Genomic DNA, 72,089 nt, shown 5'->3' on the forward strand with positions numbered 1-72,089 from the left:
TATCTTGTTGACATAGTCTAGAAGTGCCACTTTTTCATCACTTGAGCATCCACATTCTGTATTATTTCTGACTTATACAAACTTGGAATCATAGGCTATAGCTCTAAAGCCTGGTTACCTTTGGATATGATTTAAAACTATTGTTCAGCCATGGAATTTGTTCCACGTTGGTCATTGTTTCAGCCCAGGATTGGGATCTCATGTTACAATTAGTGGCCCTGCTGTATGTGATGCCCCTGTGTCGCCTGTACCAAGGGTTGCTTCCAACAAAGTGCCTGCCGAAATCCCTTAAAGTCCACGTTGAGGTCATAATGTACCCTTCCGAAAGTGCTTAGGCCTTTAACAACGGCTCCCGTTGTGTATCAACATGTACATCCCCCAATAAAGCTCTGGATCCAAAAGTGGAGGTGCATTTGCACCTACTACACTAAACCCTTTGTCTTGCTTGTAATCTGGCAAATGTCAGATTCCGCCCTGATGATTGGAGGTGGCTCTAATGAAGAGGATCCTCAGTACCCTGTCACAGGCAGTACCAGGAAGGCTGTAATTACCCCTGCTGGCTGGGGCCTAAATGTTTTAATTGATTGATCTGCTTGGCGTCTCTAGCCCTAGAGTGGCCGGATTAGGTGGCCGCTCCTGTGTGGATTTATATAGACCGAGGCATCATGCCCATAGGGGGCAGGGGTACGTACCTCAGATTTGTCCTGTTTTAAAAAATAATACCGTTGTTGCTCTGTAATACTACTAACCACCTAGCAATGTTATTAAGTTGGCTTTAGGCAGCCCAGATAGGTTCCCAATCTCCTAACCTCATAACTAGCTACCAATAATCAATGTCAGGCTATCAAGTTAGAGTAGCTGGATTGTCTAACTATCTTAGCTGGCATGCCTACTGGAAGGGTTAGTAGACTTTAGAAGAGCAAGACACTGCTAAATGTACTGAAAAGACTCACATTCCTTTCAATCGTTTACACAGATTTTAGCAGAGATGCAGAGAAGCATGTTTAGTTTCTTTAAAAAAAGATCCACCAGTCAAGAGTATACAGACAGATCAAGAGGTATGCTTAGATATGCAGAAAAATAAACACATTTTTACATAAAATAATACATAATGATTATGGCTCTAGATTTCAGGAAAAAGCTGTTTAATTTGTTTGAAAATTATCAAATTTATAGATGGGGCTGGACATACTAAACAAAAATATAGATGCAACATGCAAAAGCGTCACCGATTTGTACTGAGTTACAGTTCATATAAGGAAATCAGTGAATTTAAATAAATAAATTAGACCCTAATCTATAGAGTTCACATGACTGGGCAGGGGTGCAGACATGGGTGGGCCTGGGAGGGCATAGCCCCACCCACTTGGGAGTCAAGCACAGCCAATTAGAATAAGTGTCTGCTTTATTGCAGACATAAATACTCTTCAGTTTCATCAGCTGTCCGGGTGGCTGGTCTCAGACGATCCCACAGGTGATCTGGATGTGGATGTCCTGGGCTGGCATGGTTACACGTGGTCTGTGGTTGTGAGGCCGGTTGGACATACTGCCAAATTCTCTAAAACGAAGCTGGAGGTAGAGAAATTTACATTCAATTCTCTGGCAATAGCTCTGGTGGACATTCCTGTAGTCAGTACGCCAATTGCACACTCCCTCAAAACTTGAGACATCTGTGGTATTGTGTTGTGTGACAAAACTGCACATTTTAGAGTGGACTTTTATTGCCCCCAGGACAAGGTGCACCTATGTAATGATCATGAGGTTTAATCATCTCGTTGATATGCCACACCTGTCAAGTGGATTAATTATCTTGGCAAAGGAGAAATGCTCACTAACAGAGATGTAAACACATTTCTGCACAACATTTGAGAGAAATACGTGTTTTTGTGCATATGGAACATTTCTTGGATCTTTTATTTCAGCTCATTAAGCATGTGACCAACACTTTACATCTTGCATTTATATTTTTGTGCCCCCTTAGATTTTTGGGGTGCATGACGCCCAAGTATATAGAAGCACTTTCATGAAATTATCGACCAATCCCCCCCTTCCCCATTCCCTTCCTTCCCTCCCTGAAGCCCGGGAGCATGCGTCCATCACCCTGGTTCCATGCACTCAGGTTGCAGGGTTCATTGGTGCCAAAGTATCCAAACCCCCTTTGCCCCCCCCTCCAGCCTCTCACATTTGTTCTCATCTTCTCCCTTTGATCAATCTATCAAACCCAAAAGAGCCCAAGCTTTCACATGCAGAGCTCCATGTTTCCTCACCATAATCCTTCACACTTTGAACATGGCGGCTGTAATCTAGATAGGCTCTGCAGTAAGTTATATTTACCTCTATGGCTTTGGAAAAATGTAATTATTTCTGTTCAGGCCACGATTTCAAAGTGTAAACTTGACACTATCCTCTTTGAGGTTACTGCTGCTGTGGTCTATCCTCTCATTAAACAGACAGAATAAAATGAGCCATCTGAAATGAACATCATGCCCTTTGAACTGCACATTGAGTACAGTAAGTTGTTATCTGAGCCGTTTCAGGGAAGCAATCGGGTGATCTACTAGCCTACATTTTCATTATAGCCTATCTGTAACTTCGAATTAAATATGCTGTATTAAAATCTCAGTTTTATGATACTTCTACGGGACTTTTTCAGAATTCCTTTTAAAGGTTCCACTGAGAGCAAACGTGGAGCGCCATTGAAGTTTCCTTGTCCAACCTAAACGAAGTCCCTGAAAGCATATTGGAAAACATAAGGAAAATATGCAGCCTGCCAACTAAGGAATCACACTTGTCAACTGGTGTGTGAGTGATTACTCATTTCCCTTGTATCTGTAGCTAGTCATTAAAAATAGGTTATAATGGACTTTTGGGCGTGGATATTAATTAAGATAATAGGTTGTATTAATTTACATTTTGGCATCGGTTGGAGTATTGTTCCCAGTCACAGGTATAACTATTTCTGACAAAAGCCTAAACGGTTGCAGGGTCATATAAGACACACCATTAAAATGCAATGTTTTTCTCTAGGCCTACTGATTTATCAGTGCTTTTGCCTATTTTGTATAATTACTTTGGATGGCCCTGCAGTTGATGAACATATAGACTACAACAGTTTATTTTCTGGTGAAAACAATTAAATAATCGTGTATTATTTAACTTTAATTTTCAAGAGCCAAAAGTTTAAATGTGAAAGACAGTGGGCCTATTGTCTTGACAGTTACCCACAGACACAAACGAAACAGTAATTGCCTGGTCCTTTCCGCACGTCATTGCAGAATAGAGAAGGTATTCGCTTTTAGGCAGTTATTATCTTATAGCCAGTAGGTATTTGACAACCCTTGGTAGAAATAAAGCCAGAAGTTAAATTGAGGGTTAATAATACATATTTGAATGTCGTCATTTTTATTGGCAAGTAAAAAGGAACATAAGGTTACTTAAAACTCATCGTTATGTTTGAATCTTTATGTTTGAAATGTCGGTTGTTTACTCACCTTGTAAATATATCCATGCCATAAACTTTTGGTTTGAAAGTCAAATTCGTTGACGAAAAGACCTACAAATCGTTATAACGACATAATAAACAAATAACGGCACAATAGCAACAATAATATAATTCTAATTCTATTCAAATAGCATTTAAAAAAAATACCATTAGTGTGTTATTGTGTTAGAATACGAAAGTAAATGTGTAATAGAAAAACACGATCGAAAAACATGTGCATAAGACAATTACAAACGCTACAAAAGTTCCTCTTTCAACTCACAGGAAGGAATAATATCAACCTGCTGCAATACGTTTTTCTCCGTAGTCCGAAAGCAGGGTAGCACTGCAAAATACGTTTAGTGTTACTGTTAGTTTGTAGTCGTTTAGAGTTGTTTTTCTTAACCCTTAATTGCTTTTAAATAATAGCTATTACAATAATAATATATTTAAAATGTATGTGTAATCCCAAATACATTAAATACATTCATTCATAGCCTACCTATACATTTATTTTAATCCGATGATTTAGTATAGTCGTTTATAAAGTCGTTTTGTTATCCTTTAATTGCTTTTAAATAATAGCTTTACAATAATAATAATATATTTTTGATTTACGTGTGAGCCCAATGCATTAAATAGCCCATATTCATTCATGCGTAGCCTAGTTATACATTCATTTTAATCCCACCAGTTAGGCATAACATAATTGACCTGAAGCGTTTGACAAAATATCATGCTTTTCTATTACAATAAATTTAAATGCAGTCTAGTAATAGGCTACGCACTTCTCTATTACAATCAACTATGCACATCCATAGTCCTATTGATGTTCGAGAAATAATATGAACAAAATAATTAGCTGCTAAAAGGTTAGGCATAACACTAAAGCAGATACTAATAATGGCAATAATAATAATAATATCTCCAATAACCATCTGAAATATTGTATCATATTGGCAATGTTACTACTGTAAAGTTTTTGAACGCATTGTGCAATTAGAGTGGATATAGGGAAGAACAAAGAAGCGAGACCGGTTTGGGCTGCTCTGAGAGAGCGAGAGGGGTTGAGGGAGAGAGCGACTGTGTCTGTCAGTCTGAGAGAGATAGTGCGAGAGAGAGAGAGACATTGCGGGACAGTGAGAGAGAGAGAGAGATACGTTGATTGACACCTGGAGTGTCTTGCAGTAAAGATGTGTGTGGGGAGATCGTTTATATATAGCGGCGCGTCCGGGCACATTGTTCATAATTGCCACTCTGAAGCCCACTGCGCGGCTCAAGTTGAAGGCTACTGCAGTTAGTACCGCCAGGGATAGAACAAAGCAAGCCTTTTCGGAAAAAGGACGACTAAATGCATCAATAACACGAATTTGCTTGAAGACACCCAACTCTCAAGTTTGAACTGGTTTCATTTTGACATTTTGAACTAATATTTGGGCACAGTGCGAACGCAAAGCACATCGGGAAATCATGCACTGTCAAACCGAGTTGAGACTCTCCTCCTCCGGGCAGCTGAAAGCAGCCAGGCGTCGCTACAAGACTTTTATGATTGACGAAATTCTTTCCAAGGAAACTTGTGATTACTTTGAGAAACTTTCTCTTTACTCAGTATGCCCTTCACTCATCGTTAGGCCTAAACCTCTGCACTCATGTTCGGGTAAGTGGATATGCTTGAACTCTCAGTCAAATCAAGGGATGCTGATGAATGCATAATGGTGTTAATGGTTTATATCTAATATTGCTATGCATTCAGTGAATGCTAATCATTATTGTACGAAAACTACATCTGATTTTGTTTATCATGAACAAAGTTAGTTATTAGGCATATGCTTCTTATATGTTCAGGCGGTCGTCCATCATGGGTCTACTCATATCACGAAATACATAAGGCTAATGGTTTTATTAGGAGTATTGACAAAATAAATTGTATTAAATTGTCAATAGAGGCGATAGCATGGCGCAACACACCTGTGCAGAATCCGTTACATGTAAATTAACAGCTTTAAAGAAATTGAGCTGCATTTTCACGACTTTCTGTTCGATACATCTCTAATATAAGCAAATAAGAAACAGGGACAGGTTCAGAATCACATTAGACGTCATGATTGTCAATTCATGTTGAAGTTTACCTGTGCAAGACGAGTACTAAAGCGATGGATGATGTGTAAACTTAAATCAGGCAACTGTCCTCACTTGCACTTTTTACTCAAGGTGCACCTTTCTATTTGTGTTAGGCCTGCTATCTATATTTATCAAAGGTCTATATTATGGTGCTTAATCTTGTGATAGCCTGTTATTTACAGGGATTTATCATGTAACTTTAACCCGTGAAATAAAGCACACCAAATAAATGCAACAGGTACAGTAGATGTACAGTAGATGTAATGTAGTCCCCTAAAGTGTTGTAACCTATTTGATAGACTTGACCGTTTTAAATTCCTTTTACAACAGCAGAACGGATGTGACCCTTTTCCAATCCAAAACACAGATTTCACAGTTTAACTGTCATTTCCATATACTTTCATTCACAAATAAAACATTATGTACTAGGGCCTATGAAAGTTAAGCAACATTTACTCAGTATACTGTCTCACAATCAATCAGCAAATTCCTCCAATAAGTCTATGTTATTAGTATTACTCTGACATTTAGATCATTAGCAACCTCAGTCTTTTATGTTCATGTTAAAACTACAGGATGAACCAAGCCCCAGTGTGGTGATCAAGGCGGTTTGTAAGGTGAAACCTGATTCCCCATGAATTATGTTGACACTGTCAACTCAACATATTCACTTCTGACAAAAGACACATGAACTCAGAACACACAATAACTAACCCTGCACTTAGATGAAACAGCAGGCGTTTGGTTTCTAGAGCAGTAACTACTACTACTGCCACTTGTCCTCATTCAGAAGGATTAATGTGGGCGCAGTGCTAAACCCAGAGCCTTGCCTAATGACTTTTACTGCTGCTACTTTGCATTTACTGAAGCATGGGCAATGCACTTTACCCAACTTACTTTCTGGGGGGTATATGGGGGTGCAGTATGTGCTCAGAGTTCCACAGTTTGATATTGGTGAGGGCAGGTACATGGTGGTTAAGGGCAAGGTTAGTATGTCATCATTGATGGAGATGTATCTACCTGACACTACAGTTGCTTGTGCAAACAACATGAAAGGTTACAGTATGCTGATGACGTGTGCAAGTCAGCCCCAATGACCTTCATTCATAGAAGTATGTTGTTTTATGAAGAGACATTCATTGCGATTGTCATCTCAGCAATTTATAAATTCATGGGCTACGTGCGCTTGATCCGACTGTTTCAGTGAGGAAGACTAACTTCATGCTTCATTCAGTATCCCAAAAGGCCAATCAAAACACGTAATTAGTGCATAAAATAATGATTGCATGTTCTTCCTTAATCAATACAAGCAAATTTGAAAAAGCAACAAAACAAAACATTGCCACAAAGTGTGAAGACAAACTATTTGAATGCTGTCTCACTTGCTTAGCCGGTCAGATAATGCTTTGTTCACAAAACATCTAGCTTAGCACTTGATTTCCCTAAATCATCAACATCAACTTATTTTTCTTCGCAGTTATCATGGCTTACTGCAGTCAGTCATAAATGCTTCCAACACTGTGTTATAATTATACAGGAAAGTGACAAACTTTCCCTAAAAAGCATTTGGCCTGAAAGACTAACACATTTCGTTCCCTCAAATGCAGCAGCATTTCTAAATCCATTCTTAATGGGTTATCCTGCTGTTATGAGTCACAGCATTGACTACTGCTCTCTCAAATAATCATTATGATAATTACCTAAACTATGAAATAATAACTGCTGCAATTTGATGATGACAGCGACAAAGATATAAATAGCAGGCGATGTGGGGTTTGGGTATGTGCTAGAGGGCACTGTAAAGGGTTTTGGCAACCCCGTGACGGAAGGATAGAGTAACCAGCCCACATATTACTACCCAGTGCCCACCACTTAGCTGAGGGGGTGTGAGACACAGTATAGTCCCACACTTCAATGGCTTGTAACGCTCAATATAGAAGCTGGCAGGCTTATAGGCCCAGAGCCAGTGAACGTCCATTGGCCCAATGTGGTCCCCATCAGTGAAAGTGGAGTCTACATTCTCACAGTGTGGAGCTTTTGCTCCAGCAGTTACCAGTAGAGGCTGCTATAGGACAGTGGTCCCAGGCAGGTAATTTTACCCAAATTACAAGATGTTTGTTTGTTCTTGATATAATATGGCATCAACTAGTAAGAGACCACTCAACATGTCAACAAAGTGATTACTCCTCTCTTTGATCCAACAACCCCCTCTGCTCTGTGATGTTTTTTTTCCTGTCACGGATCACACCTCTCTGCTCCTTGCTTTACATTTCACGATGGTCCATTTACCTGTGCCAAGCCAAATGCCCTCACGACAGTGTACACAGTAAAACCGGTTGATGACCTCTGAGCCTATTCTCTGTTCTCGTTTTGTGCCTTGTAAAACTACAGGAGTGATATACCTGCTAGACAGACCTGACCTACAGCAGATCATTACCTTGCAAGGGAGCAGTGAACAGTATAATGGTGGGTTACAATATTTAATTTAGAGTCTCATCTCTCAGCAGAACCCAGGGCAAGGCTTTTAGTGGGATTTCTGGAAGGAGGTGCGAGAGATAAAGATCAACTCTGGCGTAATCTCACATGACAGCGCGATGAAAAACGGCCAAATAGGAGGGTGTGGACCTCGAGGGGCCCAGGTACTGCAGCATAGTCCTACGCCACCACTGAGGGTTTATGGAAGAAAGCAGGGAGAGCCAAGGCTTTTCATCCCATTTTAACAGCTAATCCACCACAGACAATAAGGCCTGCCATTAACCATGAGGCTAGCTTGAGGGGTACGATCTTGTCTCTGTTAACACATAAAGCATTGACATACACAAGCACTCACACAAGCAGTCACACACACACACACACACACACACACACACACACACACACACACACACACACACACACACACACACACACACACACACACACACACACACACACACACACACACACACACAATTCCTGAGCCATCAGATCATCATCAGAGCTCTGCATCAAGGCAGATCAGAGATCGGTTTTTACAGTAGATTGCACTGCAGGCTGTTTTCAAATGTCAAGGTAAAATTCACAGGATTGTGTTTCATGTAAAATACGTAGTTAACACTTACGGGAAACACAATGCCCTCGGATTGGCACACGTCTGAAAAAACTGCCTGTGAGCATGAGAAAATAGCACCACAACACTACACATAACACTCTAGAAACCTCAAAACATCTCATGAAACCCAAACTTGAGTTGAAATTGGCACTTAACTGGTCTGATCTGTCAAAAGCAGGTGAATGACTCCAATTAAATGAGTGATAGTTAAAGCAGCATACCCTGTTGCCCATCCCATTCCTGCAGTGTTTGACTTGGGCTGGCTTGACAAGATGGCTGTTGAGTGAAGAAATAAACATGTCTAATGTAACACTTCTCAGCCTGTCACCACATGATACACCCAAAACAATACATATTACTGTAAGTTAATGTGGCCTCTGAGTACCAAGTCTTGAATCATCATCTTGTAATCCATTTAAACAAAGAGAAAAGGTGCAGAAAATAAGGAGTAAACATCAAACAACCAATGTGTTTGTTGCTGGAGATTTCACTGCAAAATGGTGACTTATTCTACTAAGTCCTGCCATTATCAAAGCCTTCAAATTATATATAAAATGTAATTTAAACACCAAAAATAATTTTTAAAAAATACAATAATTATTATGTTATTAATACCGTATGATAAAACAAGCACGTGTGTATCTAATGCTACCAGCCTATTCTTTACTTATTATTAGGAGGTATTTATTCTGTAATGACTACCACAAGCACATGTGCCTTTCCGAGCATTCCGATTGTGCTTGTCAAGAGTATCAGTGTGCTTTAGCATGGACAGAGTGCACTCTCCTTGCTACACAAATGGTTTATTTGTAGACTATTGACAGGACACTGGAACTTGTCAACAATGTGTCAGATCTGGGTTAAGGAAGCCGGCTTAGTTGTCAGTAGAAAGTGACCATGAGGTCTGATTTTTCCCTTCTGACAAGCATCCAAAAGACACGGCTGTCACAACTCTCAAGACAACCTCAAGCTCTACATTGACAGGAGATTTCCTGAAGACCATGAAAGAAACCAAGATGTTTCCTTCCTTGCTTTTCAAACAATCTTCCCATTTAAAGTGACAGCAAGTAATTATTCACTTGGACTCCTTATATATTAATATTTCTGTATATTTTGTATTATTCCATAATGATACCAATATATTTCCGAAAGATAAATACATACAGTGCCTTCGGAAAGTATTCAGATCCCTTGACTTTTTCCACATTTTGTTATGTTACAGTCTTATTCTAAAATGGATGAACTAAAAAAAACTCAGCAATCCACACACAATACCCCATAATGACAAAGCGAAAACAGGTTTTTAGATTTTTTTGCTAATTTATAATAATAATAATAAATACATATTTACATAAGCATTCAGACCCTTTGATATAAGACTCGAAATTGAGCTCAGCCTGTTTCCATTGATCATCCTTGAGATGTTTCTACAACTTGATTGGAGTCCACCTGTGGTAAATGTAATTAATTTGACATGATTTGTAAAGGCACAAACCTGTCTATAGAATGTCCCACAGCTGACAGTGCATGTCAGAGCAAAAACCAAGCTATGAAGTCGAAAGAATTGTCCGTAGAGCTCCGAGACCGGATTGAGTCGAACCACAGATCTGGGAAGGGTGCCCAAAAAATTCTGCAGCATTGAAGGTCCCTAAGAACACAGTTGTCTCCATCTTAAATGGAAGAAGTTTGGAACCAACAAGACTTTTCCAAACTGAGCAATCGTGGGAGAAGGGCCTGGGTCAGAGAGGTGACCAAGAACCCAGTGGTCACTCTGACAGGGCTCTAGAGTTCCTCTGTGGAGATGAGAGAACCTTCCAGAAGGACAACCATCTTTGCAGCACTCCAATTAGGTCATTATGGTAGAGTGGCCAGACGGAAGCTACTCCTCAGTAAAAGGCACATGACAGCCCACAAAAGGCACCTAAAGACTCTCAGACCATAAGAAAAAAGGTTTTCTGTTCTGATGAAACCAATATTGAACTCTTAGGCCTGAATGCCAAGCGTCACTTCTGGAGGAAACTTGGCACTGTCCCAACGGGGAAGTATGGTGTTGGCAGCATCATGCTGTGGGGATGTTTTTCAGCGGCAGTGACTGGGAGACTAGTCAGGATCGAGGCAAAGATGAATGGAGCAAAGTACAGAGAGAACCTTGATGAAAACATGCTCCAGAGTGCTCAGGACCTCAGACTGGGGCGAAGGTTCACCTTCCATCATGACAACGACCCTAAGCACACAGCCAAGACAATGCAGGAGTGGCTTTGGGACAAGTCTCTGAATGTCCTTAAGTGGCCCAGCCAGAGCCCGGACTTGAAACCGATCGAAAGTCTCTGGAGAGACCTGAAAATAGCTGTGCAGCAACGCTCCCCATCCAACCTGACAGAGCTTGAGAGGATCTGCAGAGAAGAATGGGAGAAACTCCCCAAATACAGGTGTGCCAAGCTTGTAGCGTCATACCCAAGAAGACTCAAGGTGGTAATTGCTGCCAAAGGTGCTTCAAGAAAGTACTGAGTAAAAAGTCTGAATACATATGTAAATGTAATATTTCATATATTTAAAAAATAAGTAAGTTAGCAAAAATGTCAAAAATCTTGTTTTTACTTTGTCATTATGGGGTATTGTGTGTAGATTGATGAGGGGAAAAAAAACATTTAATATAATTTTAGAATGAGGCTGTAACGTTACAGAATGTTTAAAAAGTGAAGGGGTCTAAATACTTTCCGAAGGCACTTTATGTTAAAATGCAACAAAGAGATAATAAACAAGTTATTTCTGACATTTATCTGCACAGGTCCCCTCAGTTTGTCACAACTCAACATCAAAGACAGAGCTAATATGGGAGAGACAGAAAAAGAGACCAAGAGAGAGAGAGAGAGACAGACAGAGAAAGAGAGAGAACGAGAGAGAAAGAGAAAAAGAGACCAAGAGAGAGAGAGAGAGACAGACAGAGAAAGAGAGAGAACGAGAGAGAAAGAGAAAAAGAGACCGAGAGAGAGAGAGAGACAGACAGAGAAAGAGAGAGAACGAGAGAGAAAGAGAAAAAGAGACCAAGAGAGAGAGAGAGAGACAGACAGAGAAAGAGAGAGAACGAGAGAGAAAGAGAAAAAGAGACCAAGAGAGAGAGAGAGAGACAGACAGAGAAAGAGAGAGAACGAGAGAGAAAGAGAAAAAGAGACCAAGAGAGAGAGAGAGAGACAGACAGAGAAAGAGAGAGAACGAGAGAGAAAGAGAAAAAGAGACCAAGAGAGAGAGAGAGAGACAGACAGAGAAAGAGAGAGAACGAGAGAGAAAGAGAAAAAGAGACCAAGAGAGAGAGAGAGAGACAGACAGAGAAAGAGAGAGAACGAGAGAGAAAGAGAAAAAGAGACCAAGAGAGAGAGAGAGACAGACAGAGAAAGAGAGAGAACGAGAGAGAAAGAGAAAAAGAGAAAGAGAGTGTTGTGGAGGGAATGAGGCATCATGTCCAGACAGCAGCAGCAGCAGCAATTCTCCGAGGTGGAAGATTAGTGATGAGCTCAGCGCCCTGCGATGATGTCATGTATATAGGGACGAGCCCGAGGCTCTGTCTGAGAGAGAGGAGGGTTCAGGGTGGGGGTGTAGATATGGTAGGGGCTGGCTGCAGCGCGTAACCTCCCTCCTCTTTCCCCCCCATGTGCCCGAACACATGCTCAATTACCTCCCAGATCAACCAACCCCCTGTCACACCAGCTCCCATAACTGCTGAACATTACTGAAAATGTCAGAGAAAGGGGATACAAATTTACGACCAAGGTCTGCCTGGATGCATCCTCTCAGTTGTACGTGTAGGGTTTGAATAATATAAACTTATCTATGGGTTGATGGAGAGATAAGAGAGGCAGATCCACCACAGGCAGTGAGGAAGACACAAGGGGAAAGAGTATGCTGTGTATGTAATGTGACAGCATAATGTCCTCTCTTTTCTGTCATTGGATTTTATATATCTTCTTCCTCAACACATCACTCTCTCCTGCCACATAGCAAACAGAGCATTAGTTTCTGTCTGTCTGTCTTAGTTCAGTCGTAAATTATGCCATTGGGATCTGATGTTTATTAGAAGCCGTAAGGTTTTCACCACCAGATATTATGTTCATTGCGGAGCGCAGTCTTTGGTCTTGGCTCCAGTGGGTGGCCCCCCAGACATTTGTTACTTTTTATTGATTCTGGCGTCTCGATGCTTCTGTCTGCATAGATAAAGAGATAGAGTGAGGGGGGGAGTTAAATGGCGAGGGGCATAGTCACTTCGGATTTACTGTGTGTGTGCGTGTGTGTTCGAGGTGGCAGAGAGACATCCTTTATCTGGCCCCAAAATAATTATTCAATTGGTGGGTTCAGAGTGGCAGAGTAAAACACACAGTGCGTCATTAAGATCAGAACCTTTTCATTGTAAAAAAAATAGCAATTAAAAAGAACCCTGTCTTAGTGATTATTACAGGTCTATTAAAACTACCATCCAAGGTGATGCATACAGTAGCAAATACACATTTAAAAGTACAATTGTATTTATTGCTCTGCATTTCACCTGCCTCTGACCTTTCTCTCTTTTTGCTCTTTTAGGATCCTCCTCACTGCGGGCCTACCCCCTTCTCTCAGTCATCACGCGGCAGCCCCCCAACATGCCTCCTCACCTCTCCCAGCCCTCATCTCCCGGCCAGGTTCCCCACTTGCCCCTGCTCTCCCCCCAGCACCACTCCCGTGTCTCCGAGGCCTCCCACAGCGAGACACCTGTCAGCATCAGCAGCGAGTCAGACACGGAGCACAGCACCACCCGACTGAAGAAACCCAGACGCAGCCGCACCATCTTCACTGAGCTGCAGCTCATGGGCCTGGAGAAGAAGTTCCAGAAACAGAAGTACCTCTCCACCCCTGATAGGTCAGTATCATATTGCATCTCGCCTCTAATAGGCCAAAATGATAGCACCCCAGAGGCTGATTGGTTACTTGAAAGAAGCTTCCTTCCTGATAGATCAGTATTATAGTACCTCAAATTTCATACATTATAACTTGACACTCAAGTTTGTGAAAATTTGAAATTCTGTGATAGCAACCAAACTTCATTAAACATAAAGCAAATGCAATATCTGACTAGAGGTTCAGCATCAACATCATAACATTTTAATGTATGTCCTGGGTAATGTGTCATGTAATGTTAAGTTCTCTAATCCAGGCATTACCTCAGCATTCTAGTTGAGACAAGAGTAACGTTTTAACCCTAAACTCTTGAATAGCAAAAAGCCTCAACAAAGAATCACTGCTCTATTCAAGAAACTAGGGACGTCTGCCAACACAAGCAAACAGGAATGTACTGCATTGATTTACTGCCAATCATGTAATATATGTGAAGCTGTATATAAAATACATTTAGCTTTGTACACTGCATTTAGATGAGGTAATATTGTGTTAATATTGATGTCGTAGGTTCCAGTCCCTGGGTCATTTTCGATACCTGACATAAGGCAATAACACATTTTCCATTTGATTTTAAACTCCACTTTTAGATTTGGCCTGCCGGACATATTTCCATTATACCCCAAATTAATATTGAGCCATAAACCTCATATTTTCCTTCGGTCGAGCAATAAGAACATCAGACAGCTAGTAAACCTCAGCAACACATGGTTACAACAGCTTGATCTGAGCGAGAAGATAAATCATTATTTTACTAAAACACAACAGCCACAAAATCCTTTAAAAATGGTCAGTTATTTTTTATATTGTTGTAGATTTATACTAAAAAGGCACCCCTATATTTACCGGAACTTTACCATTTTAAACCTGCGTGTTCCTTCTCCTTGGCCCTGAAGAATCTCAAAAAGACTTGGGAGAGGATGTTTGTTATCAGCCCTGTCTATAGTGATTTACCAACAAAACCACCGTGTGCAAATATAAGGCAAAACAGACAGCATCTAAACTATATTCAACTCCAATGTTTATTGGAAACATAAATACATTTGTACAATGAGCACTTGTTGTCTCTCCAATACATTGTTACAGTTGTTGATTAGCTAGCTAGCAAATGTTTTGCCATATTAGCATAGATGTGACTTAAGTAAAAACACCTCAAAACAAGACATGGTATCAAGAACAAGATGAAACTAGCTGAAATGAGCCACTTACGATTCCCCACATGGCAGCTTCTTGTTATTGTTGCTAGCTATCTGGCCATCCAGAATCATAACAACACACAGAATTCTAGCCCATTGAAGTGCACACATTGTTTTCATGACGTTGTCATCTAACCCGTCTATACACATCCCATCCCTGGGGAAAACTCCCACAATGCATCTCAACTTCAATGTAAATCACACTTCTCTGTTCTAGCCAATGAGCCACACCACACCACAGCTCCTCTGTAAACTCCCAGGCAGGCTGAGGTAGACTACAACAGCCCAGCGGTGATCCAAACCTCCCATCCTGGCCTCACTGCCAAATCTGTATCATGCCAATAATCAAATTCCCACTGGCTGTGATGAACTAATTAAACCCACAGCTGGATGGAAAACAAACAGAGAAAATCCAGTTTCAAAACATCACAAGTGTGTCGTGCTCCCCAGTTCACTTTGTTATGATCCAAAGATAACTCCGTCTCTACTTTTTTATTTAGCTATTTCTTGGCTTGGAGACACTGTGGTCTTTGACTGAGACAGTGTTCTGAGGAAAACAGCATATAAAAAGCCCCTAACACCACACCACAGACTGTAATGATTTAAATCATTAAGCAATAATGATTTTATTTAATTGAGATTAGTATAATAAGCATCATCATCATTATCATTATGCATTAAGCTGCAACTAAAATCCCCGCTGATACAGGTTTGAGACGAACAGCAAACAGAGGACTTCTAAGTGCCTCCAGCAGAGTCATTCGTACAGTACTGTATGGCAGCCTGTCACTGTAAGTGTGTGGTTTCCCCCCAAAGAAAACTAATGACCATAAATAACAGGGGGGCTTTCCTCTCCTGCAATTACTTTCCTTGCCTCCAGTCCCTCCACTGGGCGGTTTGAGAGTAAAGCATGATGGACAGCTTGATTGCCTGTATTTTTGGTGAAGAGTGGTTTTTCAAAGTATGCACAGACACTTTTCTTTTGCACTCAATCACTGAGGCAGTGCAGCTGTCAATACTGTATGCTGTTGTATGAACTGAAGTTCACTCTATGTAATACTTTCAAATCAGGTCAGATAGAGATGGTGAGAGGATGGGAAAGAAGGGAGGATGAGAAAGAAGGGAGGATGAGAAAGAAGGGAGGATGAGAAGATAGGAAGCTGATGGCTCTGTAGTAATCTAGTCTCTCCCTTTCTCTCTCTCTCTCTGTCTCTTTACATCAATTTAAAAAACCTGATAAAGCTCCCTCCCTCTGTAGGCTGATCCCTCTTTCACTGACCCCCCTTCCTGGGATATCATGTTACACACCATCCAATACCCTTATTAGTCATGGATCAGAGCACATGTGGTGGAAGTGTTCAGGAAGTGTCCCCTTGAACATCCAGATACAGATGCTTTGATTCGAATGCTGACATCCCTTACAGATGTTCAATAAGGTATCTCCTGTATGCTGCAGGTGTGAAGTCTTTCTCTGGACCATAACAGGGTTGTATCAAAGAGACTACAGTACTCTGATGCACCATACCAGAATGTGGTTATAAAGTAGGATAGTCAACAGGTGATTGGAAAGCAAAAGTAACTAATTAATTTGTTTTTATTACTCCAGCTACACCCTCTCTGTGTAAATCAATCAGAGGCAGTCGGTTTCGTTTAAGATGAGGGAGGACAATTTTTTTTCATGAACATGGCCTTATTTCTATTACAGCATATTGGATGTCTGTCATTCATATTTAATTCGCCCAGTTCAATGTAACAGCGATAGGTTGAGGCTACTACATGATACTTTAATTTTCCCTATACCCATCATGAGGTTGCTACAACCTAGTCTATGAATGACAGTTTACAACGTAGGTGCACACAAGTCGAGAGACAAATTTGAGACAGTGACACATGGACTGACATTCAATACCGCCTTGCACACTCTTGCCTGCATCTAACTGATATGGGGTGGAATCATTAGTCCAACAGTTGCAAACTAGAGCTTCTATTGGACAAATTCAGGTATGTTTATCCCCGTTTTGTTCTGTTTGCTTCCGTTTAGGAAATGTTTTTCAACAGAATCGGCAGAATGAATACACCACTGATCACACATAGACACAGTTCCCTTTCATTGCAGCCACATTGTATTCCTTCTCGCATCTATGCGCTCTCCTCCTCTCACCTCTTCCCTTCGCTTGTGGACTTCAGTGCACAACACATCAGCTGTATGTGACCGGGCGAAAAAACCTTTCCAAGCCAACCTGCTACACACAGCCTACATTGTTGTCACCAAATTAGCTAAAGTAACTTCATAGTTGGCATAGCTAATATAATTAACGCGTTTTTAAACCCGCTACAATTATGCAGTAACGTTACAGTGTACATTCAGTAAACAATTACACCAGCAGGCCCTGGTGGCAATACATTAGTTAAACCAAAAGCTTACCTTGATTTGGAAGAGTTCCATTGCTGTGTTGGAAAGTCATAGCCAGCTAGCTAACATAGAATCCCTCTGTTTCAGTAGGCTAAACTAGGTAGCTAAATTTGATAGCTAAGTAAGTGAAACTGAAAGTGAAAAACATGATAATCTCTCTCTCTATTTCTCTCTTGCTTCTCTTTCATTTTTGGAAGAAATTAATTTGTTAAAAACTGTTCAACTACTGTCTTTCTCTCTCTTTGAGTTAACTACTCACCACATTTTATGCACTGCAGTGCTAGCTAACTATAACTTATGCTTTCATTACCAGATTAATTCTCTGATCCTTTGATTGTGTGGACAACATGTGAGTTCATGCTGCAAGAGCTCTGATAGGTTGGAGGACGTCCTCCAGAAGTTGTCATAATTACTGTCCTCCTCCCAGAGGAGGACGGAAGCTAGTTGTCCTCCAGCTACACTATGGTGCTACTCCACAGAGTGCTGTTGAGGCTACTGTAGACCTTCTTTGCAAAATAGTGTTTTAATCAATTATTTGGTGACGTGATAATATTTTGTATATTTTTATCTAAAAAGGATAGCTTTTTGAATGTTTTACAATATTTATTTTCTGAAATTCACTGAGGAGGGTCCTCCCCTTCCTCTTCTGAGGGGCCTCCACTGAAATCAATTGTCTATCTACTGCTGCTTTTAATCTTATAAAGAAATAACTCATGTTTCAGAAACATGTACTGTATATTGAGTTCCCGTTTGTACTGTACGTGTTTGTTTCCCTACAGACTAGACCTGGCCCAATCCCTAGGTCTCACACAGCTTCAGGTGAAGACCTGGTACCAGAACAGAAGGATGAAGTGGAAGAAAATGGTGAGCGCCCCACACACCCATAACAACAATGACCCCGGGTCAGTGTAGAGAGAAGGAGTGATAGGGGTGTAATTGTCTGGGTTTGAGGGATGAGGGCCTAGGACACCAAAGTCTAGTCTAGTCTAGTCAGGTCAGCAGCTCAGAGAACAAAAGGCTCAAACTGTTAACTCTCCAGATTAATGACTGTACATGGAGCAGCTCAGAGCCATACATCTTCCCTTAATTGCTATAATAACCACGGTTGCCTTTGACCGTGGCCAGCATTCATCACAACCCCACTGAGCCGTGTGCCTGTGTTTGTGTGGGATGTGTTGCTCCAGGTGCTGAAGGGAGGACAGGAGGCCCCCACCAAGCCCAAGGGCAGGCCCAAGAAGAACTCCATCCCCACCACCGAGGAGATAGAGGCAGAGGAAAGGCTGGCCAGGCTGGCTGAGGAGGAGAGAATGAGGATGGCACCTGAAGAGGCCTTGGCCGACAGAGAAGCTCCCCAGTCGGAACCCCATGACCTCAGCACGGTCGCTGGGTCTACAGAGACCTACAATCCCACGGCGGTGAGCGAGGGTCGAGAGCAGCAAGTGCAGTCACTCCCGATGCAGTCAGAGACACATGCTGCCAGCTAAAGAAGACAGTTATTCATGTCTGAATGAAACAGCCAAAGACTGGCGCTGACTGGAAAACAGAAGCACTTACTGTTGTGCCTCAGGATCACTGAAAAAAGCCTGTTTGGTGTAGATTAGTCAGTCGTGTTTGAGGTTTGACTAGAGTGGGTGACATTCATAGGTACGGTAGATCAGTTTGGTTTTGCCATATCACTTTTGCCATATACTGGAATAAAATGGTGTTTTAAAAAGAGTTTACATGTAGAGTTAGGTGTATATACAAATGAAACATCCAGAATTGTACAGTGCATTTTGTCCCTGTGTTTTTGTTTTCCTTTTAGAACAACATTATCACCTCCCCAGCCTCAGACCTGCTTGTTTACCGAGAGAGGACTCCTTTAGTCACATGCTATCCAGTTTGCCTGAGTGTTGTAGCTATATGTAAATCAATACTGTGCCACAGATATAACACAAAATGACCACACTGGTCATAGTGCCTTTTTCTCTCAGAGGATATAACAAGCTTTACCAGTCTAGAAACACCAAGGTTTATAAATACCAAATTCATATCAAGTGTTCTTTAACAGTGTTTTCCTTTTGCTTATTAAAAAGAGCAACACTTTGGTAATTAATTACTATATGCTCTGAATTACAGTTAACACTGCCATTGTACTTATTTTGTCAAGCTTTGAAGGGAATTGTATTTCTGTCCATGAGCTACAGTATTGTCTTGTTTATTTGGTCAATTAACTTGTGTTGTGTTGCTTTACATTGGATAGGTTTCCAAAAAAAACCCATGTCAGATAACGATATACAGTACCAGTCAAAAGTTTGGACACACCTACTCATTCAAGGGTTTTTCTTTATTTTTTACTATTTTTACATTGTAGAATAATAGTGAAAACATCAAAACTATGAAATAAAACATATGGAATCTTGTAGTAACCAAAAAAGTGTTAAACAAATCTAAATATATCTTAATTGCTTTGAGCCAATCAGTTGTGTTGTGACAAGGTAGGGAGGGTATACAGAAGATAGCCCTATTTGGTAAAAGACCAAGTCTATATTATTGCAAGAACAGCTCAAAGAAGCAAAGGGAAATGACAGTCCATCATTACTTTAAGTAATGAAGGTCAGTCAATAATTAAGTTTATTCAAGTGCAGTCGCAAAAACCATCAACCGCTATAATGAAACTGGCTCTCACGAGGACCGCCACACGGAAGGAAGACCCAGAGGTACCTCTGCTGCAGAGAATAAGATCATTAGAGTTACCAGCCTTAGAAAAAATGCTTCACAGAGTTCAAGTAACAGACACATCTCAACATCAACTGTTCGGAGCAGACTGTGTGAATCAGGCCTTCATGGTCGAATTTAGTTGCTTGGGCCAAGAAACACAAGCAATGGATATTAGACCGGTGGAAATCTGTCCTTTTGTCTGATGAGTCCAAATGTGATATTTTTGGTTCCAACTGCCATGTCTTTGTGAGATGCAGAGTAGGTGAATGGATGATCTCCACATGTGTGGTTCCCATCGTGAAGCATGGAGGAGGACGTGTGATTTTGTGGGAGTGCTTTGCCGGTGACACTGTCGGTGATTTATTTAGAATTCAATGCACACTTAACCAGCATGGCTCCCACAGCATTCTGCAGCCATACGCCATCCCATCTGGTTTGCACTTAGTGGGACTATCATTTGTTTTTCAACAGGACAATGACCCAAAACACACCTCCAGACTGTGAAAGCATTATTTGACTATGGAGAGTGATGGAGTGATGCATCAGATGACCTGGCCTCCACGATCACCCAATCTCAACCCAACTGAGATGGTTTTTGATGAGTTGGACCGCAGAGTGAAGGAAAAGCAGCCAACAACTGCTCAGCATATGTGGAAATTCCTTCAAGAATGTTGGAAAAGCATTCCTCATGAAGCTGGTTGAGAGAGTGTGCAAAGCTGTCCTCAAGGCAAAGGTTAGCTACTTTGAAGAATCTAAAATATACTTTGATTTGTTTAACATTTCTTTGGTTACTACATGATTTCATATGTGTTATTTCATAGTTTTGATGTCTTCACTATTATTCTACAATGTAGGATATAGTACAAATAAAGAAAAAACCCTTGAATATGTAGGTGTGTCCAAACTTTTGACTGGTACTGTATATATACAGTATAGGTAAAGGGTTCTATTTTAATTTTGAAAAAAATAGAGTGTATCTGACCCTTTAACTTTCTATTTTGAAACTGGGGGTGGAGGGGTTTTACTGCCACGAGGGAAGTCTCTTAAACTGTCAGAGACTGTAGAAATGAATAAATCACACCCTTTGCCAAAGAAACAAGGAAACTGAGAAACATTTAAAATCTTTTAGAGGTTTTCAGCCCGCAGGCCATTGCATCAACGGAGCAGTCCTCTAACTCTGTCTTACAGACTCCCCACATAAAACTGTCTTCAGCTGCTTGTCAACCCTTTTATTATCCGCTTTGGCCTCCTGTTGTTTGCTTCTAAAGATGTCTTTTTGTAAAGAGTTCCTTTTTTAAAACAAATAATCTATATTTAGTTTGATATAAACTAGTACAGTATTTTTCTGATGTAAATAATGCTTGTTGGTAAGCTACTGAATAGTTTTCTTTTGGCATGGACAACACAATGCTGATTGTTTTATTTTTACCATATACAAGGTGTGTTTTGTGTATTTAAATACACTGAATAAAATGATAATGATTTCCATATGAATGATGAAAGTCCCACATTATTATAATCATCTTGACTACTACTTTCTGGAATATTTTTGATCTTCATCTAAAAGAAATGGAATAGCAGACCACAAGCATGGTCTCCAAGTTTAGTTGACTTTCAGGAAAACGCAGTTGTATTTTTAAGCGTTATTTGAACCAGAATGAAGTGTACTCCTGGGTTCATTTAATCTTCATCCATAAAAATATCTTGATGCTCGCACTATGCTAGGAGGAATCTTCCATTTGATCTGATATGCAATGTAACTACATTGACGTGAAACCCTCTGCCGACATGCAGCAAGAGGTTCGAGCTGAGTTGACACAAAAGGCTTGTCATAGATATGACAGATCCCCTCCATACAGCAGAAGGCGAGGCCGCGAGGCAATGCATAATAGACAACTGCACTGCATGTCACATAGAAAAATACATACCGTATTTAATCTATCCATTGACATCACTGTAGTTAATGACAGTTGTGTAAATCAGTCATTTGTGCAAATCAAGTAAATTGTTAAACATACACAACATCATATCATGGGTTTGAAATGTACATTTGTATTCATGATTTTTTTTAAAAACTACTGCAATACTGCAGTAAAATTAAATAATTCACAAAGTTGCACTGTGCTCATAATACTTTATGGAAGAGTTGACCATAAATCAGGCTTAGAGAACAAAGGCTTTTATGCACTCTGTGTTGTGACATTTATCATCTTGATCTTTTCGGCAAACACGTAGGCCTTTAGTACACTGAGACACTCCTCTTTGACCCAGGCCAGGCAAGCTAGTTATGCTGTAAAGTGTATTTTTAGTGCATGATACCGGACCAGGATGATTTGTAAAGCAAACAGTGCAGGTTGGCACTGAGTTAGATGCAATGTGCTCTAACTCCTTGTGTAAACACAGTGAGGATGCTTTCTATGAGTGTGTATTTAGAGGCGTACAGCAACCCCTGGGCCCTTCTTTGGACCATCAGTACAACCCTACGGGCAGGAAGTGGTTGTGCCGTGGGGGGTGAGAGGCAGGTCTGTGTGTGTGTTACTGGTCTGAGGAAGGTCAAGGTGGAGGACGAAGGGAACGGGAAACTCTTTCGAAGTAGCTATTTCTTCAGTCCTAGCACTATAGTTCAAGCTAGTGTACGATTTGAACAGGCAAGGCAAGATCAATCCATTGTATTAAAGCTACACAAATATTAATCTTATTTTCAGGGACACACGGTGGAAGGGGCATCAGCATAATCCCAATTGCCTACTTTAAAAAGCACTGTCAGAGCATCAGCTCAGTTTATATTTACTTTGGCCAGAACACTGACTATAACATGAATAGGAGGCTGGATATCTGCAACTGGAGCCAAACTATGTCATGTTTTCACTGTCATTGCTTTTGTCAAGACCCCATCATTCTAAGCCATTGAATAAAAATAATACCTCATCATTGAGAATGATGACTGTGAATCAAATGTCCATGCCAGTCGACTGCACGAAAACGTAGATGTGAAGATGCCAAGGATCACAATCATGATCTATCAAGGAATTACTGATTTGTTATTGACTGTTGCATTATACTGTTCTCAATCAATTTCATTATTTTACATTTATTACACCACTTGCCAGCCAGAGCCAGGCTGATGTTGAATGAGAAGTGATTCACTCAACCAAGTCACCTGGTTAAATTAGGACTAGAAAACCAGATAGATTGGAGCAGGTACAGTGGATCTGTTTTAATTGCAGAGACCGAGGGCAACATGTCCATATTAAAGCCTCGTGAAAACAAAGGCTGTGGTTGGCAGACAGCTAGGCAGGCAGGCCTGTTGTATGAGCTGTGAGCTGAGCCGTGCGGAGTGGCAGGTCTCCACAGGCAGGGAGCAGAGCACCGCTGCTGGGTAATTGTTGTGTGGCGAGGTAAGGAAGGGTTACAGAAACAGCCCTGGGTAAAACACCAGAGGTCTTATTGGAGAGCCTGTAATTTTGTCACAGGTTCAGACTCAGGTCATAAAGATTGGAGCTGGTGTCAATCCCTAAACCCCCACCCACCCACTGGTAAGACATCCATCGCGCACCTTCACCTGTCAGCTTAACTCACGCTCTGCAGGCAATTAGCCCTGACGATTTGAGGGGTGCTCTCAGTGTTTTAGTCTCTTCTCTGTTATGACAGGGGAAGCAATTTCTAAATACCAGGGGTAGGAGCCACAGCAGGCATACTAAAGTCAATAGAGGGAGATCCTTCCGACAACATTAACAATCACCCTATTGTTTTCAACAGCAGCAGAGGAGAACATTACCGTGCACATGTTCAGTACCAGTCAAAACTTTGGACACACCTACTCATTCAAGGGTTTTTCTTTATTTTTACTATTTTCTATATTGTAGAGTAATATTGAAGATATCAAAACTATGAAATAACACATATGGAATCATGTAGTAACCAACATTTGATTTAACAAATCAAAATATACTTTCTATTTTAGATTCTTCAAAGTAGCCAACCTTTGCCTTGATGACAGCTTTGCACACTCCTGGCATTCTCTACACCAGCTTCATAAGGAATGCTTTTCCAACAGTCTTGTAAGAGTTCCCACATATTCTGAGCACTTGTTGGCTGCTTTTCCTGCACTCTGCGGTCCAACTCATCCCAAACCATCTTAATTGGGTTGAGGTCGGTTGATCTGATGCAGCACTCCATCACTCTCTTTGGTCAAATAGCCCTTACACAGTCTGGAGATGTGTTTTGGGTCATTGTTCTGTTGAAAAACTAATTGTAGTTCCACTAAACGCAAACCAGAATGCTGTGGTAGCCATGCTGGTTAAGTGTGCCTTCGATTCTAAATAAAACACTGACACAGTCACTAGCAAAGCACACTCACACTATCACACCTCCTCATCCATGCTTCACGGTGGGAACCACACATGCGGAGATCATCCGTTCACCTACTCTGCATCTCACAAAAACACGGCGGTTGGAACCAAAAATCTACAATTTGGATTCATCAGGCCAAAGGACAGATTTCAACCGATCTAATGTCCATTACTTGTGTTTCTTGGCCCAAGCAAGTCTCTTCTTCATATTGATGGTTTCTTTGCAGCAATTCAACCATGAAGGCCTGATTCACACAGTCTTTAAACAGTTCATGTTGATATGTGTCTGTTACTAGAACTCTGTGAATTTTTTGGGGGGGATGCAATTTCTGAGGCTGGTAATTCTAACTAACTCGTCCTCTGCAGCAGAGGTAACTCTGGGTCTTCCTTTCCTGAGGCGGTCCTCATGTGAGTCAGTTTCATCATTGCACCTGATGGTTTTTGCCACTGCCCTTGAAGAAACTTTCAAAGTTCTTGACATTTTCCGGATTGACTGACCTTCATGTCTTAAAGTAATGACGGACTGTCATTTTTCTTTGCTTATTTGAGCTGTTCTTGCCTTAATATGGACTTGGTCTTTTACCAAAAAGGCCTTTCTTCTGTATACCAGCCCTAACTTGTCACGACACAACTGATTGGCTCAAACACATTAAGAAGGAAATAAATTCCACATATGAACTTTTAACAATTTACACCTGTTAATTGAAATGCATTCCAGGTGACTACCTCATAAAGGTGGTTGAGAGAATGCCAATACTGTGCAAAGCTGTCATCAAGGCAAATGTGTCTACCTTGAAGAATCTTAAATATAAAATAGATTTAGATTTGTTTAACACTTTTTTGGTTACTCCATGATTCCATGTGTGTTATTTCATAGTTTTGATGTCTTCACTATTATTCTACAATGTAGAAAATATTATTCTATTATTCTATTATTTTTATTCTACAATATAGAAAATATAGAAAATAAAGAAAAATCCTTGAATGAGAAGGTGTGTCCAAACTTTTGACTGGTACTGTACATGACCATTCATATGGATGACACGTGCACTGCTCCACCCCACGTCAATGCAAGCTTGGCCGTGAAATGTTCCTAAAGCTTGGCATTCAAATGCTGTGTCATCTTCAGTTTCAGTATCAGTTGTATTTGACAGATACTGATACTGAAAATGATTTACTATTTTACAACCAATTCAACAGGATTATTATCATTAGGATGAATGTTACAATTAGCACAACCTATCTCCTGTCTTCCTCATCAACTAACAGCAAACTCAAAAACTCCAGGAGACATTCATAAGTGGAGGAGCCCAATGAATTAGATTATTTCTGTATCCCTTCCTGTTGTTAACTAATCAGCTTATTTCATTTAAAGAGGTCAGCCTCTTTACACCAACACCTTGGTATGGCCCAATCTGATCTTCCTTTCTCCTCTTTAAGGTCTCTTCTGCAGCTAATGCATTTACTGTGTTTATTACAGTGATGTCCTCCTCCCTGTCATCTTGCTCTAGTTAATGCCCTGGTCAAACCATCCCACTCATCCCAGCTCTCCCTCTGTCCAGCCCCGGTGTTAAATCAAATCAAACTTTATTTGTCACATGGGCCAAATACAAGTGTAGACCTTACTGTGAAATTCTAACTTACAAGCCCTTGACCAACAGTTCAAGAAGAGGTAATACAATATTTACCAAATAAACTAAAGTAAAAAATAATAAAAACTAACACAATAAAATAACAATAACAATGCTATATACAGGGGGTACCGGCACCGAGTCAGTGTGCGGGGGTACAGGTTAGTTGAGGTAATTTGTACATGTTGGTAGGGGTGAAGTGACTATGCATAGATAATAAACAGCGAGTAGCAATAGTGTACAAAACAAATGGAGTCAATGTAAACAGTCCGTGGCCATTTTATTAACTGTTCAGAAGTCTTATGGCTTGGGGGTAGAAGCTGTTGAGGAGCCTTTTGCTCCTAGACTTGGTGCTCCGGTACCACTTGCCGTGTGGTAGCAGAGAATACAGTCTATGACTTGGATGACTGGAGTCAATTTTATGGGCTTTCCTCTAACACCGCCTATTATATAGGTCCTGGATGGCAGAAGCTTGGCTCCATACGCACTACACCTGTAGCGCCTTACAGTCAGATGCCGAGCAGTTGCCATACCAGGCGGTGATGCAACCGGTCAGGGTGCTCTCTATGGTGCAGCTGTAGAACCTTTTGAGGATCTGGGGACCCATGCAAAATCTTTCAGTCTCCCAAGGGGGAAAAGGTTTTGTCGTGCCCTCTTCACGACTGTCTTGGTGTGTTCAGACCATGATTATTTGTTGGTGATGTGGACACCAAGGAACTTTAAATTCTCAACCCGCTCCACTACAGCCCCATCGATGTTAATGGGGGCCTGTTCGGCCCGCCTTTTCCTGTAGTTCACGTCTTGCTCACATTGAGGGAGAGGTTGTTGTCCTGGCACCACACTGCCAGTTCTCTGACCTCCTCCCTATAGGCTGTCACATCATTGTTAGTGATCGGGCCTACCACTGTTGTGTCGTCAGCAAACTTAATGATGGTGTTGAAGTCGTGTTTGGCTACACAGTCGTGGATGAACAGGGAGTACAGGAGGGGACTAAGTACACATCCCTGAGGGGACTCAGTGTTGAGGATCAGTGTGGCAGACGTGTTATTGCCTACCCTTGCCATCTGGGGGTGGCCCGTCAGGAAATCCAGGATCCAGTTGCAGAGGGAGGTGTTTAGTCCCATGGTCCTTAGCTTGGTGATGAGCTTTGTGGGAACTATGGTGTTGAACGCTGAGCTGCAGTCAATGAACAGCATTCTCATGTAGGTGTTCCTTTTGTCCACGTGGGAAAGGGCAGTGTGGAGTGTGATTGAGATTGCATTATCTGCAGATCTGTTGGGGCGGTATGCGAATTGGAGTGGGTCTAGGGTATACGGGAGGATGCTGTTGATGTGAGCCTTGACCAGCCTTTCAAAGCATTTCATCGCTACCGACGTGAGTGGTACGGGGTGGTAATCATTTAGGCAGGTTACCTTCTCTTCCTTGTGCACAGGGACTATGGTGGTCTGCTTGAAACATGTAGGTATTACAGACTCGGTCAGGGAAAGGTTGAAAATGTCAGTGAAGACACTTACCAGTTGGTCCACGCGTGCTTTGAGTACCCTTCCTGGTAATCCGTAATCCATGGCTTCTGGTTGGGATATGTACGTACGTACGGTCACTGTGGGGACGACGTCGTCGATGCACTTATAGATGAAGCCGATTGCTGAGGTGGTGTACTCCTCAATGCCATTGGATGAATCCCGGAACAAATTCCAGTATGTGCTAGCAATACAGTCCTGTAGCGTAGCATCTGCGTCATCTGATCACTTCCGTATTGAGTGAGTCACTGGTACTTCCTGCTTTAGTTTTTTCTTGCAAGCAGGATATAATTATGGTCAGATTTGCCAAATTGAGGGCGCAGGAGAGCTTTGTATGCATCTCTGTGTGGAGTAAAGGTGGTCTAGAGTTTTTTTTGCTCTCGTTGAACCTGACATGCTGGTAAAAATTTGGTTAAAATGATTTAAGTTTTCCTGCATTAAAGTCCCCGGACGCTAGAAGTGCCACTTCTGTATGAGCATTTTCTTGTTTGCTTATGGCCTTATAGAGTTGGTTGAGTGCTGTCATTGGCACTGTGGTGGTAAATAGACGGCTACAAATACTTTAGGTGAGAACTCTCTTGGTAGATAGTGGGGTCTACATCTTATCATAAGGTACTTTACCTCAGGCGCACCAGCTGTTATTGACAAATAGACACACACCCTTACCCCTTGTTTTACCAGACGTAGCTTCTCTGTTCTGCCAGTGCATGGAAAATCCCACCAGCTCTATATTATCCATGACGTCGTTCAGCCACGACTCGGTGAAACATAAGATATTACAGTTTTGAATGTCTTGTTCGTAGGATAATCTTAATCGTAGGTCATTCATTTTATTTTTCAATGATTGCACCTTAGCCAATAGAACAGATGGCAGTGGGAGTTTACTCGCTCGCCTACAAAATCTGAACATTTCTTCACGCAAATGACAGGGATTTGGGCCTGTTCCCGGGAAAGCAGTATATCCTTCTCGTCAGACTTATTAAAAAAAAGCTTCTTCCAGTTCGAGGTGAGTAATTGCTGTTCTGATGTCTAGAAGTTATTTTCGGTCATACGAGATGGTAGCAGCAACATTATGTACAAAATAAGTTACAAACAACGTTAAAAAAAAACTTTAAAAAATAACACAATTGGTTTGGAGCACGTAAAACATCAGCCATCAGTTATTTATTAAAACACTCAATCCCTGAACTTGCTTCCCGACTCTCAGTGCATATCGTTACAGCACCAAAGAGAATGGCTGAATGGCTAAACACAACGTAATACAAAATAATAAACACGAACAACGCACAGACATGACACAGGTACATAAAATTTAAACAACACACTAAAAGGGCATGGAGGCTAAAATGGTGGTGGGTACTGTCATAGTATTTGCACAGTTTGATCGTAACTCATCCTGAGGTACAGCTGACCCTATGTGTTTCTCTTTCATCACGGCCTGGTCAGGCCTCTGGGAACTACCTCCATTGGCTGGTTTAGTCCCCTGGTTTTATAGTGTTTTTCCTTCCATTAGATACACAGACCCTCAAATCTTCTCAGCAACGGTGTAAGGGGGGACAGCTTTCATGGCAACATTAGGCTCCAGCAACAGGGGCTGTGGATACGAGGCCATACCAACATATACTGGCTGCAGGGGCTTTGTTAACGCACAACTCTACTCCCCTCGCTCCCTTTTCTCCTTTCCCAGTCACCTCCTTCCCTTTGCCAGGCTTTCACTCAGGATTTTCCCTAATGATAAAGAGCAGCTCCTAATGCATTTAATTTAAGCAACATGAAACCCAAGCTCAATAGGCTTGTAATCTATATTTTACACTGAGTCGCAGGTTTATAAGAGAAGCTTACACAAAGCCAAGGAAATGTCTCTGAAAGAGGGGAAAAAGTGCAACACCGCTGACTGTGTAATGCGGGATCAACTGAGTTTCAGGATTGCTGCACAATTACGTATTTGCTGAAAGCCCTTTTCATAGTTCCTGTGCCCAATAGAAATGAAATGTGCCGATGTTTTTGTGCCGGAGCCGTGCCAGTCAGACAACTCCCTCCCCCCACAGTCAATCAGGAGCCGTACCAGTCAGACGACTCCCTCCACAGTCAGTCACGTTTTAATCTGGCTCTTGACTGTTCTCTTCTCTGAGAGCTAGCAAAGAAAACTTCCCCAAAAGCCTGTTTCCTCTCAGTCAAGTTTTCTTTGATTACAGTTATTCTTGCTTTCAGACATGAATCCTCACTCTTGAGCTAGGACACTTTCCTGTGTTGACAGAGTAGATTTTCCCTGGCTAGGGGTGGACGCTTACGGCCTCTTTCCACAGGGAATGGTGTGTATGTACAGGTTTATTGTCAGCCATTCTGTTGTGTTGGGCATTAATGAGCTCAGGTGAGTGATGTGTATCTTGATATTTCCACAGGGGAAAAAAATAAGAGATTTTTGTGATTGGCAGACTGTGAGGTGCTTCTATTTATTTTCACAGCACATTTACCGTCTACTCTGTCGTGTGCTCTGACAGAGACACATGTCAGTGTGGTTGTGAAGGGCTCCTGCTCCTCTATGCTGCCTGGCTGATGTCAGCGAGGAGCCAGGGTTCAGCCATCAGCCAAAGAGCAGGGCAGGGCAGGGCCTGGCTATGTGAGTGACAAGTCCTTGAACAGGAAGGCTCTTACTGTTGGGTGTAGGGATTGTTGCGGTGATCACAATAAAGTTTATACAACGGGTGGTTCTAATCCTGAATGCTGATTGGTTTAAAGCACATTCCAGCCAGTGTCTATTCTACAAGTTACCACTGGCTAAATCTGACGTTAAAATACCTATTTACTCTTTTCCATCTGACTGCTCAATCCACTGTCTCATCAGCCCAGCCAGGCAATTTAGGAACTTGATCTCCACTATAAAAAGCATCTAGACATTCTCACATTTCATTTAGACAAAAATGTTGTTTTCAACAGCAGAGATTTGTATAAATCTTGCTGACTGTCTTTCCGACATTTGCAATATTGTTTCAATATTCAAATTCGATCTCCAGCTGTCCCATAGTAATGAACGTGTAGGGGTCGGGGTTCAGGACGAGACAGACAGGCAGGCAGCATTTCTCAGCTAGTCAAAATCATTAATCAGCTTGCATCATTTTTATGGATATTTACAAAGAAATGTCAATCGAAAAAAGGTCAAATGAAACAAAGTACAGCTAGTTTGCAGTCTTTACAGCTTCAGTGTTTAAAGTGATTGTGTTAGCTGTTTTGTTGGCTAGCCCCTCTGAACAACAGAGTCCTGACGAGAGAGCACATTTTCTATGCCAGGCAAAATCGTTTCTCATTAGCTCATTGTTATGGATGTATCCAAATAAATGTCACTAGAAAACAGCTTAAACAAATGCAAATGCAGCTGTTGTTATTATTTTTGACGTTTGACGTGACCGTAAGTTAGCCGTAGTTGGCTAGCTAGCAAGCAAGGGATAAGAACAGTGCCAACCAGTATGGCAATGGAACATTTATAACAAACGATTGGGTCGCGTCCGTAGATACAGAACAAAAAGATTGAACGACGAGTCACATCTCTGGTAATCGAACCAATAGAACGAACGGCCATCCGTCTTGGGTAGCAACCCTAGATTTGTGTCGGGACTACATCTTGTGGAAGGATGAAATAGTATGAATACATTAATCCAAATAATGTTTTTATTGAAAACATGTCAATCATTATTTCAATATGTTTGTAACCCGTTGTATAAAAGTAATAGTGCCCTCGACTTCGTCTCAGGCCTAACAACACCCTTGCCAATATATCCTCCAATCACCGGCTTCTCTGGCTTTATCACTTAAATAGAACACTGGTACTGTGGAGGAGATGCCGCCAACGCATCAGCTCACAAACAAACCCAGAGCCACCCATGCCTGCCGCACGCATCGCTTAGCATCGAAACAAACAGAGGGTTAACCATAAACACCCAAAGGAAAAACAGCATCTGTAGGTGAACCAGAATACAGGAATGATTCATCCCTCCTATTATGCGCATGTCACTGCAGAACTCAAACAGATTTATATACGACCGCTGCTATAAATGACACGTTTGGATTACTAACCACAGAAAAACACAAGTTGAGTTCACCTTATAGACTGTATCTGACTGTACTCCTGATAACTACATTTACCTGCCTCATATATTTTTAAGGGACCCTTGGCACAGGCGGTGGATGCTGTGGCACCATCAGTAAAACACAAGCTCTCCATGTAGGAGTAATTCAAACTGCCATGTTCCAACACCATAAGAACTGAGGTGACGAGGAAAAGAAGAACAAAAAAAACATTGAAATATAGTCTTGTTTTACAAGCATTTGTTTCGATTGCAAAGTTACTGCAAGCTTTATTAAACTGCAGCTGCTTCGAGTTAGATGAATGAAAATGTAAGCTATGGTCTTGCCAGCTTGAGAAGAGCATCCAAAGCAGTGTCGGGCATGAGAAAATGGCAGCAAGTAGGAATAGGATAGCAAATGATGGTGTGGAGGTGTCAGTGGTTGTGGCTGATGAGTATATGACTGTAGGCCTGCCTATAGTTATCTGGTCAGACAGTATGCATATGTACAGTATGTGTGCTCTCTCTATGCTCTCCTGCTGCACTCCCCAAACAAAACCTCCATTATCTCACAGCACAGGGCTCACTCAGGTGAGTCAGATGCCTCTTGAGTAGCTGTCAAAATCATCAGAAACCACAGTCCCATGAAGAGAGAGGCTGCCAGCACATCACTCTGCACCCCTGCCCTCCCCGTGTTGTGATGCTGGTTGCTATAAACATTTGGGTAATTTGCATTAAGTATGCAATACTGTAATGTTTCCTTCAAGATGTTATCTACTTGGGTCTGGCATGCCGCCCTGTATTCAGGGCTCACAGGAGGTGGAGGAGGAGGAGGTGGCTGGATCTCATGTGTCCATGCCCTTGAAAAGGTGAGCGAAGGGCCGGTTGCCTGGAGGATTCAGAGATTGGGAAACAGGCAGCATTGTTGGCTGGTGAAGCAGAAGGAAAAGGCTTCAAGCCATCAGTGAATGTGGATCATTTCATAAGCACTTAAAGGTGACGAAACAAAAGGGCATGGCAGATAGGACTGAGATAAATAGCTGTGTAGTTGTGTGAGTCTGAGTGTGCATGATTTGTGTGTGTGTCATTACTTTAACTGACAAAAAAGGCTCTCACCAGTGATCATTGAAAGGACACACTGATGAAAATGACATGACATTTTTTTTTCATTGGTGAGGAAAGGAAATAATTTTAGCATTTTACAAAAAACATTTAACACATAAATCAAGCTGTTAAGTTGCGCTGTCTCTGAACCTCAAAAGATCAAACCACTAGTAACCCACGCTAATGTGAAAACCATAATGACATACGCTCTAGTCGCAGTCTGAAAATGGATAAGAGAATGATGATGTTTTTCTTTCCTGTGGTGTGGGTGGTAATGATTTGATTTCCCTAATATGCAGGGATGAGGTGCTTCCTGATTAGACCATAGGGAACAAAAGAAAGATTAACAAAATGTCCACCCGAATGGGTTTAAGAATGATGGAGGGAGGTAAGAGAGAGAGAGAAAGAGAGAGAGAGAGAGAGAGAGAGAGAGAGAGAGAAACACTGTCTTGATGTAGTCTCATGGTCATCAAATAGAAAGAAAGAAAACACTTCACTGTGCTATTTTTCTTCCACCAAAGGAACAGGCCCTCTGGGGATTTTTTTTTGAGTTGAGGAGTTATTTGAACTGGATCTGCTGTTGATTGAAACAAATAGTCCCAATATCACAACTCTTTATAACTCGATCCTAGTGACAGATGGACAAGTCATTTGAGAGGACACTTTCTCTAATCCTCCATCCTCTCATGTGCAATGGCATTCTGGGACATCTGAGCGTGAAGAAATAGGATGGGAGAGTGACCCCCAGGCCCTTCAGTGTGTCATATCACACAGGATATGTGGACTCTGCTCCGGGACCTCCTGATTTCACAGTAGACATGGGTAAGACAACAGAGAGGTGTGGAAGAGTGTTTGTTTAGTTTCACTTCTTTTCCACTGGTTGAACCAGCGGAGCACACGAGTGCGAGGTTAAACATCCAGGCGTAGTCGCTCTAAATCTGGCTTTGACCCCTCTTCACCTTCACCGGGTCCAGTTTCAGTGATTCTAAAAGGCAACACAACTGCTATTGATTTTCATTCAGAATTTTGGAAATTATTTAACTTTGACTATGATTATCATTATGTTCTTACACTAATTTTCATCCCACACTTATAATCGGCCCCTGTGTTTAATGTAAATAAAACCAATACAAAATGTTGCATCAGATATTTGGAAAGCAGAGATACATATTGTTAAATATAATGCTTTGAAATATTAATTTTAGCACTTGATTAATGAGTTGAGTACAGCTTAGTAATACACTGAAAGTAACCAGAAGTGACTGCTCCCTCAGCCTTGTATGTAATCAGCTTTTGTAAATATATATTTTTAAAGGTCTTCAAGAGCAACAACATACAAACATTTTAACACAATCAAAAATCTTAATAAAAGGCACCTGGTACAAGTAAATTCATCGACAAACACAAATAGAATTTTATATATATCTTAAATGATTTTGTATTCATGAATTTCATGATATAATGTTGAAGCCCATTCAGAAGATTATAGGAAGTCTACAGAAGTAAAGTGGTCGTCACTTTCTCAGCGCATTACACTACTGAGACTGACCACCGTGCTGTCAAGAATACACTTTGGCCTCAAAACCACCTCTTCTGCTTTCCCTGGCTGCCGCATAGGCCATAGGTATTTAAACCACATATCTCTGCATTTCATGGTGCTAAATCACTCAGGTCTTGTCGACACAAGTTATTTTGTGCTGTCGAAGCATGAAGTGTTCCTTCCCATCAGCAGTCGGGACTGAGGTTGAAGTGACGAGAGGAAGAGCTGCCATAAATATGAGTGCTGTGACACGGGTACGGGAGAGTTAGTGTTTGTGTGCTGCTCTAATAACAGCCATCGGGGGCTCCACTTCCATGACTTAAGTCCGGTTTACTTAAGGCCTGCTGCTGTCAGGGATTGGTATGGCAGTAGTGAAGACAAGAGCCAGAGACAGTGTAGTGTCGGTATAGCATGCCCTCTAAGACGTCCTGCGTAATTTGGAAGGTTGTGGATGACATGGAGTGGGCGTGATCTCGCATTGTATGGCAACCCCTAGATTGATAGTAAAGCATGCAAAATACAAAGTGCATGTTGGGTATCCTCTAAAATGTTAGCAAGAAAAGTGGCAACCAGTAAAGGTAAATCATAAAAATGTCAAATATGAATGACTTTAGACATTCCCATTCCCAACCTCAGCGAAACATCTTGCGTTTTGATAGTCTTTAATCTTATAGGTGGGTCAGTGGCAAAGGGCACAACAGATGATTGCTCACTGACGGCCTTGCAGGTAAACTAATTAATGACTGTCTTTATTAACAGGCCCAGACCAAGGCAAACAAGTCGAATAACCAGAATAATAATTGACAAAGTGTTTGTCATGACTGACACAATGTCTGACAGAAAAACGATTTACTTAAAGTCAATACCTTGGAAGAAGTAAGACATTTAGTTAGAAGAAACACCTGGTAAAGCATACACACATTCGTCCACACCCGCATCCAACAAGCTAGCCTGTTCATTCAGCAATATGTACTCCACTACATTGTCATATGTGCAGGGTTATACAAACAGAGCAGTTGCTAAGATAAACTGTAAATAACTCTACGTTAATAATACCTGTCCTGTATGTTAATAATAACTGTCCTGTATGTTAATAATAACTGTCCTGTATGTTAATAATAACTGTCCTGTATGTTAATAATACCTGTCCTGTATGTTAATAATAACTGTCCTGTATGTTAATAATACCTGTCCTGTATGTTAATAATACCTGTCCTGTATGTTAATAATAACTGTCCTGTATGTTAATAATAACTGTCCTGTATGTTAATAATAACTGTCCTGTATGTTAATAATAACTGTCCTGTATGTTAATAATAACTGTCCTGTATGTTAATAATACCTGTCCTGTATGTTAATAATAACTGTCCTGTATGTTAATAATACCTGTCCTGTATGCTAATAATACCTATCTTGTATGCTAATAATAACTGTCCTGTATGGTAATAATATCTGTCCTGTATGTTAATAATACCTGTCCTGTATGCTAATAATGACTGTCCTGTATGTTAATAATAACTGTCCTGTATGTTAATAATATCTGTCCTGTATGTTAATAATATGCTAATAATAACTGTCCTGTATGTTAATAATATCTGTCCTGTATGCTAATAATAACTGTCCTGTATGGTAATAATATCTGTCCTGTTTGTTAATAATATATATCCTGTATATTAATCATATCTGTCCTGTATGTTAATAATATATGTCCTGTATATTAATAATATCTGTCCTGTATGTTAATAATATATGTCCTGTATATTAATAATATCTGTCCTGTATGTTAATAATATATGTCCTGTATATTAATAATATCTGTCCTGTATGTTAATAATATATGTCCTGTATATTAATAATATCTGTCCTGTATGTTAGTAATATCTGTCCTATATGTTAAAAATACCTGTCCTGTAGGTTAGTAATGTCTGTCCTGTTTATTAGTAATATCTGTCCTGTATGTTAGTAATACCTGTCCTGTATGTTAATAATATCTGTCCTGTATGTTAATAATACCAGTCTTGTATGTTAGTAATACCAGTCTTGTATGTTAATAATACCTGTGCTGTATGTTAGTAATATCTGTCAGGTATGTTCAAAATAAGTGTCCTGTATGATAATAATACCAGTCCTGTATGTTAATAATACCTGTCCTGTATGTTAGTAATATCTGTCAAGTATGTTAATAATTCCAGTCCTGTATGTTAATAATGCTAGTGCTGTATGTTAGTAATATCTGTCATGTATGTTAGTAATACCTGTCCTGTATGTTAATAATAACTATCCTGCATGTTAGTAATACCAGTCCTGTATGTTAATAATATCTGTCTTATTTGTTAGTAATATCTGTCCTACATGTTAATAATACCTGTCCTGTATGTTAGTAATATCTGTCATGTATGTTAGTAATACCTGTCCTGTATGTTAATAATAACTATCCTGCATGTTAGTAATACCAGTCCTGTATGTTAATAATATCTGTCTTATTTGTTAGTAATATCTGTCCTACATGTTAATAATACCTGTCCTACATGTTAGTAATACCAGTCCTGTATGTTAATAATATCTGTCTTATTTGTTAGTAATATCTGTCCTGCATGTTAATAATACCTGTCCTGTATGTTAATAATAGCTTCCCTGTATGTTAGTAATAACTCTCCTGTATGTTAATAATATCTGTCCAATATGTTAATAATATCTGTCTTATTTGTTAGTAATATCTGTCCTGTATGTTAATAATACCTGTCCTGTATGTTAATAATAGCTTTCCTGTATGTTAGTAATAACTCTCTTGTATGTTAATAATATCTGTCCAATATGTTAATAATATCTGTCCTTATTGTTAATAATATCTGTCCTACATATTAATAATATCTCTCCTGTGTGTTAGGAATATCTGTCCTGAATGTTAATAATATCTGTCGTGAATGTTAAAAATATCTGTCCTGTATTTTAATAATATCTGTCCTATATGTTAATAATATCTGTCCTGTATGTTAATAATATCTGTTGTGAATGTTAAAAATATCTGTCCTGTATTTTAATAATATCTGTCCTATATGTTAATAATACCAGTCCTGTATGTTAGTAAAAACTGTCCTGTATGTTAGTAATATCTGTCCTGTTTGTTAGTAATATCTGTCCTGTTTGTTAGTAATGTCTGTCCTGTTTGTTAATAATATCTTTCCTGAATGTTAATAATTCCAGTCCTGCATGTTAATAATTCCAGTCCTGTATGTTAGTAATATCTGTCCTGTTTGTTAGTAATATCTGTTCTGCATGTTAATAATTCCAGTCCTGTATGTTAATAATTCCAGTCCTGTATGTTAATAATTCCAGTTCTGTATGTTAGTAATGTCTGTCCTGTATGTTAATAATACCAGTCCTGTATGTTAGTAATACCTGTCCTGTATGTTAATAATGTCTGTCCTGTATGTTAGTAATATCTGTCCTGTATGTTAGTAATGTCTGTCCTGTTTGTTAGTAATACCTGTCCTGTATGTTAGTAATATCTGTCCTGTATGTTATAAAATCTGTCCTATATGTTAAAAATACCTGTCCTGAATGTTAGTAATGTCTGTCCTGTTTATTAGTAATATCTGTCCTGTATGTTAGTAATACCAGTCCTGTATGTTAGTAATACCAGTCCTGTATGTTAGTAATATCTGTCCTGTATGTTAGTAATACCTGTCCTGTATGTTAGTAATAACTGTCCTGTATGATAGTTATACCAGTCCTGTATGTTAGTAATATCTGTCCTGTATATTAGTAATACCTGTCCTGTATGTTAGTAATATCTGTCCTGTATGTTAGTAATACCAGTCCTGTATGTTAATAATATCTCTCCTGTATGTTAGTAATACCAGTCCTGTATGATAATAATAACTGTCCAGAATGTTAGTAATACCTGTCCTGTATGTTAGTAATATCTGTCCTGTTTGTTAGTAATATAACTCCTGCATGTTAATAATTCCAGTCCTGTATGTTAGTAATACCTGTCCTGTATGCTAATAATACCTGTCCTGTATGTTAGTAATATCTGTCCTGTATGTTAATAATACCTGTCCTGTATGTTAATAATAACTGTCCAGTATGTTAATAATGCCTGTCCAGTATGTTAGCAATATCTGTCATGTATGTTAATAATATCTGTCCTGTATGTTAATAATATCTGTCCTGTATGTTAATAATATCTGTCCTGCATGTTAGTAATATCTGTCATGTATGTTAATAATACCTGTCCTGTATGTTAATAATACCTGTCCTGTATGTTAATAATATCTGTCTTATATGTTAGTAATAACTGTCCTGTATGTTAATAATACCAATCCTGTATGTTAATAATATCTGTGCTGTATGGTATAAATATCTGTCATGTATGTTAATAATACCTGTCCTGTATGTTAATAATACCTGTCCTGTATGTTAATAATATCTGTCCTGTATGTTAATAATACCAGTCTTGTATGTTAGTAATACCAGTCTTGTATGTTAATAATACCTGTGCTGTATGTTAGTAATATCTGTCAGGTATGTTCATAATAAGTGTCCTGTATGATAATAATACCAGTCCTGTATGTTTATAATACCTGTCCTGTATGTTAGTAATATCTGTCAAGTATGTTAATAATTCCAGTCCTGTATGTTAATAATTCCAGTCCTGTATGTTAATAATACCTGTCCTGTATGTTAATAATATCTGTCCTGTATGTTAATAATACCAGTCTTGTATGTTAGTAATACCAGTCTTGTATGTTAATAATACCTGTGCTGTATGTTAGTAATATCTGTCAGGTATGTTCAAAATAAGTGTCCTGTATGATAATAATACCAGTCCTGTATGTTAATAATACCTGTCCTGTATGTTAGTAATATCTGTCAAGTATGTTAATAATTCCAGTCCTGTATGTAAATAATACCTGTGCTGTATGTTAGTAATATATGTCCTGTATGATAATAATACCAGTCCTGTATGTTAATAATACCTGTCCTGCATGTTAGTAATACCAGTCCTGTATGTTAATAATATCTGTCTTATTTGTTAGTAATATCTGTCCTACATGTTAATAATACCCCTCCTGTATGTTAATAATAGCTTTCCTGTATGTTAGTAATAACTCTCCTGTATGTTAATAATATCTGTCCAATATGTTATTAATATCTGTCTTATTTGTTAGTAATATCTGTCCTGTATGTTAATAATACCTGTCCTGTATGTTAATAATAGCTTTCCTGTATGTTAGTAATAACTCTCTTGTATGTTAATAATATCTGTCCAATATGTTAATAATATCTGTCCTTATTGTTAATAATATCTGTCCTACATGTTAATAATATCTCTCCTGTGTGTTAGGAATATCTGTCCTGAATGTTAATAATATCTGTTGTGAATGTTAAAAATATCTGTCCTGTATGTTAATAATGCCTGTCCTGTATGTTAATAGTAAGTGCCCCGTATGTTAGTAATACCAGTTGGGTAGGTTTTTAATTTCTGTCTTATATGTTAGTAATACGTGTCCTGTATGTTAGTAATAACTGTCCTGTATGTTAATAATACCGTCTGGTATGTTAGTAATAACTGTCCTGTATGTTAATAATAACAGTCCTGTATGTTAGTAATATCTGTCCTGTATGTTAGTAATATCAGTCCTGTATTTTAGTAATACCAGGCCTGTATGTTAATAATATCTCTCCTGTATGTTAGTAATACCTGTCCCTTATGTTATTAATACCTGTCCTCTATGCTAATAATACCTGTCCTGTATGTTAGAAATATCTGTCCTGTATGTTAATAATTCCAGTCCTGTAGGTTAATAATACCTGTGCTGTATGTTAGTGTAATATCTGTCCTGTATGTTCATAATAACTGGCCTGTATGTTAATAATACCAGTCCTTTGTGTTAATAATACCTGTCCTGTGTGTTAATAATACCAGTCCTGTGTGTTAATAATACCTGTTCTGTATGTTAGTAATATCTGTCCTATTTGTTAGTAATATCAGTCCTGTATTTTAGTAATACCAGGCCTGTATGTTAATAATATCTCTCCTGTATGTTAGTAATACCTGTCCCTTATGTTATTAATACCTGTCCTCTATGCTAATAATACCTGTCCTGTATGTTAGAAATATCTGTCCTGTATGTTAATAATTCCAGTCCTGTAGGTTAATAATACCTGTGCTGTATGTTAGTGTAATATCTGTCCTGTATGTTCATAATAACTGGCCTGTATGTTAATAATACCAGTCCTTTGTGTTAATAATACCTGTCCTGTGTGTTAATAATACCAGTCCTGTGTGTTAATAATACCTGTTCTGTATGTTAGTAATATCTGTCCTATTTGATAATAATATTTGTCATGTATGTTAATAATATCCCTCCTGCATGTTAGTAATACCTGTCCTGTATGCTAATAATACCTGTCATGTATGTTAATAATAACTGCCCTGTACGTTAATAATATCTGTCTTGTTTGTATATTAGTAATACCAGTCCTGCATGTTAATAATATCTGTCTTGTTTGTATGTTAGTAATACCAGTCCTGTATGTTAGTAATACCAGTCCTGTATGTTATTCATTCCTGTCCTGTATGTTAGTAATATCTGTCCTATATGTTAATAATATCTCTCCTGTATGTTAGTAATATCTGTCCTACAGGTTAATAATATCTCTCCTGTATGTTAGTAATTTCTGTCCTATATGTTAATTATATCTCTCCTGTATGTTAATAATACCTGTCCTGTATGTTAACAATATTTGTCCAATATGTTAGTAATGCCTGTCCTGTATGTTAATAATATTTGTCCTATATGTTAATAATATCTCTCCTGTATGTTAATAATATTTGTCCTGTATGTTAATAATATCTTACCTATATGTTAATAATATCTGTCCTGTATGTTAGTAATAACTGTCTTGTATGTTAATAATGTCTGTCCTGTATGTTAATAATATCTGTCCTGTATGTTAGTAATAACTGTTTTGTATGTTAATAATGTCTGTCCTGTATGTTAATAATGTCTGTCCTGCATCAGATGACAGTCTTCTACCCTATATATTGAACTTTTTTTGCCTGCCGTTAAAACATAGAGTAAAAACTGTATTTAACAAGATGAGCATCCTCTCTGAATGTTCACAATGGCCAATCCAAGCAAATAAGTCAACATAGACGTCATATTGCAATATTATTAGTAATCTAATTCCTAATTCTACGTAAAGTAATGATGGTATGTAAGGCATTGTTGGTTAAGGGCTTGTAAGTAAGCATTTCACCTGTTGTATTCGGCGCATGTGACAAATACAATTAGATTTGATTTGATTGTCATAATCGGGCAGAAGATAATATGACGTGTAACAAACCAATGTTTTCCATTGTGCAGAACATCAACAAAGATTTTTCTAATGATCCAAAATAAAGTCTACCAAAAATAAAAAAATAAAGATTATTCAACATTCTAAACATCATCAAATGAAATGGATTTACACAAAACATTCATAAGAGCAGCTTAGGATGAGGTAAGGTCTCTCTGGCTTCTCTGGCATAGTGTGTCCACCCTTTATTTTCTCTTTATTTCATTAAAACCCTCAAAGTCGGCTGAAGACCTCCCACACCATCCCTTGTTCATTGTAGATCTCCATCTCAGAAGGTTTTTCATTTCTCAATAGTTATTAGACAAGGATCCTTGTTACAAATTCTTTATTTTATTGAGGCAATAAATCTATCAGGACCACCGCACAGTGGGGAAATAAAAACCTTATTTTCAACTTGGCAGAGATGTTCAATGTAAATAAACAACTATCTTCTTCATCACCCTCCTCAACTACTCCTTTTTCCTCTCCTCCTCCTCCATAGTTCTCAGGTGAAAGGAAACTGTTGGCACATGCAAGTGGATTGCTTAGTCAGTCATCATGTACTCACCATTTGACACAGTGTGTGTGTGTGTGTGTGTGTGTGTGTGTGTGTGTGTGTGTGTGTGTGTGTGTGTGTGTGTGTGTGTGTGTGTGTGTGTGTGTGTGTGTGTGTGTGTGTGTGTGTGTGTGTGTGTGTGTGTGTGTGTGTGTACTGTACTGTACTGTACTGTGTGTATGTGTTAGTTTGGGCGTGCGTGCGTGTCTGCTGACAGTAACCTGCTGGGTGAGCTCAGAGCGAGTTGCCTTGATGACACTGTGACACATGGCAGCAGAGAGCATCCTGTTCCTCAGACACCAGTCCCCTTTAACTATTTAATGGGCCCTGAGCAAACTGAGCAAGTCAAACCTACTGTGCTCTACACATTCCTCTTTTGTCCCGCAGCAATACTACAATACAAAGGAGGATAGTCTTGTAGATAAGGAAGGAAAAAAGATTGTATCTACTGTTAATTTATTTAATCAAATGATTATTTTTTTAAACAAGATGTGTGTTAGCCTTCATAGGCTTGTGTTGAATGTAACATTCAAAACGTGGTTATGGTGAATAAATTGTGGAAAGAATATTCAGAAATGTAAACTACAGTTGACAAAACATAATACAGTTTACATGCAGTGCACTCAATTGTAAACCTATCTCTAAAGACTGCAAACAAACTCAATACGACCAACAGTAGCAAACATACAAGAGCAGTAGTTTTTTTCAGTAGAAGCCCAGGCTGTGGCTTCTGGATGCAGAAAAAGGCGGATTGCTATAGAGACATAAAAAAAATCTGTGTCTGCTTTTCATGCAGGGCCAATTTAGTTCTGTTTAACTCCCACACAACCAGGGAGGTTTCCACTAGCTCATCTGAAGAACCCAATCCTCCCTGAATTACAGGGAGATTTAGCTGGATTACGCTGCCTCTGAGAATCCCAGAGAGAGCCTGGCTATGATATCCATCAGAGGAGACAGTGAGAGCACCTGTTGCCACACAGTTGCCCAGAACAGGCAGTTTAGCCCCCGATTTGGGCCAGCTCAACAGGCTGTATTTTGTCTCATTCATTAATAAAATAAAATGGCTTTAACTTGGTTTTTAATTGATTTAGAAATTAGCACAAACAAAAATAATCTGGTAAAGGCAATCCTGCCTAAAAATAGGTACCTTCTGTTAAATGTGCTTTGAATTTCACAATTTTACCTCATACCTGGCAAAATATGTTTTTAGTGTTCATCATAATATAGTGCAAGCTTTGCTTTATTATCTGTGCACATTGTACTATGTGTATTACATACAGTAATTCAGTTATGTGTCATTATCTTAAAATAGCGAGCAATAAAAACGACAATTCCAAGAAAACTATGTCATAATAAGTTAGTAAAGCAGAAGTAATTGACATGACAAATAGCACAAATTACTCTTAATTCAGTGAAGCAGTGTAACCAGTGAAGCATGCAAGAATAATCATTGTTAAGTTACGTACTCATTTTGAAAGCTATTTCACCTGTAGGGATACATCCCGGGAAACAGTAACACCTAGCGGAATATAGTCATTTGTCAGATGCACCATGTCTGTCTTGAATCCTCTCTGAAACCTTTTCATTATTTTATTGGGATTTTATTTGTTTTGATGTATCTTGTTTCTCATGTCTCTCAGCATTTGAGTGATCATTCTTTTCTCAAGAATGGCATTGCACCAAACAAATGAAAAGACTAATCTGAATTCATCTGCAGTATCTTTTTCCCCAGGGTCAAACTAAATCTCAGAATAGTTCTGGATTAATGTAGATCTTGCTAATAAAAGACGCCACAGAGACTTCACATTTTGAATAATGCAGTGTGTACGGGCTTAAAGGTTGCAAACAAAGATAGTGTGTAAATATTGCTATGTTGGGGCTAAATAAATAGGCACCTATTTCCATCTCTCAATCAGTGCCACCTAAGGTAAAGATGTGCTTTGACGGATAAATTATAAGGATTATATATAATTTCTGAATACACAGCCAAGTTTATCATCACATAATCCCGGCAGAGAGGAACAAAACAAAGGAGGATTAATGAATGTGCAATCATCCTGGTCCACACCTAAGTCTTGCGAAACCTTTCTCTCAGAAGATGTATTCACATGTCCACTGACACCACTCGCAGTCATTCAAAGAATGAACAAGCATGTAATGGTTTAGCATTAATGTACTACGGTTCACTGTGAAATCCCAGAAACAATTTTGTCTAAGGCAAGTCTGTTTTAGCTGTTTTGATTCACTGAATTGAAATGTTACAAGACTATTACTCGTATATTCTAATTCTTGTAAAAAACATTTTTTTTACAGTACCAGTCAAAAGTTTGGACACACCTACTCATTCAAGGGTTTTTCTTTATTTTTACTATTTTCTACATTGTAGAATACTAGTGAAGACATCAAAACTATGAACTAACACATGGAATCATGTAGTAACAAAAAAAGTGTTAAACATACAAAATATGTTTTTGATTATAGATTCTTCAAAGTAGCCACTCTTTGCCTTGATGACAGCTTTGCACACTCTGGCATTCTCTCAACCAGCTTCATGAGGTAGTCACCTGGAATGCATTTCAAAATATGTTTTATTTTTTATTTAACCAGGCAAGTCTTATTGACAATGATGGCCTAGCAACAGTGGGTTAACAGCCTTATTCAGCTGCAGAACAACATATTTTTACCTTGTCAGCTCAGGGATTTGATCTAGCAACCTTTTGGGTACTGGCCTAATGCTCTAACCACTAGGCTACCTGCCACCCAATTAACAAGTGTGCCTTGTTAAAAGTTAATTTGTGCAGTTTCGTTCCTTCTCAACGAGTTTGAGCCAATCAGTTGTGTTTTGACAAGTTAGGGGTGATATACAGAAGATTGTCCTATTTGACCAAGTCCATATTATGGCAAGAACAGCGCAAATAAGCAAAGAGAAATGACAGTCCAACATTACTTTAAGACATGAAGGTCAGTCAAAATCTGTAAAATTTCAAGAACTTTCTTCAAGTGCAGTTGAAAAAACCATCAAGCCCTATGATGAAACTAGCTCTCATGAGGACAGCCACAGGAAAGGAAGACCCATAGTTACCTCTGCTGCAGAGAATACGTTCATGAGAGTTAACCACCTCAGACTGCAGCCCAAATAAATGCTTCACAGAGTTCAAGTAACAGACACATCTCAACTGACACATCATCAATTGTTCAGAAGAAACTGTGTGAATCAGGTCTTCATCGTTGAATTGCTGCAAAGAAACCACTACTAAAGGACATCAATAATAAGAAGAGACTTGCTTGGGCCAAGAAACACGAGCAATGGACATTAGACCTGTGAAAATATGTCCTTTGGTCTGATGAGTCCAAATTTGAGATTTTTGGTTCCAACAGCCATGAAACGCAGACTAGGTGAACGGATGTTCTACGCATGTGTAGTTCACACCGTGAAGTATGGAGGAGGAGGTGTGATGGTGTGGGGGTGCTTTGCTGATGACACTGTCTGTGATTTATTGAGAATTCAAGGCACACTTAACCAGCATGGCTACCACAGCATTCTGTAGCGATACGCCATCCCATCTGGTTTGCGCTTAGTGGTACTATCATTTGTTTTTCAACAGGACAATGACCCAAAACACACCTCCAGGCTGTGTAAGGACTATTTGACCAAGAAGGAGAGTGCACACTCTTGGCAACACACACTGTCTGCCTAAGAAGTGATGGTCTGAGTTGGAGACAAAGGCTTTGTCTACACCAATAGAAGATGTAAGGCATCTGACCATCCTTCAACTAAATGCTATGTGGCAATGAATAAAGCAATATGATTTACTACGCTTGTCAGAGGGAAAACAAGACAGGTCACAGTACTGAAAAACAACCTGTGGTTGCTAGGGAACAGGCAAAAACAAATAGAGTGGAGAAAGAGATGTGGTTTGTGTAAATCAGCCTCGAGGGACAAGGGCCCAGTCATTGGAGCGGAGAAGCCAGTTTCAGTACGAGGCTTGTATCATCCACAGAGCGTGAAATACCAGCATCTAGCTAATCGGTTTCCTTTTTTCTTCTACCTTCTTCTGCTAAGGTTATTGTAAGGCAAACTGTGTGCTCAGGGCAGGTTATCGATATGTGTCACAGTCGGTTTGGGAACCATGACATGTTATCATCCCTAGATCTCCAATTCAGATTTCCGCAAAACTTATTGTCTGGAGAATTAAATAATGGAGCCATCACCAGGCTGTAACATCACTGAGTAGCAATTAAATATAAATTAAATTGGCAATCACCATATTCGATCACCTGCCTGTCTTGTTTGTTCGTCATGTTAACTAGATGCCTACAGTAGATATACTGTATGTGCCTATGTATCTACGGAAAGGTCGAGGGGAAATTACGACTTGTCTGCAATTGAACCTGCCACTCTAAACTGCTGAAGTGTAATTATGTCTGTTTTAATAACATGTCCCCTGTTGTCTGACACCAAACTGTTCATGTCTACTTATGAAAGGTTAACTGCATAATTTGACCTCTGGCAGGAAAAGACCTTCCTGTAAAATTACAGAACAAATTGAGACGGCCTTGCTCTTACTACCGCTGGCAGCAGAAAATATGAACTTTATGAGTTCCTTCAACCTTCCTTGCAGCGTGTAATTTTCTTCACGCTTAAGTTGTTCTTGCAGATGATAGATATGCTAAAAGAAGCAAGCAGTTGAATGTGTGAGGCTGGCATCTGTTCTTGGAAACCACGGGCTTGCAGGTATCCCTGTTCGGCTGAGGTGGTACTTGAGCTCCAGTTTCGATGCAGTTTCACTCGACCGGGTAGACCAGGGACATTCCTTAGCTGTCCAGCGCCACACTTACAGAACACACACTCCCTGTCACACAACTAAATTCATTCACACAGGGACAGCATCCTGTGGTGTGCTTCTTTGCATGACATGTTAAGCAGTGGAATGTGTATGTAAGACCACAGAGATCATCACAGAGGCTTAGATGCATGTGTTTCAGTACCTCTGGATTGTCTCGTCTTTGACAAGAGCTGACTGACCGTATTCACCTCAACACTTTCAATACAAGTGTCACAGTTCCTCAAGTTCCTCCACATTCCACAACTTCAATTAAAGTGTTAATGGACACACGGCACGTAGCATGACAAGAAACTCTATTGAAACGATTCCAAAGACTGTAGCAAAACATGGTCAGCAATGGAGGTTGCTTTCAAGAAGAAAATACTCCACTCTAAAAAATGTTTGGAATACCCAAACATGCGTTAATTTAACCATTCTTTTTTAAACAATCAGTTGGGTTGACCTAGCAGCTGGGTCTTTTTAATGTAATCCAAAGGTTGTTTTCAGGAAGCATGGCCTGTTAAGGGCGTGGATTTTCAGATTTTTTGGGGTGGGGCACCCATAAGAGTAAATGTCATTCCATAATTTCCCTTGAATATTTTTGCCCATAATCTGATATAAAATTCCTAATATTATTCTTTACATATCCCAACATTGAGATACAATGCTGGAATATGTATTATTTACAAATCCCAACATAGTGATAATCATCATAATCATCATCATAGAATTTTGAGGAACTCATACACTTTTGTAAACCTCATTAAAGCTACATCAGTTTAACAACATTTTTCTAAACATGTCAAAAACTAAGAGCTGGATTTAACTAACCAGACATAATTTCTTTCCCTTTCAAGAGCTTTTGACAATACTCGTGAACATTAAGAAGTGGAGAAAGTGTGTAGTTTTCCACCACCCTCCTTCTCTCTTCACGCTTTTGGCTGGATGTCGTCGGTCGGCCCAGCTGCCGCCAATGTCAGTCGTCACCATCATGGCCGTGTGTGGAGCGCTCAGAGCTAATGGGCCCAGCGTTACTTCATCAAATGGCTAAGTGGTGCTCCATTTAAGAGGGGCTAAAATGACCGCAAAGGCACTAATAAAGCCATTCAGCCAAGAGAGCGTCCCCCGAGGTTCATGGGGCTGCTCATGAATACATGAAACGTTCTCCCTCCAAAAAAGGCCAGGTGTATCCCTCAACTGTAACTTTCACTGCTCAATCACTCATTTATGCACTGGGAAGGAGGCTTTCAAAGCATGCCAGCTTGTGCAGGTGCATGGGACATTTACTTTGCACATACTCTAACTAAACCACAACCGATGGTATATTATTTATATGAGGAAAACAGCTCCTGATTCGGTCATTAAATTAATTAACTTTTTACTACTGGAGTGGCTTTTGATATAGCAATAACTGCCACTACAGCAAAGTTGGTAATTATATGTTTATGAAACTACATTGATTTCATGTGCAAAGACATCCATAGTGAAGTTACACAAGCAATGATGACAACAATGGTGACACATTTGAAGGCCATTTTCTTTCTCTTTAAACAAAAAGTTGATGTGCTTCCCATCAAGTGGTATAGAGACATGCATCTGCTACACAAGGTATATCTTACTGTGACCTCAAGACTTTAGCCGCAATACAACACTGTGTTGGATCTGTTCAAATAGAGTTGTGTTAGAGAATGTCTGACAGAGTGTGAAATCAATATTGCCTCCAGGTTTACCTCACACAAGAGGAGAAGTGTGTCTGTAGCTATGGGATAAACACCATAAGGCCAATAAAACATACAGAGACAGCAACATTTGTGTAAGAATTCATGGGGATAGAGACACCTGTCTGGCTGTAAATATGTTTTTCAAAAGAGCATCAATCATACCTTAATGGGATGAAACAGGACATAGCATATATGTAATGTCATCTGGATCACGGAATCAAATCCCTCGTCACCGCACCAACCAAACCCCCTCACAAATGTGTTTTTGCAACCTGAGATTCCCCTCCAAGGCATCCCAAGTCTATAAATGTAAAACAATTACAGCATTGGTTGAAAAAACACAATGTTTGTGCATCTGCGTAACGCTTCACATTTCGAGCAAGCCTGTCAACACATAATAGATGGCCATGGCTGAGCGTGAACATGAGTTTGTAAATCATTCTTCTGCTAGAGCACTGAGAGACAGAAATGCAATGCTTCTGCTGCAAATAAATCATGGCTGGGGCTATTGAGACATATTTAAACCCATCACCACAGAAAAGTTGGTTCGTAAAAGAAGGACTGCTTCACTCATTAGTGCAAATGAATCAACATAGGACGATGTTAAGGATACTTGTTCAAAGCATGTATAAATGTGTTTTGATATTATCAATCTTGAATATTGAGAGCGTTAAAACATGAACTGGAATGTTTGTCATCCCACCATATGTTGCTCTCCTTTCATATGTCAATACACACTCTAAAATATCATCAATAACTATTCCCATGTCAGAGTGATGGTAAAAGCAGAAATGGGAATTTAACACTTTTTGTTGGGCATTCAAGTCATCATAGCTATTAATCTATCAGTGCTTGTCATATATAATTATGGAAATAATGCTTTCATTTTTAATTGCGTGAAGCCACTGGAGGTCATTTGTCGTGAAGTGTACATTTTTGTCCTAATAAGACAAGTGAGATCACTGCTCTGGATTGAGATGGCTACTCCGCATTGGTGATTTTAGTATGTAAATCTTGGTGAGGCAAACCAGCAAAGCCACCACACCACACAACACAACACTAAACAATACGTTCATTGCACTATAACGGTGACAAACAGTGCCCATAAACGGTTAGGGCCTACATAAAGTTGTCCCAACAGCAGACCTTAAGTTTCAGCACCATGCACATTTTGTCATCAAACTTTGTCATCAAGGTCTTTCATTCTCTGGATTTATGATGCTTTCAAGACAGCTGGGAACTCTGAAAAAACAAGGTTTGAATCAAGATGTCAGTGATCTTCAGGTCGGGTCTCTAGAAAGAGGCCCGAGTTCCCGACTTGGAATTCCTAGTTGGATTACCGTTCAAAACATATTTTCCCAGTCTGAGCTGTTTTTTGTTGATTTCTTGGTTGTCTTAAACTCACTGAAGTCTGAGATTTCCCAGTTCTGAGTTTCCAGTTGTTTTGAACGCGGCAGAAGTCATGCTGGATTGCATTCAACCTTTTCTGGCCCATGGTGTTGAATGTTTACCCGTTAAATCTTGGAAAAGAGACCCTTGAACCCAGACTTGGTCCACACACCCACTCCACTGAATAGCAGGTTAGCGATGGCTTTGCAATGCTTGCAGTTAGCTACTGATTACTTCCAAACCACTCATTAATGAATTTCCAATTTCCAACTTGTTGTTTAATGTTTATTTCCAATGGCCAATGAGCACTGATACATTTTATGTATAATTTATCTTCATATGACAAGGTTTGAACAGGATTTGCCAGTAGATTGTCGATTTGATTCATGATGATGACTGCTTGTCTAGCTTGCTAGCTAAGATTTTGAAAGTATGATATTGACATGATCAGTCCAATCAAAGCTACAGTAGATATAACGTCATTTTATCTGTGGTCAATGACCTTGAGACTTTTTGGATGAGCACTTGTAATGTAACTCTATGGCAGCATCCAAGGGGTATGAATTTTCAAGATTTCCTCGTAGATTTTGTGGTGACATAGTGTCCGAATGAGTGACAGAGCACCGAGTCAATCACGGCGCAACTAGAGAACATTACCAACCCCTATGCTCTGTATTTTCTGCTGGCTCCCCCACCACCACAGAAAGCACTGAACTAGGCTGAAACACCTGCATTTTGGAACTGCCTTATCCAAGAAAGCAAAAAATAAACCATGTTTGTATGCGGCTTTATTAACACAATTTTTTTTTTTACATTGTTTGCAAACTGATATATGACATGTCTTATTGACAATAAAACATGCAAAACAGGCAAACAAAATAAATAAATAAAATGATAACAATATACAGCTACACAGGTCGCCACTGCTCTGGACATGCACAGCCTCTCTCAGAATGGGTGAATCAGAGGTTCTCTTTTTTTTATAAGGGGCTTTTTTATTACTTTCCACTGCTGAATATATTTTCCCCTGTCTATGTGTGATGGTAGTTTTTTCCAGTGAATGCACAGGATGAGATACTTTGCTATCAATACATGCAATTCATTAATCCTCAGAAGTGTGAGAAATACCTCTGACAAAAAGGACAGGAGAAGATTAAGAACAGTTGCTAAGGAACTAATAGTGAGAATCATAATAATGAAAACTGCCTTTGGCATAGACAATTTCAACAGATTATCACCTGAGGTGTAAACAACTCCTTCACACCTCAGGTGATTTTTAATAACATAGCACTTAAACAGTTTGATAATACTTAAATTGAAAATAACAAGTGTCTACGCCTAGACACTATGCACGATACATACGTAGATGAGATCAACTTTTCTGTTGACGGATGATTTCTGTTTTCTTATTGGTGCAACATCAACACAATTCCCTTTCAGTAACATCTTAATTATCCCTCACTATAAAATCGGGAAGGGGACTGGGGATCTTTCTCCGTCCTTTCGTCTACTCCACTTTCATGTGTTAGTCACAGAAGATATTTCAGACAGCACTGACCCAATATTGATGAAAGTGGGTGAATGATGCATCTTGCAATAGAGATCCGGCATTCACAAAATTACACTGATTGGCCAGATGGTGGCGCTATAACAAGATATTGAAAATGCAAACTTTGAAAGGTCATGCTCCTCACCTCGATTGACCCAAAATCATGAAATTCAGTATATAGGTCCCTCTCCTCACAAGGAACTAATTTGCCTCAGGGACCCATAAAGTCCACCATGATGAATCTTCCGCCATTTTGGATTTGTGAAAAACCTTTAAAACGCTACTCTTCTGGCACCGAATGACCAATCTGCATGAAACTTGATATGTAGCATCTACGGACATTAGGTTTCCAATTGCAATATTTTTCAGACTGGTAGGCTAAAACAACATGGCAGCTATTGAACAATAAACATTCACATGGGCATGGTCTGGCACATAAATGCATATAGAGTCACTACGGAAAGTTTGCAGACCCCTTGACTTTTTCCACATTTTGTTATCTAATACTCAGCAATCTACACACAATACCGCAAAATGACAAAGCAAAAACAGGTTTTTAGAAATGTTTGCTAATTCAATTACATAAGTATTCAGACCCTTTGCTATGTGTCTCAAAAACGATCTCAGGGCCTCCCGGGTGGCGCAGTGGTCTAGGGCACTAAATTGCAGTGCTAGCTGTGCCACCAGAGACTCTGGTTTCGCGAACAGGCACTGACACTGGCCGGCCGCGACCACGATGCACAATTGGCCTAGCTTCGTCCGGGTTAGGGAGGGTTTGGCCGGTAGGGATATCCTTGTCTCATCGCGCACCAGCAACTCCTGTGGCGGGCCGGGCGCAGTGCACGCTAACCAGGTCGCCAGGTAAACGGTGTTTCCTCCGACACATTGGTGCGGCTGGCTTCCGGGTTGGATGCGTGCTGTGTTAAGAAGCAGTGCGGCTTGGTTGGGTTGTGTTTTGGGGGACGCATGGCTTTCGTCTCTCCCGAGCCCGTATGGGAGTTATAGCGATGAGACAAGATAGTATTAACAATTGGTTAACCACTAAATTGGGGAGAAAAAGGGTTAAAAATCAAGAAAAAAAAAGAAACTGAGCTCTGGTGCATCCTGTTTCCATTGATCATCCTTGAGATTTTTTTACAACTTGATCCACCTGTAGTAAATTCAATTGATTGGACATGATTTGGAAAGGCACACACCTGTCTATATAATGTCACAGTGCATGTCAGCGAAAAAAACCAAGCCATGAGGTTGTAGGAATTGTCAGTAGAGCGTCGAGACAGGATTGTGTCGAGGGACAGATCTGGGATAGTCCCCAAGTACACATCATTCTTAAATGGAAGAAGAACCACTAAGATTATTTCTAGAGCTGGCCGCCAAGGCCAAACTGAGCAATCGGGGGAGAATGGCCTTGGTCAGGGAGGTGAGATAAGTGGAGAAACCTCCAGAAGGACAACCATCTCTGCAGCACTCCACCAATGAGACCTTTATGGTAGAGTGGCCAGACAGAAGCCATTCCTCAGTAAAAGGCACATGACAGCCCGCTTGGAGTTTGCCAAAAGGCACATAAAGACTCTCAGACCATGAGAAACAAAATTCTCTTGGCCTGAATGCCAAGCGTCACGTCTGGAGGAAACCTGACACCATCCCTACGGTGAATCATGATGGTGGTAGAATCATGCTGTGGGGATGTTTTTCAGTGGCAGGGACTGGGAGTCTAGTCAGGATCGAGGCAAAGATGAACAGAGCAAAGTACAGAGAGATCCTTGATGAAAACCTGCTTCACAGCTCTCAGGACCTCAGACTGGGGCGAAGGGTCACTTTCCAACAGGACAATGACCCTAAGCACACAGCCAAGACAACGCAGGAGTGGTATTGGGACAGGTCTCTGAATGTCCTTCATTGGCCCAGCCAGAGCCCGGACTTAAACCTGATCGAACATCTCTGGAAAGACTTGAAAATAGCCGTGCAGCAACACTCCCCATCCAACCTGACAGAGCTTGAGAGTATCTGCAGAGAAGAATTGGAGAATTGGAGAAACTCCCCAGATGTGCCAAGCTTGTAGCGTCATACCCAAGAAGACTTGAGGCTGTAATCGCTGACTAAAGCGTCTGAATACTTACAGTATGTAAATGTAATATTTCAGTTGTTTATTTTTAATAAATTTGCAAAGATTTCTAAAAAACAGTTCTTGCTTTGTCATTATGGTGTATTTTGTGTAGATTGATGAGGGAAAAAATGATTTAATCAATTTTAGAATAAGGCTGTAACCTAACAAAATGTGGAAAAAGTCAAGGGGTCTGAATACTTTCCGAAGGCACTATAAATCAGTCAAGGATATTCGTGTTGTAACAAAATTTGGTACACATATTGCAAACACCGTCAAGACTCAACATATGCAAGAACATTCATATGGAACACACGATGGCACTATAATGGGCACCTGTTTATGTCTCTTGATCTGTTTGACTTTGTAATGAACTGCGTGCACGTTAGTCACACGCGATATCGCAGACACCACTGGCCCGATTTTGACGAAACTTGTGTGAATGACACTTCTTGCCAAAGAGATCTGTCATGTAAAAAATGACACTGATTGGGCCAAGGGGGTGACGACATGTGTACTGTTGCCTTGTTTTATTTGCTTATTAAGTTAACCAAATAATAAAATCAGAGGCTAAAGCATCCTGTCATAATATTTTTCATACTGCTGAACACCTAAGGAAATACACGAGACCCTCAACAGTGATGGACAATTCAAATCACCCAAACAAATCAACCGAACAAACCATTAACCCAAAATAGACCGAAACGTACACAGCTGCGGAGGATAATGCTTTACAGTACATTTGATAAACTAACCGTAGACAGATTAATGCCAAGGTATCTTACTTACTGTACAAACACATGGGTGAGAAAAGAGTTATCCTCAATCAGCAGGACAATCATTCCTGGCATTAATTTATCACAGAGTCGAGAGCGACCTTTTGCAAAGCAAAACGCTCATATTATGACCCACTGTATATATTGTCATTTTTTTACTGCTCCTCTTTAATTACTTGTTACTTTTATCTCTTAACCTTCCATTAATCTTATCCGTATTTTTTGTAACTGCACTGTTGGTTAGGGGCTCGTAAGGAAGCATTTCACTGTTGTATTCGGCGCATGTGACTAATACAATTTGATTTGATTTGAAACTACTGTCTTCATCACTTTGTGCAACAATCATTCTGTCAGATCTAACACACCACTTGCAAAAACTTGCTGGATTTTAGTTCAAGTTGTATTGATACGTCTCATAATGATGGGGGATAAATTCATTGTGTGTCTGGCTGATGTTGCCATTTCAACAAGCAGGCATGGTATGGATAACGGAAACATTAACAATGTATCATACATGCATTACGACCATAGCAGTTCTCCAAAATATGCACTGCTAAAGAACAACAATAAAGATAAATAGATTGGTGAGAAGGAGGTGATGGAGTGCAAGGAGGAGAGAGAGATGGGAATGCAAGAGATTGATATTGATGGAGAGCCAGGTAGCTTAAGTTTCCTCTGGTTTCAGCTGGAGAGTCCAGTGTTTACAGTGAACACAGGGCATCTTAGGGCCTCCCATTGTTAATCTCCATGGCTGTAGGATTCAACAAACACTTCCATTAATCTTAATGGTCTGTCAGCCCATTCCCACATCAGGCTGGAGCACATCATGAATCACAGGCCTCAGACACAAACGTTGCCACATGTTTCCGTGGCGACACCCGAGCCATCTAGGGATAACATTATCAATCGTGTGAAAAGTGCCCTCTGTTGTGTCACTCGATCGGTATCTCTACTCGATTCTGACTCTCAAGAGGTTTGTGTTGCTGTTTCGTGATGTGGTTGACTCACTCTGAGATTGAATTCATGGATAAACATTTCTAGCACTCATACAGGAATCTTCTCTGTCATATTAGTTCACCAGGCAACAACGTCAACAATGGTATACACCAGAGTTGTTCTCTGCCTTTGATGGAAAAACATTATGCCTTCAAAAGTAATAAATCATTTTCCCAATATAAATGTTTTCATTTATGGATTCAACCATTTCATTTCAGACAAACCAGTAGGAAAACCCATGTTTTTACTCTTTATGAGATATGAATTCCCTCATTAAATTAGCGAAATAGAGAAGTAGAGAAGGGGGGCCTCGAACCTACAGTCCGTCTCCAAAACACTTGACTATTATCTGGCCTCAATCCCTCTCTGTTCAGGGGTTCTATTAAGTGCAAGCAAAGACCAGCTATATCTATAGTATCTGCCCCAGGGAAAAACTGTATAGAAGAGGATGTAAGAAAAACACCTATTCACAACTGTTAAATGACAGAGTCCTTCCTGCAGGCCTATAGCTGCTGATAGACTTATTCCCATTGACTGATAAGGAGCAGCACATCTTTCACCAATTATTCACCTGGAGGGCTTACTTAGAGAGACGCACAATTCACCATTCAGGATCTGGTGTTACACACGTCTATCTGTCTCTCAAGTGGCGTACATGAGATGAGTTTTGGCATAAATAAAGATACTCTGTCAACTGGATGAAGAGGAACGACCAAACCGAATGACTGCATGTGGGAATACAGTGCACTGAGGTTGGAGAAAAAGCCAAAGGAATCAAGTAAAGGTAAAAAAAGAAGAAAGAAACACATACACATGTGTGATTGTGAATAGTGCAGTAACTTATTCCACATAGGGCATAAAGAGGAGAGCAGAAGGCAGTGCAGAGAGTTGGTGTGGAGCCAAGTCAGACTTGGAAGCCGTCCAACTGAAATGATGTAATAGAGTTTTAAGTAGTTCTGCTGCTTTGGCAGTTAGAGAAAATACTATCTTTTTGGGGTGCCTGTGCAGCAGGTGAAACATAACAATCGCTGGATTCATTTCACCCTTTTAACCCCTTGAAGGAGGCCGAGTCGCATCACTGTGAAGGTGGACTATGGAGAGGGTTGCAGCCCCTTGCCCCCACCCCCTCCTCTCTCTTATTGGTGGGAGTGGAAGCAACAGGCAAAGAGAACTGCAGTCAGTCAGTCTCAGACATGCAGCCTTGGCTCCCAGCCAAGGTCTCAGTGTGGTGTGGTAAGACAGGACTGAACGAGTTAAATAAAGGTTAAATAAATAAAATAAAAAGGATGAGCTCTGAACAAACACAACTTAAAGAGATATCTCTGCTTCCCCCTAGAACTGCCAAGCTAAAGCAATGGAAGAGATTCTAACACATTTGAAATATTACATTGAATATTCACTGAATCACTGACCCATTGTTTAAAAAAATTACCTATTTCATTTCCCCCTCAAATATATTTAATTTGATATTTTTTTATTTCTTTATTTTTTTATTTACTTAACCTGTATTTAACCAGGAAGGGCTCATTTAGATTAAAATCTCTTTTTCAAGAGCACCCTGGCCAAGATAGGCAGCACCAAGTCAAAAAAATTACAGACAGACAACATGAAAAACTACAAGTAATCTAGTAAAAACCATTGAATTCACAAGAGTATAAAACACCAAATTAAAAACATTGACAGGTCAGGGAATCAGCCTCAAAATCCTTCATCAGTGATTTAAAGACACCAATTGGGACAAGTTCTTCCAGTTTAAAAGTATTTTGTAAGGTGTTCCAGGACGATGGCACAGAGTACATAAAAGCCCTTTTACCAAATTCAGTTCGGACATTTCCCCCAGGGTATCTCTTTAGATAACAAAAAGCTGAGTCTTAAAAAGCAGGTACAGTTGAAGTCAGAAGTTTACATACACCTTAGCCAAATACATTTAAACTCAGTTTTTCTCAATTCCTGCCATTTAATCCTGGTAAAAATTCCCTGTTTTAGGTCAGTTAGGATCACCACTTCATTTTAAGAATGTGAAATGTCAGAATAATAGTAGAGAGAATTATTTATTTCAGCTTTTATTTCTTTCATCACATTCTCAGTGGGTCAGAAGTTTGCATACACTCAATTAGTATTTGGTAGCATTGCCTTCAAATTGTTTAACTTGGGTCAAACATTTTGGGTTGCCTTCCACAAGCTTCCCACAATAAGTTGGGTGAATTTTGGCCCATTCCTCCTGACAGAGCTGGTGTAACTGAGTCAGATTTGTAGGCCTCTATGCTCGCACACGCTTTTTCAGTTATGCCCACAAATTTTGATATTGTTGTCCTTAAGCCATTTTGCCACAACTTTGGAAGACTCATTTGAGACCAAGCTTTAATTTCCTGACTGATGTCTTGAGATGTTGCTTCAATACGTATATCTACATAATTTTCCTCCCTCATGATACCATCTATTTTGTGCTAAGTGCTGCAAGTCCTCCTGCAGCAAAGCACCCCCACAGCATGATGCTGCCACCCCCGTGCTTCACGGTTGGGATGGTGTTCTTCGGCTTGCATTAAACATAACAATGGTCATTATGGTCAAACAGTTCTGTTTTTGTTTCATCAGACCAGAGGACATTTCTCCCAAAATTACGATATTTGTCCCCATGTGCAGTTGCAAATCGTAGTCTGGCTTTATTTGGGCGGTTTTCAAGCAGTGGCTTCTTCCTTGCTGAGCGGCGTTTCAGGTTATGTCGATATAGGACTAGTTTTACTGTGGATATAGATACCTCTGTAACTGTTTCCTCCAGCATCTTCACAAGGTCCTTTGCTGTTGTTTTGGAATTGATTTGCACTTTTCGCACCAATGTATGTTCATCTCTGAGAGACAGAATGCGTCTCCTTCCTGAGAGGTATGACGGCTGTGTGTTCCATTGGTATTTGTACTGTGGAAATTGCTCTAAAGGATGAAGCAGACTTGTGGAGGTCTACATTTTTTTTGTCTGAGGTCTTGGCTGATTTCTTTTGATTTTCGCATGATGTCAAGCAAAGAGGCACGGAGTTTGAAGGTAGGCCTTGAAATACATCCACAGGTACACCTCCAATTGACTGAAATTATGTCAATTAGCCCAACAGAAGCTTCTAAAGCCATGACATAATTTTCTGGAATTTTTTCAAGGTAAATAATCTGTCTGTAAACAATTGTTGAAAAAATGTCATGAACAAAGTCGATGTCCTAACCGACTTGCCAAAACTATAGTTTGTTATGGAGTGGTTGAAAAACGAGTTTTAATGACTCCAACCTAAGTGTATGTAAACTTCCGACTTCAACTGTAGCTAGCTGTATGTATGTGAGTGATAGATTTAAGGTGTGAATGACAGAAATACAAAAACACCCACTACATAGCCCTGTAATTTAAGGGTAATAGTAGAGTGATTCACTGCAGGAGCTCAATTAAATGCAGGCTTATTCTCTCTTTCAGAAAAGTTGGGCATTGTTGGTTTACACAAGGTATATTTACACAAAACTAGCATCTCAGTACACGTTCAGATGAGTCACGTTGCTAAAATGGAACAGTTTATAAAGCAACCGAGAGTACATTGTCCGACCACGACATGCAATCACACCCATTCAGACAGAACCCATTCAGACACACTGTGGGGGCTGTTGTGCTGCACAAATCCAAGGTAAACATAGAGGATGTTAGGAATGCAGGGTCAATGAAGCAAATGGTTGTGAAGGTAAATTGATTTCTGTGGGATATCAATGGGCCAAATACTCCTGGATGACCTAAAAACAATTGGCTTAATCTCTTAATCATAAAATTAATTATTGACAAATCTGGTAAATCACACGAGGAGGGAGTATATGCAGATTTGATAAAAAAAAGTGTGAAGTACTTCATTGTTGACAATGTCTTGCTTTACTTTTTTGATCAGACACAATTAATCAGTCACATTCACACTATTATTTCTGCATACATTGTTCTGAGAGTGGAACAGATGTGGTGCCACCAAGTCACAAGCCCTTAAATCTGTATATTCTTCCCACAGGAATCAGTGGTGTGATTTGGCAGCTACAATGACATTGTCATAAAGAAGAAATGGGAAAGTAGAATAGAAGCAAGAACAATAACTTCAATACATAAAGATACATGTATTACAGTAACTTTTACAGCTACTACAGTGACTTCACATTTTAAATAGGAAATTATGTCAATATACAGTATCAGTACTTTACTTTCTGAGTAATCTCGTTTTACAGTGATTCTCTGTAAATCTCTTTAGATGTACAATGTACAATGTTAGGACTGAATGATGGTAAATGTGGATGTTATATTAACTGTAAATACAGTTTATACTATATGTCATTGTGGAAATGTAAAACCAACCAGTCAGCGTATGATCTAATAATAACTGTTGGTATTCCCCAGCCTTCAGAAACAGCCAGTGGTCCTATGGCAGCTCTATTGAATGCCAATTTAATAAAGTCGCTTTTTTTGGCCCCATGACAATCGTAGTGAATGCTGCCCGGTGTGTTACAAAACAGTCAAGGTTACCCGGGAAACACTTAAAATGACGAGATGTTCAATTGAATAACATTTTTGGTTTAATATCAACAGACTGTTGTGCCAAGTAGCCTAATATTACCTGTTGGTTTGGGTCTCTGTGCAGTATTTAAAGAGCATTGATATTAATAGTGGTAGTGGGAAACATTAGCCTGAGGCTTGATTGAACTGAGCACAGAGACCAAAGATCTGCCAGTGCATATGAAGCTAACCCAGTCTAATATCCACATTACATTATGGCACACTCGATCAGACCAAAGTGCTATTATTGCTCACAGGAGAGGACATTTGCGGAGAATGGTTTCTTTTATGAAGCAGATCGTAAAAAGACAGGGGTACGGCACTTAAAAAATCTGTAAAAGGGACATGTCACAGGAGTAATTACATTTAGCCTCCACTTTAATCTGTATATAAGAATGTTTACCTTCCAATTACAAAGAGGTAATGGCCATGTTAGATCACAGAAAAAGCTCAAATCTATTTTTCTTGGATTACATTGGGTAAAGCCATTACATCAAATACAAACTAGCTGGATACGGAGGACAGAGTAAAAGGAATGGTAAGCACGGACATTCTAATGGATGTTTATCATAAGGTACCTATGTCATTTAAAATGTTCATCTGGCTTGAGCAGTCAGGGGATATATATTTTTCTGTTTTTCATGGTCATGGCAGAGCTTTTCAGCTTCCCTGAAGAGAGGAGTACAATAGGTCACCTATACACACAGAGCTCAGACAAACCCATCACTACTCCAACAACAACACAGAACCAGTCAAACATCACTTCGTTTTACACTCCCATGGAGAGGAGACACACTTATTACGCTTGGTGTTTTGCCTCTTGATCCTTGTAAGACCATACAATATTTTGCTAAGCAAAGATATTCATGATCTCACAATTGCACTTCACACTCAAATCCTCTGCAATGAATGTACAATTTGTTGAATGACATGTGTTTATATTCCTTGAAGAGTAATTGATTATTACATCAAGTAAGTAGGCGGTTATTTTCAAATACATCAATTTTTTTTAAAACATTTCTACATTTATTCAGTCATATTATCCAAAGTTAATATGCAATAAAATACTGATACAGATACAGACTTACAGCACAGTAGCAAAACGTGTTGTGTAATTACCATGTAAGTTAGTAAGTTTATACAGGACAATATTTGCATTCACCTTTTTGCATATTCATGTAAAGTACAGCTCTGCGTATTTGGAAGTCTTTTTAATACATTATTTTGACAAATCATTAATTACTATCTTGAATACATTATTAGAACTTATGTTGTGTTTGCAATATATAATAACAATATGATATTTTTCAGTGGCTCACCACATGATAGTTGAACTAGGCTGCACCCAGGCAGACACACAAGTTGAGTGACCACTACGTCAGCAGAGTTCTGCAAATGAAACGCTTCAGGCTTGCCTTTTTTCCTCCCTTGTCAAGTGAAGGGAGGATTTGCAGCATATTAAGACATTTTGATGATCTGTCATTTAGTAATTATGTGTGTCGAGTGGGGGAAATAGGGAGAAGATCCTCATGGAAGAGATGAAAGGACACCATCTCTGGGGCAGAGAACTGAGCTGAAACGCAGGATTTCGGCTGGAGTGTGAATTACCCATGGTGGTCTCTTTTCTCCCTCTCTCTCTCTGTGGAGAGTCACCGAGTGGCCACCTCTAAGCATGGCAATGAGCTGGTGTGATCTAATGGCAATAAAATGCCAAATAAAACTTATGGACAGCAATTGCCAGAGCCGGAGCCATGTAGCACAATGGATCATTGTTATGGAATGGGTGAAGTCATGCCGTATGCTCACTCTATCAGTCCTGCTTCTCTACACTTTCTTAATTCAACAGAAAGATATTAATTGGTATCTACGTGTTATGATGTCATGTTTTATTACAGAGCTCTTCTGAAAATGAGACCTTGATCTTAGCATGACTCCCTGTCAAAATAAAACATAGCTCTTTTTGTATCTGTATATGTGCTTGAAATTCATGTGAAGTGTTCACAGAACATTGTTCACAGAACATTATCAACTCCAGGATCTGAGAAAAAAACTTTGATGTTCAATATCTCACAACTCTGCTTTGCTCACAGTGGTGTAAAGTACTCTATTACTTTAAAGTAGTACTTCAGTTATTTTTAGGGGTATCTGTATTTTGCTATTTATATGTGTAATACTTTTATATTTACTTCACTACATTCCTAAAGAAAACAATGTTATTTTTACTCCATACATTTCCCTGACACCCAAAAGAACTTGTTACATTTTGAATGCCTAGCGGGACAGGAAAATGGTCCAATTCAGGCACTTATCCCTGGTCATCCTGACTGTCTCATCTGGCGGACTTACTAAACACACATGCTTCGTTTGTAAATGTTGTCTGAGTGTTGGAGTGTGCCCCTGGCTATCTGTAAATAACAATTTTAAAAAAGATATCCTTTATATAAGGAATTTGAAATTATTTATACTTTTTCTTTTACTTTTGATACTTGAGTATATTTAAAACCGAATACTTTTAGACTTTTTCTCAAGTAGCATTTGATTTGACTGGGTGAATTTCACTTTTACTTGAGTCATTTTCTATTAAGGTATCTTTACTTTTACTCAATTATTACAGTGGGGTACTTTTTCCACCACTGTTTGCGCAGATAGAACCTTATAATCTCAAGTTCATTATTTATTAGTATCTATATAATGTCAATAATATGGCATGATTTGTAGTTTACACATCTTGATTTGTATTTTGTGCAATCCGTAAACATATATAATGAATGTAAACTTTGTGTAAATTCCTCTGTCTCTAAAAATCATATCACTAGCAGCACCATATCACCAAGTCACATTCTGAGTATGTGTTCATGTACTTGGTGAATTAAGATGATTCTGATTCTGAAAAATGTGTCATTTAGTCATTAGTCAATAAAACATTAATCACAAACACTTTATAATGCATTCATCAAGCACAACTGCACTCAGATGTCTTTTTACAAATAATTACACAATTAGCTACATACCTTCAAACCCGCATCATCCACATAACAAATAATGGAAAGTCTTCCTGTCATTACCCATTTTGCAAGCTAGATAATAATTTGGTATGTTACCCTGATCCTGGGCATAAACTACGCATGCGTAGTAATTAATTCCAGACAGTATCAATGGGCAGCTAATATTTAATAAGGAGTCCTAAATCTCTCACATATTTAATGTGAACTCTACGCTACTTGTTCAGGATTGTCTTGCATCAAGGCTTTTTTTATTGTATTTATCCGTTATGGGTTGTAAACACATGAGATTTGATAGGATGTTTACAGGAGTGTCTCAGGTCTACAGGTTGAAGTTGTATCACTCACAGCTGAATCATCATCTGTTATTTCCCTATGTGCCTAAAGGGCCAGATTTTTCATCAGTGTTGGTCTTGTGTAACCGCAAAGCGAAGGAGGCCTGAATGTATGGAGCGGTCCTGAGTAGGCTCTTGGCTACAGTGACACGTAGCCTGTGCATCTCACCCTCCCTCAGGGCTACTTTCCCTTTCTCTTGTCGCCTGCTCCAGCATCCCCACCACCACCAGTCCTCTTCAGAGAAACCTCCCCGGCCCTGCCACTGCCAGCACCAGCAGCGCCGTCCACGGTCCACCCTCCGCCATCCTCCGTCACCCTGGCGTCGCGTGACATTCTTTCCCACAGGCAGTCACATAGTTCCAGCGTCTCCTCATGCGAGGGGGCCTGGGACCTTGCAACAGGCGGGGGCACTTCAAAGCCAGCCGGCCCACAGCTGCAGCCTGTCGCTCCAGCAGCCAGCTCCAGTTTGTAATCATTATTAAAGGCTTGACCCCAGAGGCATCTTTGCCGCTGTTCGCACCCCCATCCTCCCCCAATAGCGCTGCAGAGGGCTCCTATAAAGGCGACTCCAGTTACCCATCAGTCGCCTGGGGGGGGCCATGGTATGGAGCAGGGGGGTGATGGGGGGGGGGTGCCATTGTTTGGGCACGGGAGGGCAGTGCCCACTGTCCAGGAATTTCCCACCTGTAGAACCCCATGTTCAGGTGATGCACCAGCTAAACGAGCTCTGTCTCAGGTCTGACACAGAGTGAGAAAAACCCTAAAGTTTGATGGGCATAATGGTGGTCATTCATAATACTAATCGTGGGTGAGAACATGTCTGGTTCCGAGAGTTGTCCTTGAAACAACAAAGCAAAACATTAGAACACGTGTTGTGCACTCATGATGCCTTTCAAGTCCAGGAAGATACAGAGAAGTGGAGGGGTCGACATCATGGCTGACCCTGTGCCCCAGTGTGGCCCTGCACTCCTATCTGCCTGGCCGGGACTGTGGGGGCGGCAGGCATTTGTTATTAGTGCGTTAGCTCTGGTGTGATGAAAAGGAATTTATAGATTACATTTGCATCCTATATCAGTGCTTGGGAAATCTGATCCCCCTTATTACAAGACAATATGCAGTCGTTGCTGCTGGAGCTTTTCTGCTTTCCTCGTTAGTCACTGCTAAAGCCCATGCATTAGTGGTTGTTTTGGAAACCAGTGGACCCCAAACACCACCCACCTATTGGCCCAATAACATCTCACCTGCTCTGGCTACTGGTCACCTCCAGTGACCCCTTCCATTGGCCATCGTCATCATTTGTGTACCCTGCTGTGAATAGGCCTAAAACAGCCAAGGCATCCATACATTTACTTTCCCTATATACGTGTCTCATACATCCTTTGTTACCTGTGTTTATCGCACAACTGCGTGCTTCCTGATAACAGTCATTAGGACCAGTGTTCAATGCCCTCATGGTAGCTTGAGGACATATGGGCCAGATGGTGAGCCGTTAACAGCTAGGATGTAGCAGTCTCGCCATTCTTTTCTTATTCCACATGTCAGATATTGATGTAATATCCTTGAGTCACTAAAAACAACAGCAGCAGGTGTCAAATAATGGCAGCCTTGTCAGATGAGTGGGAGTCGTCTTTCCAGGTGTGCTGTTGTGGTAACAGGGTACATGGACTTTGATAACCATTCATTAAAGATTCCATGCTGGGTACGCCAAGCAACTGGAGCAAGATTTCCCCCACAGCAATCCACCCTACATATACTACAAACAATAAGTCATTGGTTTTATTGCTCATCTTCCTATGGATGATGACTCGACTCATGGCAACTGACATTCTACAAACCCAAATCAAGTTTACTGCCGTTTTATTGATCTATGCGGAGGAAATAAATCCTAGAGAGATGACGCTGTTTCCATGTAAAAAAAACAACAACATGCAACAAATTGTTACTTGTCAATTTCATTTTCGGTGAACCATTATAATTTCCCTTTTGAAACAATAGATATACCTATTGAAACTTTACATATAGATTGGATGTCCAGTCATCTGTCATCAGGAGCTTAACTTAGAACATCTTTATTGTAGACTGTGAAGGCTTGTGCTTAACTGAATAAAGAGCCTCTTCATCATCTCCAAAATTCAGTAGAAGAAGCCTTAATCTTGACTGCAACCTTTGACCCCAACTCAACTTTCCAAATGAAAAGAACATCTGACCTTTCATACAAGGTCCATATCCAAGGACCTATAATGCACTGGGTATTATTATTCTCTATGAAATGTTATATGCAGCCTAAGGTGAATTGCATTGTTTGGCTTAAAGAAAATAATGAATACAAGGAAGTATGCCTTCTACAATTACCATAGCCCTTCAATATAATGACTATTATTTGAATAGATAATTCCTCTGGATAAAGCCTCAACAGAGTCATCTCATTAGCACATTTCATTATGGAATCTAAACTGTTTACATAATCTTGGTGTTGTGGGATTAAATTATTTTGCTTAGATTACAGTGATGAAAATACAGATAATGTAATCAATTAACAGCACAAAGTAGAACTTCACATTATGTTTATACAAAGCAATAGCCTCAGAGCTTTGTATGGATTATCATATTTGCTGTTAGATGCTATCTACAGACAGCCATTAAGTATGATGTACCACCGGTGCCGAAAATTCCCATCATTGTTGATCTATGGTTTGTTGCACCATATCTGTACAAACATACCTCACAAAGAGCCATTGAAGACTGATAATGAAAACAGAACTAAAAAAAAATAACACCCAAATTGCAAATCAGTATGCGTCATGAAAACGTATCTTCACCATAGTAATGCCATGCAATGATAACGCCATAATGTCCTCTGGCAATGATGAGCACCTGGCAATGTATTTTATAGTAGTCTGACCATGAACCAGAGCAGTCACTAGTGGGGAGGATCAACCAGCACTGTGGCCAGGGATGACAAAGCTTCAGCAGGGTACTGGGGTACTGGGGGTGGGTACGTGGTACTGTCTGTCTATGGTATGGATTCACTCCAGGGCCAACAATGACATTTCCTGACAGATGCAGAGACAGTCAGGCTCTGTCTCTTTGTCCACCTTCCCTTTTGTTTTGTTGATTTGTTGATTTTTGGTTTCTATACGATCAGGCCCCCTGAGCTCTGAGTGGGGGGGCACTAGACATAATATGGTGGTGGTGATGGATGAAAGGGGGGTGGACGGGAGTGGGGGGCAGGAGTGTTGGCTGAGAGGGGCACACTGTAGCAGGATGCCAAGCATGGCTCAGTGGTCCCAGCGGCACGAGCCTTTGACACTTAACAAGCACCTTCCAGTTGTCCCTAGCCTTGACCCTGTCTCGTCTTAAGACACTTATAGAGCTTAGACAGCAGGGAACCTCTGGGGCATTATCAATTACACTCGGTCGTACTCTATAAGAATATCTTAGAATACTTTTTTGTAATGTGCTTTAGGTCAGATAAAAAGTTGCAACTTTAAGTTAACTTTTAATTGAACAAGTATCAACTTAAATGTGCATCAAGCGTCTTGGATCAATTATACATTTTGGAACTGAGCATCTTGACCAGTCTCATTAAGAGAGTTGAGCTGTAATAGCCTACAACTACAATGGTGACATATCACTCAGAGGGTGGGCTCTGGTGTGTCAGACAGACAGACAGACAGACAGACAGACAGACAGACAGAGACCTCTTTAACCCCATCTCTGGGGATATGGGTGCTACTTTTAACAGCCCCCCCCCCCCCCCCAGGCCAGGGCAAGGATATGTCTCAGCCACAGCCTCCCATTACAAGGCCATAACAGGCAGTGCTTCGGAGTAACAAGGACACATTCTATGGCTTCTTGCAGTCCTCTGGGATGCAATGGATCACGTACTAGAATGCATAATGTAGACTGCAGGGGTGGTAGCTAAGTAAGAACCAAAAAGGTGTTTTGAATTCATTTGAAAAAGTGGCAACATGTATTAAAGGGTCATATAAGGTTGTGGACCTGTGAAAGGTACAACTGGAACACATCCAAAGGGACCCTGGGAGCGGTACTTTAACAGAGCCTATCGTACACTATCAGGGACAGAATGTGCCAGTGTGGACACACGTTGGGTAATAATGATGCAGCCCAATGGCATGTAGAGTAGAACAGGGATGACAAATATCACTGTTTGTGTTTTAAAGTGTTTTAGAGGCAGTTCAATGGCCGGGCCGACCGTTGCAAGTCACAACCTGAAAGGCCTATGGTTTTATTAATATTTCCACACAAGGAAAGGAGGAAGAACCCTGCTATGCTAATGTTTTTATTGCGTTGGTTATGTGGGATACAGCCAAAAATATCACAAGGTGTTATTATTCCAACCAAAAGGTATATGTACGCACTTCAAACCAACCACAAGACAATACATCATTCAGGAACATAAAAGGTTTGGTTGTGTTGGAAAACATTAATGAGCCACGTATGACAAGAATAACAGTATTTTATGAATATTTGCAATTTAGGTGAGGATAAAGCAGAGTTCATGGAACAATGTTAATGACAAATTGTAAAAGATAAAATAAGTAGCCAAAGTCTTTGAGCTGCGTTCTTCTCCTCATTCAAAGCATAGTGAGTTATGCATGTATTATCTATTCTGAAGGCATTTGACAATTTTACTGAAGTCTTTATATCTAGAAATGTCCATCATCCTTTCCCAAGCTGACACATTAAGATCAGCACTCCACATGCTGGCCAATTAAATGTGGATTCCATGGAAAATGTGCTGTCCCCTTCATCTACTGGCAAGGGAATGTACACAAAATGTGCCACATGTGTTACGTGACCCTGAAATGTGCTCTAATTGGGGGGCATTAATCAATTTCGCTCCATCAGCAGGCTGAGAGGGCCTTCCTCCTACCCTCAGTCCAGCTCTCTGCCCCTGGACCAGCTGGCTCATAACAGCACCATGCTCACCCTCAACAAATCACTTTTGACTCCATCCATCAAAGCAACATTAATATTCCAAACCCGCCCACCACTATCTTGGACTCTACTGTATGTCTTAATTACCTTGGGCCGTGCCAGGGGAAGGCGACCTCACTGTATCAGCTCTCTCGTCTTGTCAGTTACCAAATACTTACACTCCATCAGGGACTTGTGACTCTTTCAGGCTCACCCTCGTTCGCATTGGGTAGCAGGGGCGCAGGGGCGCAGGGGGCTTGGGTATCAAAAATCTGGGACAATGGCAACAACTGCACATCTAATTTAGCCCCTTGTTTATCGTGAGTTTGTAACAGGATCTGGCCTACGATTCTGGGGAGCACAATGGAATGGCGATCAGGGAGCTATTGTTTTTCAAGCTAATTAGACCTCAGGCATGCCTACAAATCCTCCGAGGTCTGTCCCTAGAGTCAAAGGACGGCTAAAAGCGGCACCGTTAGAAAAGAGCCCTACAAGTCCATGTTATTTGGGGATGTGTTATGTGACGGCCCAGTTATCTGGTCGTTATATGGTCTGATGAGGGCAGGCCCGGGATTCAACAGGGCACTTAGGGAGAAGGGTTCCACATCACACGCCAGTTGTTTTTGCTTTTAGGGAGGTTTAATGTGGCCCTCTTAATCTTTTTTTGCGTACTGCCAATTCACATTGTCCCATCGAGGACCGTCACTTGAGCTGAGCAGGGGACTGTGGCCTGTACACTTTTCCAAATTCATATATGGACAGCCATTTTCCTTCATACATACTTCTAAACCAATCAATTAAAGCCTCAGAACAAAGGATCATAATGAGTCTATTCTTAGAGGAAAGCTTATGCTATTAACATGTTATCATTAGCTCAACAAGAGTAGTCCAATAAATGTGAATCATTTTACTCTTATACACTTTAAATGACTATATACGTAGATCTATTGTGATAGCTCCACCACTAGTTAGCTCCCTTATCTATAAATGTGTTGATTGAATCATTCTACACTTGGGTGGGAAATGTTACAGCAAAATAAAGCTGTAACCAACCCAGTTTTGTTGAAACAACCTCTGACCTTAAAACATTAGCCTCTGACCTGCGACAGGTGGAGAGAGTGTCTTTCCAGAGAATTGGACGAAGTGTGAGGGGCCGCTAGCATCTCCTCTCAGCTCTCTGGACAAATATTATCATTTTGCTGAGGACTACCGAGACGAGGATGGTGCAGACTACATGTGAGGTCCAATAGCACATGTTCTCCTAGAGTGAATGATGTGTCTGGGCATATAGAGTGTCTAGGAAGAAATGATCCACCATGCAAAACAACCCAGACACCTGTCTCACTTTCAGTTGCACACTGTACACTCAAAGCCATCTAGGAGTGTGAATACCTACACAAAATCCTGTATAATACTCTTGTGAACACAGTTGCTGAAAACAGTAGGTCAATTAGAGTAATGATGAATGAATAATAATGCTGTGATATAGCAGTAAGATGTTATAGAGCAGTAATATATTAGAGGGCAAATAAATGCCTAATTTACATGCTAGCGTAGCACATTGAGTTGTGTGGAACTCTCCACTTGCCCTACCAAATAGCTAGCTTTTTGCGAGCCGCGACTGGGGCAAGGGTGTTCACGTGTGCTAGCAAGGTAGAGGTCCTGGGTTTGATACTTGGTTACAGCCGAATCAGGAGGAAGTGGTAGTCGCTAAGCAAGCCTTGTGTGTTATCTGTTACAAATGGTCGCAGATCTGCAGTTGCGCACAGCTCAATGCTGGGGTCGCTGTGGAGTAAGTTTGGGGTGTGAATGTAGCAAATGTGGATGTGTGAAACTCACTCACCCTGAAGTGTCCCCATTTATGGTGCCCAGTAGCTAGATTTTCTCATGGCATGACTGGTGAGAGGCTGCGGGAGGGTGGTCATGTGTGTTAGCAAGGCAGGGGTCCTGGGTTTGAACCTTGGAGTGAGCCGAATCAGGAGGAAGCGGTACTCCCTAAGCAAGCAGTGCTTCAGCATGTAATGTATGATATAAATGTACTTCTTTTTCAATCAAACATCATTTCCATATAATTCAAATGGATAATGTAACCAGAGAATGAACTTCCCTTTTGATGAAATCTCCTGTCCGTCTCCTTATCGTTCTCCCATTAAACCAATATATCTTAGACAGACACTATGTACTGTGTTATAGCAGTTGTGTGTGCTCATACCAGGGCTGAGAGCTAGGGACCCGTTGGCTCAGTACCAAATGGACAATCTTTGATGTGCAGCTGATGTAGGATCTTAATTTGAGCCAGTTTGCTACAGCAGGAAAATACTTCTGCATCAACAGGACATTATGTGGATTATAATTAATTTACATTTTTGCAGGGGTTGATACATTATTCGTAAGGGAACACCAAGTCTGAAATGTCTAAGTGTAAATTGCAAACTTTAGAAGCCTTTTTAAACCTCAAATAAACTACACGTTTTACATTTCCTGTATTGCTGGAAAGTTCACCTGCAACAGGGTGATCAAATTAAGATGCTACATTTGTAGTTGTTCTGGGTCCAGGCTGTTGGGAAGCTAAGAGGAGATCAGAGAAGCTTTTCCAATAGGTGTTGGCAATCTCTCTCTGGTCGGTCCTCATCACGGGGGGGAATGCTTGCAAGTGGCCCTTGGAGACTCTGCCTGACGTGGCTCCGATGGCAAACGAGTTTTGTGGGGAGGTCAGGGAGAGTTCCCGGGCCAGCAGGGCCAGGCCAGGTGGCACATCACAGCGTCCCACTGCGCTGCTATCCCCAGAATGCGACACTGTGGCGTCGGCAAGTTTGCCTCTGATCAGGACGGGAGGGGTCGGTCAAAGAGAGGCTCGCCAAATGCTGGGGACTTGGGCGCTGACTCGATTTGCAATCGTAGGCTATACAGTTTGAAACAGCCATTCACTGTTTCAAACTGTCTTTCTGAATGTAGTCTGGACTGAGGCAAGTAGGAAAGATGTATTTAAGCCCAAGGTAAAGAAGAAAAGTAAAGACTCTTGTTTGTGTTTTTCTTCAGCTGTCTGTTCTTTCTTTCTGAATATAATAGCATGTACACCATTTAGCAGACACTCTTATCCAGAGCGAATTACAGGAGCAATTAGGGTTACGTTTCTTGCTCAAGGGCACATCAACAGATTTTTCACTTAGTCAGCTCAGAGATTCTAAACAGCGACCTTTCAGTTAGCTGCTAGGCTACCTGCCACCCATTTTATAGCCTGCCTCAATGAAAATGGCAATCATTGTGGTATATTTAATGACAATTGAATGCACATAATTAATACAAAGAAAGCTATCAAGATTAAACAATTTGTTTAGCCATTTTAGGCTGTTCTAACACAATGCTGGTAATGTGCTTAACTTTATGACATCAACATACTAATACGTAATCTCTACTGTTAGGAAGATCTTACAAAAGCAACTGCGGACACAACACTGAGAAGGATAAATTGAATGGCACTGAGGTAGGTAGATGTACACTGAGTGTTAAGAACACCTGCTCTTTCCATGACAGACTGACCAGGTGAAAGCTATAATCCATCATTGTCACTTGTTAAATCCACTTCAATCAGTGTCGATGAAGGGGAAGAGACAGGTTAAAGAAGGATTTTTAAGCCTTGACAGTTGAGACATGGATTGTGCATTTGTGCCATTCAGAGGGTGAATGGGCAAGACAAAAGATTGAAGTGCCTTTGAACGGGGTAGTAGTGACAGGCACACCGGTTTGAGTGTGTCAAGAACTGCAACTGCTTGGTTTCCTGTGTGTATCAGAACGGTTCACCAACCAAAGACATCCAGCCAACTTGACACAACTGTGGGAAGCATTGGAGTCAAC

At 40.2% G+C, this 72,089-nt stretch overlaps 1 protein-coding gene across 2 annotated transcripts; it reads left to right on the top strand.

The window, feature by feature from the left end:
• Window positions 1–4,780: 4,780 nt before the first annotated feature.
• Window positions 4,781–21,393, top strand: LOC139385885 (homeobox protein BarH-like 2). 2 transcript variants are annotated; one of them, XM_071131170.1, is made up of 5 exons: window positions 4,781–5,138; window positions 7,994–8,068; window positions 13,266–13,581; window positions 18,005–18,089; window positions 18,410–21,393. In XM_071131170.1, exons 1-5 carry the CDS (start codon window positions 4,952–4,954, stop codon window positions 18,707–18,709), a joined length of 963 nt encoding a protein of 320 aa, XP_070987271.1. In that variant the 5' UTR covers window positions 4,781–4,951; the 3' UTR covers window positions 18,710–21,393. The 2 variants fall into 2 exon arrangements, with proteins under 2 accessions (XP_070987271.1, XP_070987272.1); XM_071131171.1 differs by lacking the exon at window positions 7,994–8,068.
• Window positions 21,394–72,089: the final 50,696 nt, after the last annotated feature.

This window comes from Oncorhynchus clarkii, chromosome 27 (genome assembly GCF_045791955.1).
Source record: "Oncorhynchus clarkii lewisi isolate Uvic-CL-2024 chromosome 27, UVic_Ocla_1.0, whole genome shotgun sequence".
In the NCBI taxonomy this organism is placed as follows: domain Eukaryota; kingdom Metazoa; phylum Chordata; class Actinopteri; order Salmoniformes; family Salmonidae; genus Oncorhynchus; species Oncorhynchus clarkii.

Bases quoted from the DNA above. Each gene is read 5' to 3' on its own strand.
- LOC139385885 (XM_071131170.1), top strand. From the start codon at position 4,952: ATGCACTGTCAAACCGAGTTGAGACTCTCCTCCTCCGGGCAGCTGAAA. The intron at 5,139-7,993 runs GTAAGTGGATAT...GTAAAACTACAG, and splicing joins ACCTCTGCACTCATGTTCGG to GAGTGATATACCTGCTAGAC. The intron at 13,582-18,004 runs GTCAGTATCATA...GTTTCCCTACAG, and splicing joins TACCTCTCCACCCCTGATAG to ACTAGACCTGGCCCAATCCC.